We start from the raw sequence: 62488 nt of genomic DNA on the forward strand, positions 1-62488 counted from the left end.
GAGCATTCATCTTTGAACGTGCCAACCACCTTTGTGCTTGCATTACTAAACAACAAATGTTCTTTCAGATATGCGGTTATATCTAATTCATTGATCAAACTAGACTGTGCCATGTACGTGCACACGTTGTCGGTTGTGATGTGCATTAGCAACAGGTCAGAGTCGGTGTGTAACTTAAGTAAAAGTGCCAAATTCGTGGGAAAAAATGCAAGTGAAAGTTTTGGTAGAAAAGAAGGAACGAGCCCCAAAAAAACCCCACCAAAATCCATTCATTCCAGACCAAATGGAAATGCTGTTGCGATGCACATTAATTCACAATGTGACTCTAAATTTCAATTTTAAGTACATCAAAGCAACAATTCTTTTTTAAAGTGAATATGAGAGCATGACTAAGTTCAAATTTCACTGGGCAGTTATGTACACATTAATGTTGTTGTTGCGTAAGGATGAATCTGCACTTGTGTATATTTTTTTAACACAGCATAAATTCAATTACTTTGTTTCTTGTAGTGTATTTTTTTATATAATTAAGCCTTATGTAGAATGTGTGCGTGTGTGTGATTTGGATTTTTACGTAGTTTTAACAATTTTTCAGTCATACTCTATGATGTCTGCAGTGTGACAGTTTATAGTGATGTCTAGCACTGGGGCATCATGCCGCAGAAATGTAGCATGATGTCCCACCCAGTCACATTATCCTGACACCAGGCCGACCAGTCCTAACACTAATCTCTTAATGCTGAGCGCCAAGCGAGGCAGCTGTTAGTATCATTTTTGTAAGTCTTTGGTATTTTTTGGCCGGTGATCAAACCCACAACTTCCCGCATCCAATTTAGGTAGAATAAGAAAATGAGTATATCATAAGAAGGTTACAGCATTTATATGGATTCGTTTTGTGGGATGAATACTTCACACCCACAGGTCATATTTTCCGATATAAATGCAGTAACCTATATATATATTCCAAATGAATTCCAAGTCTTAAATGTCCTGATGTACCATAATTATGCAATCCAGAATTCCAAAGTAGTGTATTAATCATATGTCAATGAGCACTTATTAATTCCAATGAATAATTTAAATCTGTAAATTCTGATTAAAAAAGTATTCCGACTGACTGACCTAAAACAGGAATGATTTAAAATGATCAAATCCCTTTGGAAAAATCTAACTGACCTGGAATTCTTGCTTTGTAAACAACTTGTTGACAATTTAATATCATGGACAAAAGTTAGCTATGCAAGCATTCTGTTTACATTATATAAAGCACAAGCTATAATCACAGGCAAAAGTGAAGCACACAATATAAATTACATATATATATAACACTTGCTGTTGATACCTTTGACAACCATTGGCATCAAGGTGTTGCAGGATAACAATTACAAAATGTACAAAAGATGCCACCTGTCTGTCCTACCAAACATATATTATTACTGTAAATTACAATATTTTAGTGTCATTAAACTTTTGTGAGTCTTTGAATTTTGCTCAAGATGCATGAATTAAATGTAGATGCATTTCAACCCACCTGCTGTGTTGGTATCTGGTCCCACCCACCACCACCCCCACCCCCCGATCTCTGACCAATTTTGTTAATGTTTTAAATTACAGTAACTCATCAGAGAGAACTGGCTGCTGATGTAATGGTTCAACTTGTCATCACGGGTTTATCTACACCCCCACCCCAGCAGCTGGTTAACTAGGCCAAAGATTATAGTGCAAATTATCAGTTTCTATTATAGTCCAAATTATCAGGCAATTTCTATTATAGTCCAAATTATCAGACAGTTTCTATTATAGTCCAAATTATCAGTCCGTTTCTATGATAGTTCAAGTTATTAATCAGTTTCCATGACATTCCAAGTTATCAATCAGTTTATATGATATTCCAAGTTATTAATCAGTTTCTATTCTAGTCCAAGTTATTAATCAGTTTCTTACTCTTCTTAGAAAACATGTGTACGTGACATGTAATATATGTAATATTCAAAATGGCAAATTACTGCCATGAGATTATGCTTTGATAGTTTACTAAGGAGTCACTGTTGGTATGATCAAGACTTGATTGGGGGGATCTTGAATTTCCTTTCCGACCAGGTTATTTGGAATATTTTGTTTTCTTTCAGATCAACATATTTTTTTTTCTTCAAAACCAACATGAAGGATAAAATATGTTCTATTTCTACAAATCAACACAGGAGTATTTTTTATCAAATTATATGATATTGGAAATTTGCCCCCAAAAAATCATAGATTCCCAACCCTCCACCGGTCAAAAATCAATTTATTCGCTGGTATTAGATACACTGTTGTAAGTATATAACACAGTATAATGGCACTTTTGTAATGGTGACTATTAGTATCAATTTCCACTGACACAAATTTGGACTTGTTCATCCAAGTAAATGTTGATGTCCCTATCCATGTTTATTTTCATCACATAATTTTAACATGCATAAAATTTTATTGGAAATTTGTCTCACCATTAAAGCTGGTATGCATGTAACAATTACGTGATTTTCAGTCTACCAAAGGTTGAGGTCTGCATTTTAAATAGTGTCAGAGAAGCTGGACAGACAGGGTCACAACATGTCTCTCACTTTAACTGCCTATTTTGAGGCCCTGAGTGGCCGAGTGGTCTAAAACGCTCTCTGTTACGGTTCATTGCCATCTCACCTCTGTCTGCATGGGTTAGAGTCTCGGATTCGGCTAATGTGGGTATGTGAGAAAGCTTGTCAGAAGCTTGTAGTGGGTTGGTGGTTCTTCCCGGGTTTTCCCGCGTTCTTCCTCCACCATTAATACTGGCCGCCATTTATAGCCTATCGTGTGCTGAAAAATGACATTAAACCCTACAACAATTGCCTATTTTGCCTTCTGTCACCATTTGTTTCAACTTGACAGCATGTGTTAAATGAAAAAATGCCTCAACAAGAGTTCGAAATGCACTGTTTTGTGCCTAAGACTTCATATTTTGGGGGAGGATGCCCCCGCTCTCCACTAGTAAACTCATTCACTGCATGTGCTTGCCTGTTTTTCATGATCAGCCACCTGTTTTGAAAAGCTAAAAAAGCTTTGCATATGTTATTATAATAAATCTCCAGACGTATTTATTTTCAGCATTATCACCAGAAAATATGTGCAAATTTATAATCATTATGTACATATTACCCATAGGTATAAGAAAGAACAAACTTATTTATTTATTTATTTATCTAATATTGCATTTTTTTGTCAGCACAATGGCAAAAAAAGTTCAAAAGAAATTATCTCCTTCAAATTTCATTCCTCTTGTAAAATCAAAAGCATCAGTTCGGTCCTCACCTAGATTCTTGTAATCTTTATCAACAAAATATGATTGATATACATTTATTTATATAGAGACCTTCAGAATAAGTGCTGACATGTGAAATCCAATTACACACTTTCACTGTATAGAATCCATAAAAATACAGTAAGTGTTTATGTGATTCGCTATTTTTTTATACTCATCACTATGATTGAGATACTGATAGATTCTGTAAATCATAAAACTGATATTTTATGATCCTTGTTTAACATATTTGAATAAACTTATAAATATTAGTTACCTGTGGGAAATAGTTATGATATTTTATACTGATCATGTCTTATTCACAGAAATATTTGACAATTTATGCTATTCCCATTCATCTCACATTTTCAGAAAACAATTATATTAGGTAAAGAAATAAAATGTACAAATTTATATTATTCTGTTTCAAATTTTAAACCAGGGTTTTCAATTTTGTAAAACTGTCAACCATAAGAAATTTATCAAAGGTACACATATGTACACAAATGACTATGGCAAATCACAAATCATTTAGCAAAATGCAAATTACAGGAGGGTAGGAGATTAACTCGGACTCATGCCAGCTCTTAAAAATGGAAATACCATAGTTCCTTGCAGAGCAGGTATATCTAAAATAGTATATTGCTATTTCAATGATATATCATTCCAATAAAAACATGTTTTGTGTGTCAAGATTTTTCAACAACATATCTCTGCATCTATATATAAAATCTTTAATCAATGACTAATAACTCTTAAGAGTGGTGAAAAGAAGCAGCAGAGAGGGTGAACAGACCACTTAAGGGAATGGTCACCCTTGTGTTTAGACAACAAAAAAAAATAGTGACCCTTCATAGAGGTCAATACTACGTCTACGATTATTGTTTGTCCCAAACAGAATTGTAGACAGGACCCTCTCTGCTGCTCAGTAATCCTGGGAATCTTCATCTGAATCTTGGGAATTTGTTCTATGTTTCAAGTAATATTCAAGTTCTGATGGTGGTTTTTCTATTTTTGGATTTATGTTCTTTCTTTTTCTGTAATATATCATCAAACTTCTGTATCGATCTCCACCGCAATTTTTACAAATCTGATATAATCCTCTAACGCCGTTGTTACATCCAACACAACTTCGTGAACCAGCATGAGGATTTTTCTTTAAAATATAATTATGTCTCCTGCAATATTCTCCACGACATTTTTTATCACATTTGTTAGTGGTTCCTTGACGCAGCCACGCACAATTGTTCATTATATGAATGATATCTGTTTAATTAAATTTATTAATTTATCCAAATATTTTATTAAGACCCACACGATATCTTGTTTTAGGATCGTGCAAATTTATTGTTATAAATCCATGCGGAGTAGCTTGCGCTCGTGAAAAGAAATTTCTGAATTTAATTATATCCATGTCACCGTTGCACCAAGTTTGATGAATACTTCGCAGCGTGTGTGTGTCTACGCCATTAAACACAACTAAAATATTACAATTGTCCCTGATCACTTTTGGTATTTGTGTATATCGTTGAGTAACATAGATAACATCTGTATTTTTATGTCTGCCGCGAGAAAATATTCTGGCTGGATTTGATTGTTTATCCAGCATCACATCATCATACACAACTAAATTATTAATAAATCCGTCTAAAACATCAACGGACGGTGCTTCATCAATATCTGTTATAAACTCTATGACATCATTATCTTCGTCCAGTAATCTTGCATTTTCGTTAAAATCTTTTAATACTTCATAACATCGTTGATCATCAACGGATGGTGCTACCAAATACAACTTATCCCATTTCAACCATCTCATTATCAGATTAAGTAATAACTGCGTCTTACCCGATCCAGATGGTCCTATGATAATCATTCTGATGGAATTAGGTAGCGCAGGATGATGCTTAACAGGTTCTCGTTTTCTTGTCGCTGAGAAATCAATTATATCCATATATATTATAACATGAATTTATGTTGTTTACGCTGTAGAGTTAAAACTCCAACTACTGATTTAGCTACAGTTATAACAAAAAATAAAAAAAATAGCGTATGGTGGAAAATGTTCTGTGTGCGGTAGAAAGAAATTTTCGTTTATACCTAATAAGCGCGGTGGTGATATTGCTAATTTGATGTCAAAGTTTCCGGGTACTCTATGGGCTAAATACCCAGGAGAAAAACATCTACCAGGATATAATTATTGCGGTCCTGGTACTCGACTCGATATCAGGCTCGATAATCAAGATCAACCACAACCAGGCGAGGAACCAGTAAACGCTATTGATCGAGCTTGTCATATTTATGATGTTGCTTATAAAAGTAAAAATCTACAAGACAGACATATTGCAGATGTGAAATTAATTCACGCGTTAAATTCCATAAAAAATAAAAATATCAGAGAATCATTAGCTAATTGGTTAGTAAGATCTGCGATGAAAAGTAAATTAGCGTTTGGGTCTGGTAATATATAATGGAATCAATTTATTATTCACCAAGAGGATACTGGAAAGGCAAAGCAGCAATTGGTAAACTCGCTGATGTAGCAGCGGTTAAACATTCTACTGCTAAAGCGTGGTTATCCAAACAGGCAATATGCCAAATTTACCTACCACCACCGAAACGAATTCAGTACGCGTACTTCGATGTCAGTGTTCCTAATGAAGTTCATCAAGCTGATATTCTGTTTTTACCACATGATACTGTGCGTGGAAAAACGTACAAGTACGCGTTAACTGTAGTTGATGTTGCAAGTAGATATAAAGATGCAGAACCGCTATCAACGAAAACATCATGTGAAGTAGCCGATGCGTTTGAACGAATTTATCAACGAGGTGGTGGACCACAAAGTAGTCTGCGATGGCCACAGCTGCTACAGGTTGATCCTGGTAAGGAATTTCTTGGTCCAGTATCATCGTTGATGAAACGACATAATAGCAAAATACGACGAGGTCATACTGCAATTCACCGTGATCAGGCAATTGTTGAGCGATTTAATCGAACACTTGCTGAGCGGTTATTTGGATATCAATACGCGAGGAAATTTATTCAGGATACGAGATCTCGCGAATGGGTTGCAAGATTACCAAGCGTGATAGCTGCATTAAATAGCGAGATCACACGAACAACCAACATGAAACCCATTAGCGCAGTCACAAAAAAAATATATACCAACACAACGAAAAGGTACTGAAAAACAAAAAAATATTGGGTGATGTTACAGTCAGATATTTATATGAACCGGGTGAACTTTAAGGTGGTAGCGCGAGAGCAACTGATCCTATTTGGAGTGTTACCACACACAAAATATCCACCGTGACAAGATCGCCAGGTAGACCTGCAATATACAGATTAGATTCGGCTGCTCCTTAACGTGGATTTGTACGTGAACAATTACCACCGCGATCACTTAACTAGCACCCCGACGTCGATTACACTCAAGACAGGTCAACATGGTATTTTCTCGTGTATGACCGCGACCATTATCTTTTCTGTCTACGGTAAATTGTCTTGAATCATTACTCGAAAACCTCCACAGCATTATACAATTGCAACTTGTGCAATGATTATTCTGCTGCTGTTTTAGCTCAATAATAAATTCAACATCAAGATCAAAGTCGCGTTTATTTTTTTAATCAGATTGTTTGTATCCGATTAATTTTTTTCTTATTATATCATCATCAATGACGTTGACTTTATTAACGATTTCAGGAAATACAATTCTACGTAATTGAGACATTTTTCTGACCCTCGATACCGCTAAATAGACTAAATTTGACCACTCGATGTGATCGTCCACAATCCAGACTCGTTTATCAGAAATAGTTAATCCCTGAGACGAGTGGATCGTCATAGCGTATCCCAACACCCATGGAGATTTGTCAGCGCGGAATGCATCTTCGACCACACTGATATCAACAGCGACAATATCATTTAATACAAGATTTCGATTCTCAGTCTGTCCTGGAATATCAACATTAATATTCTGTTTTCGTGTATCTGATGGTCTATAACAACGGTACGGGTAATTCTGAATATTTTTCTTTATGCAGCTGAAATAACTGCTGTTGTAAATCGTCTCTGATTATTTTTCTGCTTGCTACTATCAAATCGGTGGGTCTCCATAATTTCAAAAAATCACTCATTGAGGTCTCTGAGATCACTCCACGTATTATTTCACACTGAATTTTGTTTGATTGTAATCTGATTAATTTTTTAAATTCCTTTAAATTCGCATCGAGAGCTCTATGATCATCATCTATTTCTTCGTAATAATCTACGAAATTGTTCAACCAATCATGTGGAGATGGTCCAACAAAAGGCGGAGGTTGACAATGATCGCCACACATTATTATAGCGGTATTTTTCGTCAGCAACCAATCAAGAAACATCTTTAATGTATCCAATGACACCGTACATATCTCGTCCCAAATAATTATTTTAGGTATATATTTTTCTCCCATTCGTTCAGGAGTCCATGTATCCCCGCGCCACCGAAAGAAACTATGATACGTGCACGATTGTACTTGCCGTTGTTTTATCTCCCGTGCAAGTCTATGTGTGGGTGTCAGCACGATCATATCTGAATTTCTAAAAACATTAATCGCTCGAGTCGTTTTGCCGCATCCACCAGGTCCATTGAGATATACTGTCTTATACCTAGTTGTTGGATCACTCAACGATGGCGCTTTCGACATTTCTGATATTTTATTACACTTACGATAAAAATGTCTCATTGGAACATCTGCTGATTCTGTATAATTGTGTAATATTTCCTTTTTTATTCTCCACGAACTCCATCGTTCATCATTACCTGTAAATTTCATAACAGACTCTAAATATTTACTCGAAATATAAAACGAATCTGTTGCGACTCTGACTGCGGTCTCAGGAAATCTATTAATCATCAATAATAAATTTATAGAAACATAAGCCAACATGGAAGATTTTAGATGAGTATACTGTGGGGAGATATCATTTATGTAACTAATGATCGTACCCAATTTTGTTCCGTCGGATAAATAAACACTTTCTCGATTTACAAATATATTTCTTGCTGTTGTATCAGCGATTAAAAAATCGTACTCGGCATAATCTAAAATTAATCGTGTGTGTTGTCTTTTATGATCATATGCTCCACCTTGAGTAAATTTACCTATAATTTTTCTACCGAGATCTTTTGCGGTTTTAAGTTTAATCTCGAGAATTTTAGGAGCTTCTTTGATAATATCATCTTCGGAAACATCAGGACATTTTCCGTTAAACTCGCTAATAACTTCATCAGCACTGATAGAATCTGACATGGGCAACCAAACTTCGGTCTGTGCATGATATGATATAATTGCCTCACTAACCACCAACGATGTCAGTACCGCACAATCTAGCATATATCGTAATAAAACTATAGGCGCCCAACGTTTTTCACAAAAATGTCTGCCAAACCAAACATAACAAATCTTGTGAAGATTTTCGTTAAGCTCGAATGATTCAACACAAGCGAATCCAGTCAGATCAAAATCAGGTAATGGTCCATCAATTGCCACTCGCGTCATCTCGTTTGTAGGGTGACCGAATCTTTTAAAGTATACAGAACAATCTCCGTATCCTAGAAAACGTCCTGGATAACATGCAACCATATCAACCGAAATAACATCGTTGTAATTATATTTGGTATTCCACAATCCGCCGTGTCGGTATTCGACGCAACTTGCGCGTACATCTTCAAGTAAATCAAATCGTGTTGGCTTCCATGAAATTCTTTCTCTAGTGAAATGAGCCGCAACAGATGGAACGGTAAAGCAATTAGTTAGTAATTTGTCAGTATTTTCCGCGTGTTTGTACTTGGAAAACTTCTCCGCAAGATTTTTCAGCTCGTCGTGGAGATATTCTGTGCGATACATTTCACCGTTTGGTCTAACAAACTGATCAAATTCACCTTCCTCATTACTTTTAAATAACCATACCGATACAGGATCGTTTTTACTTATTTTTCGTTGATAAAATCAAACATATCTGCCCCCATATCTGGAGGGGTAAAATCTAATAGTTCGATCACGTGGAAATATTGTTACTGCGCTGGTCCATGCGTGCGCGTTATGATCAATAATATTTATTGGAGCTCCTTTCGATTTATATTTTGATTCGTACAGTACTTCTCCCGTTATTGTCGCTACGGTTATTGGAAATTTTAATATTTTTCCTAACTCAGCAACATCTTTTATTGTAGCACCGGTATCCTTAACTGAATCAGCTCACGAGTTTATTTTTTCACGTCTTAAATCAGTTAATCCATTTCCACGCATCGCGTTTGTAAAATGTTCTATTACTCTTTCGGCTACACAATTTAACCTTGAAAATTTCATGGGTGTCAGTTTATCAACGTTGGGGTTGTTTTATATATCTCATAGATTCCATAAATAACCGCTGTTACAGGATACGCTCGCTCATAATACGGTTTGTCAATACCCGTCAATAGACCCGGTCTGGAATTTTTACTTAATATGGCAATTTTATTATTGCCAAGGACAGGATCATATTTGTCACGGATAATCCAACTACCTGTTTCTGTTAATACAATAAATTTTACTCTGAAGAAATATTTTTGATTGCCCTCATTCTCAGCGATGTAGTTAATGACAGTTGCCGCTCGCTTGTCATTCATTGTGGCGTCCTTGACAGTATTGCGTATAATCTTGAACGTTGGCCATGTATGAGTTACACCATCCGTGTAAAATTCTTTCTTGGCGTCGTGAATTTTATTGATCAACCAAATCTCGTACTGGTAAATCAGAAGATAGTCTGTCGAGGTCGAATTTATATTTAACAGGCCTAGTTTGGGAAAATCTCTCAAACTCATTCATATAATTAAAACAAATATTTAAATAAAGAATATTATATATATATATATATATATACAATGTCTCAATGCAAATGGTTGATGATCGGTTCAGTAAATCGATGCAACAAATCCTGCAGAAAGGAATTTTGTTGGATGCACTTAGAAAGTATACGACGAGGAAGTCTAGGACTAATACCATGTCTGCGATGTGGTATTGGAGTGCGAGGAAAAACAGGATTATGTGGAAAGTGCGGTGGAAAACGGTTCAGAGAACTTAAAAGATATTATGACAAAAAAAATAATAATAGTGAAAACGCTATAAAATCCGTGGAGGATTATATATCAAGATTTCAGACAAACAATGATTTAAACAAATAATATTATTGCATATATGGAGCAAAATATATTTGTCCCACATCCCACAATAACAAACTATGAATCAGATCGTAATGGCATGATCAGACACTGCAGGTTGAAGAGACCGGTTGGCGTTGTTTCTAATACGGCTATCTTAGATTTACAGTTGGGAAGAAAAGATATCTGTGTCATCGATTCACGTATGAGTGTTTCTTCGGAGTGATCAAAGATGATCTTGTTATTGATCATGTTGATGGGGATCCTCAGAACAACTCCTTATCCAACCTTCGTGTTGTCACACAAAGTGTGAACTCTGCATGTGGTAATACTGGAAGATGTAAAACAATCGGAAAGAGGGCGGTAAATTCCACAAACACAGAAACTGGCGAAGTAATTATATTTCGTTCGATATGTTCTGCTGCGAAATACTTTAATATTAATCCACGTTCAGTGCAAAAAGTAGCAGAAAGTATATATATAACTGCTTTCTCAAAAAAATATAAGCAGAAAATCACCTTTCAGTATTGTTAACTATCATCACCACCTTGAATTATATTTATTTCTGGGGGGTCAGAAATTGTCATTATTATACTACTTATTTTTTGACTCATGAAAGGGAGGTAATTTATGGTCATAATCATATACAACATCCAAGGTCTGTGATGCCTGGTGGAGCAAGAACAGTATGCATTACAGAAAGGATTTATGATTTCTAACTTGCAAAAATATGCAGTTTGTGTATTTTTCTGCCCTATTCGTGAAACATTTAGAACAGCGCAACACATAGAATACATGTATATTTCATCTAACCTACAGAAAACCGACATGTATATTCCAGCCTACTGAGTGCAGAATCCAGCGTCTAGTCTGTATCGTGTGGCGGGTTAATTTTAGATCCAATGTACAGCATGTACTGACTCGATTACAGAAATAGGTCCATGATAGTGTTTGGAATTAAAAATCAGTTGCATTTTCCTTGCTCAGTGCAGAAATATAATGCGAGATTGTGTATGTATGTGTGATTATTTATTTATCGAGTAAACTCACTTTGACCAGTCATAGAGAGCATGGAAAAATCTGGCAATTAGACGATCTAGACCGGATGTTCTATCATAGATGGCGTGGTATAGTAAATAGGAAATTCCTTAATTTAGCTTTGTTTGGTGAGAATATATTATATAAACGTATTTCTTGAATTCAGAATTGTATTTTGAGTAAATATATTCGAAATTAGTTCCTTTTCAATGATTAATAGCTATATATTAACTTTTGAAACATATGTTTGTAACAGGATTTGATAGCTCAATCGGTATCATATTGGACTGTGACGCTCGCGGTCCAGGATCGAATCCCCATGGCTGACAACATGTCGGTGGTTTGCGCATAATTGCGATTTTTATAATAATTGGGGGCTCCGCCAAATCCCCCCGCTCAGCAAAACCCAACCACCATATCAACCGGTGGTTGATACATATTTTCGTATCACCCACGGGCTTGATTATTGTGGGTGGGTTTTTGCTGAGCGTTATGTCCTTCATTCATTATATGTTTGTACTGTCCTTCATTCATTATATGTTTGTAATGTCCTTCATTTCATTGTATATATATCCATTTCATACTTAATGAACTTGCTAAAAAAACTCGAATAGAAATTCATTTCATAATATATGTTTGTGCCGTCATTCATTCATTGTATATATCCATTTCATTGTATATCATTTCATTGTATGTCTTCACCAAACACACCCTCTTGGGCCTCTAGACCGTTGTTTGACGGGTTAGGGGCTCTCATGGGGGGGGGGTAGTGTTTCGTGTACCTGTGCCGTCCTTGAAACATCCCAACGAACTTGCTAAAGACTCGATAGGGGTTCTAGGGATAATTTTTTTTTATTTTAAAGATTTATGTATTATATAATGAACCATGAAAATATCAAAGACATTATTTCTGCTATTAAAAAACTAGAAGAAAACGGAATTAATATATCTGATGAAGTAAATCCTGAAAAAATAATATCTGATTTTGAAACGTTAGAAGAACTTAAAAATGAAAATAAGTATGTTCTATCATCTCAATATAAGTTCATAAAGCGGATTCAGGCAGCTATGTTTCAGTCACTGGCTATGGTGAACGATGATCAAGTAAATGAATTTATTCCTCTTTCTGTTGCAGTGGAAAAGATCAGGTCGGGATTATCCAGCGAATACGAAACAAAAAAAACAATCAGTACCCGCATAAGATACTTAAGAAAAATTATGTCAGTGGGTGACGACCAAAGCAACCCTGAGTAGTAGTATAATTTCCCTCACTGTATATCACATCAGAATTAATTTACATAAAAAAATAAAACATTTCAGAATAATAAAATATTTTTTGGAAAACTGATTAATTTGTATACTTTTGAGTAGCAACCACCCCATCAGATTGATTCACAAAAAAAAAAAATATTTCAGAATAATAACAAAAATATTTCAGAATAATACAATATTTTTTTTGTAGTATTTTTTGGAAAACTGATTGATTTCTATACTTTTAAGTACCAACCACCCCATCAGAATTAGCAAACTGATTAATTTGTATAATTTTCAGTACCAATTACCCCATCAGAATTAATAAACTGATTGATTTGTATAATTTTCAGTACCAACCACCCCATCAGATTGATTCATTTCAGAATTATTTCAGATTGTACAAAATTGATTAATTTGTGTAATTTATCCCATCAGTGATTATATTTATTTATTCTGAAATATTATTTTTTTAAGTTGATCGAGTTTAATACAGGAGTGTGTATAATTTAGAATCTGATCTCTGTTACAGATGATCTCGATAATATGTTCTCGGCAGAGCTCATCTAACTGTTCTTGTGTTAATAAGAAATCCTCACTTCCGTATCCATCAATAACTAAATTAACGCTAAATTGCTCTTGTCTTGTGAAAACACTGTTCTCATGGCGTTTTTCAAGTGCTTCTTTGTCATGTATAAAAACAATCATGTGCTGGTACATTATATAACATTTACTGGATTAATTAAGATTTCACATACAGATTTATCACAAGCTCTTCTCCACGCATGTCAATTAAGCGATTAAGGTGGTCTGTGAGCTTAAAATTTATTCGTGTTAACATATTATTGTGACACCGCAGATACACAGGATTAGTTGGTTCTTGCATGATTAAACTTCCAGGGGATACTTGTGGTGTAAATGTATTTAAAATATATCCTTGTTGAGCCTGATCTGATTTTCCGAGATCTATTTGATAGCTGCCATCGACTACGTCACAAACCAGATTGACCACAATCGTGCTGGTTATATTAACGATTCCCGGAGAAACGTGCCTGCCGCCGCCATGTCGATCATTATTATGTCTGAGAACAGTTGGAGGTGGTGTTAGTTTTTTCCATGCATCGAGTATTTTAGGAAAATATTCATCAATGACATCTGGGTCATAATCGGGAAATTTGAACGTCAGTATATCAGATTCCTTGATTTTATATTTATCAATTAAAAACTTTTTTGCAGCGGGAGATGATTTTAAAATTAGATCTATAACTTTGTTGTGATTGCGTTCTATAGCTTCTGTGACATAATTCAGAATTTCTATTTGTTTGATAATTTCCCCTCGTGTCTCGTGGGATGTTATATCGAAAAGATACTTAGTGAGGCGTTCACGTAGTTTATTTAGTTGATCTTTATGATTAAGATTGGAACTGTCAATAGTTCTTTTAATTTCGTGTTCATGAATATGGCCAGGGGTTTTATCTTCTGGTAAAGCTGAAAATATGTCACCACCATAACCAATTAAATCATCCAAACTATCATCCCAAGTTCGAGGTCCACGCCACCACCACCAAAGATCTGTCATTGTAACTTCGTGACGAGAGCTACTTGTTGACGTAAAATCAGATTTTTTCGGTTCTGGTGGTCCTTCATACACCGGGGGAACATCCGGCCAACCTAGTACGGATCTTATCGTGGATTGATAAATATCAACGGCATTATCAGGAGAATGTATCTCAACCGTCGAGGACAGCGTCAGTTCATGAACGTCAATTGATATTTTTGCTTCTTTTCCAGTTATTGATTTTATTCTACATTGAAATTCCTTATTGATTTGTTCGATCTCATAACTACCAGTGGGTATTCCAACATCTATCCAGTCAGGAGTACCATCTGGTTTGTTCTTGTTAGCAAATACAAGCAAATTATTTGCTGGTGTACCATTAAATGATTTTGATCTGATATTTGGCCAGCTGTAATATACCCGTAATTGACCTAATGCTATTTCTTTTACTGGAATTGCAGTAGGAAAGTTAATACTAAATTCAGGATTAGTTGAACTTACCGAGATCATCGTTATCTTTGGCGGAGTTGTGTTAGTCACGATCTGCTGGAGTAATTCTGTCATTATTAGTATTTATGTCTTTAATACCGCTACCTTTGTCGTATATTTTAGTCATCATTGAAAACTCGACATCAGATATAATTCCGTCACTGAGACTCGCTGATAACAACGAGGATAACTTCGAGTATGCGACCGTCGCTGTATGTAATCTTATCATGTAATCGGATAATTTTTCATTCATGCAGGTGCATATTTTTTTTGTGATGATATTGAGCACACCTGCAATCGTTGTTGCTGCTGAAATACAAATAGTTACGGCTGCTGGTGCCATCATTGTCACCGCTGATAATATAACACCGGTTCCAGCAACAACAGCGGATACTGAATAAACAATCACGTCGACGATAACTAATCATCGTCGATATTTATTTACTTTTACTGTATATTGTTCGACTTGATCTTTTAGCACCGCCTGCCATTCACACACTTGATTGTATCTGTATTGTGCACCGTCCATATATTTTTATGCAGTAACCAATTGAGGTGTTTCAGCTACAAATTCCAAACACCACCAGTAAGATGTTGCGGTTAATTTCTTATCATCTGCTTCCAGGATAAAAATTTCTTCGGTTCCGCTATTTAATATAACAGATACAACTCCAGAAAACCTATCTGTTGAATGACGCCATGGATACGTTGTAAATATCTCAAATCGCACAGCACTGAACACAGACAACCTGTACACGCCAGTGACTGTTGCGGTATATTTGATCGTTTTATTTTGCTGCGACCATGTTGCGAATCCCGATGATACAGTGCATACAATGTTTGTGATATGCCCAGGAGCTATTCCGGCTGGAATTTTAATCAAATTGGTTTTATTAACGATATCAGGAATCCCCGCTACGACGTTTTGCTGTGTTTGTTTGATCGTGTTGATGTTCGTCTTGATATCAGAAAGTTTCATGTCAACGGAGTGCGGAATGCCGAAGAATTCTTCTGTGGTTCTTTGATGGTTTCTGCGAAATCTTCCAAAAGCGCCCACGTGAACATCATACTCAGCCTGCAATGTGGATAATTTACCATCTATGGTGTTGACGTATTTTTTTGTTGCTGCATCTTCGTCGGATGTTGGATCTCTTAAAACTACTATTTTATTTCCGTTCATGCTGAGTTCACCCGTCATTGTGTCACCGGTATTTTTCAGGCAATTAGCAACGCTTCTTGCAATTTCATCTCTAATTGTTGTAAACGATATACTTGAATCTTTGATTCTACCACCGTCAGTAAACACAGGAATATTATCTGTAACTGCACCAAGTACTCATCGAACTATATCATTCAATCTGATATTGCTCGTTTTTAGTTTACCATATCGATCTTGAAAAATAACGACCTCATCTGGATCAACTCCAGCCAGGCTCATGATATCAGCAAGTTCATCTTTAGTCGCATACTTCGACAGATCAACATCGCCGGATTTTCTCTTAACGTGGGAAGATCTTCTTCCGTAAATATCAACCATTATATTTTAAGATCTATTTAAAACGCTTTACGCGCAATGAATCGGTTACTTGTATAATCATGCACAACTTTATGTGGCGGTTTGGATGATTTTGATATAGCGTCGAGTACATTAATTACCTCATGGCCGCATATTGGCGGATCTGTTATTGATTGTGTGGGTAGCGTTGAATACCAAACTTTACAACCAGAGGTTCTTGCATGAAGTGTTGCAACATACTTGATAAATTCAGCAGGTGGAGCTAACCCGTATGAATCAAAATAAACGATTCCACGTGGATCAACCGCGTATGATACCCAATGAGTACCGGGTCCAGAACGTTCGTCGAGATTAATAATACCTTTTTCGAGTTTGTTCGGTTGTTTTGGTAATTGATCTCGCATAAAAACACCTCTAAAGGCTTTTATTTTTAATCGTTTAGCAGCACCAAGTAAATCAAAATTTGATGCTGGAACATCTATCGTGGGAGCCTTAGACCTTTTCCCCAGCGAGATCCCGGTAATCTTAGACTGCGTCCCTTTTTTTTGTACCCATTTCCTGTTGCTTTCTTTAGAGCCATTCCAGCAGCTGTTCCAACAGCACCTAACACGGCTGCTTTTGCTACGGCTGGAGCAGCAGCAGCTATTAACGCTGGAATAACCGCAAGAAGTCGAAATATACCACCCATTTTAACCATGTCTTTGATGGCGCTCGGAGAAAGACGTAATTGAACTCCAGTTTTTGATTCTAGGGCTTTATTGAAATGTTTAATCTGATTATTTGTCAACGATAATTTGTTTGGACCACCACCCATCTGATCTCGTTTTAGTGATATTTTAGTTCCGCATTTGCTGGTGGTTTTTGATTGAAGCTTTTTGACCTGACCGGGAGTCAGAGTAACATTAACATGACCATACGACATTTTTATATAAATAATATTTTTCTGAATAATTAAAGATTTTCCACTGGTGCATCAACGACTCTCATTCGACCACTACCACCTTCAAGTAACATGGCTTTATCGCTGAGTATGACCGCAATTGCTCTATAATTAGCACCACCTGTATTCAATGTTGCTTTAAGATGTATATCAACGACAGATTGTTTTGATAGATTAAAATGTTCCAGTGAAATATAATAAATCGGATACAAAGTTCTGAAATCATATTGTGATATTTGCAAACCAGTATCAACATTTTGATCATGCCCCATGAATGACATTAAACGATGATATGCACGTCCTATACGATTCTGTTCATAATTTAGTTGTATATTTTCTGTTGGTTCTTGTTGTCCGTTTATCCGTAAAGAAATATCTGTGATACCTAGTTTATCAAATATCATATGAGAGTGAACTTGTGAGCCTAATCGATTAGTTTCCTGAAACGCAACAAAAATATGTCGCGGTGCAGAAACACCCTGTTGTGATGCTATATGCCATGTGAACTGACTGTTAATGTTAGTTTGCATACTATCTGTGCTTGTTGTTAACCATGACAACAAGGATTTACCACCAGTGTCCATGAAAGAAATTAATTTTTGTTCTACTGCGATCGTTGGAGTCATTACCGGCATCTATAGTGAAAGTTTCGATAGTACTACTTTAGCAGCATCACCAAGAGGCCTCCATAGAGCATCGTTATCATCACCTTTTCATACAAGAACAACCATGTGTCTAGCTCCAAAAATAACCTTTCTAAAATTTCTACAAAATCCAAAAATATGCAATAGTGGAATTGCACATGAAAATCTTCTATTGTCTCCTAGTAACATATTTTTACGTGCTGCAAATCCCAAGTTGAAATTTTCGCTAGAACCATGAACCACTGGCCACACATCAGCATCAGCGTTATTGGCAAAATTTCTTGGTCGTCTTATACTATACGGATCGCTTTCAGGGTGATTGGAGTTATCTTTCCCAAACATCATTGTAGGACCTGCTGATCTTGTATAATCATCAGAATATCTTGCTAATCCTATTATTGTTGTAGCAACATCTACATCTTTCTGAATCGATTCAATATTTGTTCCATCGATCATATAAGTGGCGCTATCAAACAACGCCATAATCCCATTGTTGACAAAACCAACTTTTACTGCACCTCCGTAATTAGTATCATCCGTTTTTACAACTGTACCTTCTACCTCAAGAAAAGCCTCAGCAGGTAAAAAGTATCTACTTCTATCATGAACTTGTAGTTCAATTCTTCTCGTGCCTCATAAGAATAAAACTGATAATCACGTACCGATTCATCTTTAAGGACAGGTGCCTCCATATCAAATGCTTCATCGGATTCACGTTTAAACATTTTATTATAATTATTTTCGTCTAACACGAAAACCTTGTTTGGAAACTCCACTTCCTGATATCATGCTTGAAATATTATTTCCTGATTCACTGAGTCTTTGATCTGCTATCAAATTTGATGTTATATTTCTTTCTGCCTCCTTAGATAATTCCGCTAGTTTTTGATTTGCAACCTGATTTATTATTTTACTTACGTATGCAGGCATAATTTCAGTACTTGCCAGTTTCACTGGTGGTTGTTGTTTTCGTCGCAATAATCGTGCTAGTCTTTCTTTGATTGCCGAAAACGCCTTACCAGCAACATTGACAATTGCTCCAGGAGCTATTTGATGAACAATATCGATAGCTTTCATCGATATTTGTTTTGCAATAGGTGCTGCTTTTGGAGCTATCCTTGTGAATAATCCCCGCACAACATCACCAAGTCCATCTCCGTAAGTAGCTCTGTAGATTGGTAATCATGAGTTCACCGCTCTGACCTGTACAGGTTTATGATGATTATTACGTATGATCATCTTTTTTAATTTACCATTTATTTAACAACTAGTCATCAACAAGTTCATCGATAAGTTCTCGGTAAACTCCGATATCCATGATACCACCTTGAAATAATCGCCGACAAATATCAGCTGCTTCATTAATTATTTCTGGTGAATTATTTCCGGCACGTTTTCCTCCTATTAGAACTTCTAACCATGACACATCATTAATGATATTATCAGGACAAACAAAATTATTTCCCAGACCACTTCCCGTTGCTCCTTCTTCTGCTGTTTTCTTAAATAGTCTTAAGGGTGATCTTTCCTCTGCTGATTTTCCAGGTAGCTCTTTAGACCTTTTAAGTTCCGGCTTCAACCTTTGCTGCGGCGAAGAAGATTGTTGTTGTTCTGTTTGTTGCAGAGGTGAAGGAAGTTGATACTGGGAGAATTGTTCCAGTTCCTCTCTATGAAGTCTTCCCACTTCTTTATAAAGAGCTCAACATTCCGAATCATTACTTTCAACCCGTCTTTTGTTTGCATGTATGCGATATATCCATTTAATAAGATCTTCATTTTTTACTTTTTCATGACGGGGTTTTAAAATCCCAGATTTGTTAGTTATTACATTGTATATTTTTTCGGGTAATTTTTCTCTTTCAGTATTCCTAATTTCTTCAACAACCCCTTCTTTGAATTTTGCAATCAATTTTATATTTTCTTTTACTGGCCAGGGTTCAGGTGCATGTTCTTTTTGCACGTCAGCGACTTCAGTACGAAGTTTTCCAATACTTTCAAGTATTTCCTCACCAACAGGTTGAGCCGCAGCTATTTCCCTGGCTATGCCAGGTGGAAGATCTCGTAAAATCTTCTTTATTTGTTTAGTTCTATTTTTTCGGTTTGTTCTGCTGTTTGTTTTGATACCGGAAGAAGATCTTCTTTGATGACAGCTGTAACTTGTTCAGTAGCTGTAGTGACGGGTTTAAACAGTTTTTTAGTTTCTTCTTCGTACTCAACTTGTGCTTCTTGCTGCGCTTGTAGATTTTTTCTAAATGAGTCTCTGACAGGAAGAAATTTTTTAATTGCTTCTAATCGTTTTCGTGCTATTCTTGCAGTATGAGATTCTGGATGTACCATTATTTTTAATATAACAATTTTTTAATTAATATAGCAGCAGAGAGGGTCCTGTCTACAATTCTGTTTGGGACAAACAATAATCGTAGACGTGGTATTGACCTCTATGAAGGGTCACTATTTTTTTTTTGTCTAAACACAAGGGTGACCATTCCCTTAAGTGGTCTGTTCACCCTCTCTGCTGCTAAAGAAGAAACTATCACACATCCCACACTTTAATGTCAGACTATTAGGGGATATGGACTGTCCAGAAGGCCAGTGTTGCAACACTGCATATGCATTCATGTCTCATGTCCAGAAAGTTTATATATAGCTATATTGTAAGGATCTTTGCCATTTCCAAGTTCTGGTCTAAACACAAGTCCCCTCCCAATTGTCATGACCCAGGGCCTGTGTTGGATGCACATGTGAATTTGTCTCCTAACGCTCAGTAAATGTTTACATGATTACTATAAATGACCAGTTAATGTTTACATGGTTACTGGGTGGGGAATGGAGACCATTTAAGTTTCCAAATTATGCTACAGTGATTAATCCAGAGTCAATATTGGATGTAGGCGTGTCATCTTCTCATGTTGTTCAAATTTATAAATTGTGATATTGTGGGGGACAATCCTGAGGCAGCAAAGTTTTGCACCAATGGCACAAATATATTAACTACTGCACACTCGTACAGGAAAGTCATTCACATAGTGTAATGTCCAAAAAATCATTTGTAAAAAAAAAATTGTATGTCTCTGTAAAGGTCTTGATGCTGGATGTGTATTCAGATCTGTTCCTGTGATGTGTATTTTGTAAAAGCAATATTGTTTCACTGACAGATATTGTACATGGTTGAGCTAGACTGGTTGCACTGCTTCATTAAACTGACTTCAAATTTAATTATAAACTATAACAAGACTCTACAGCCAAATATTTGATGTTTTGGCAACATACTGGCAACGCTCTGTGGAAATTTGCTTGAATTAGAATAAACATGAAAATTTTACTATTCAGTGTAAACTGTCTTAAGATGATTCTCTTTCTTCAACAAGTCCACCACTGAAACTAAATAAAATGAACTTCCGATAATAAAGTCAGCAGGCATAGGCAACATGGCTTGCTACAGCCATTGTAAGAATGTTGTCATTGCCAAAATTAGAATCTTTCTCATACAGGATAAAGATGGTGCAATGAAGCAGATGTGATTTCAAAATTGTCACACTACAGACAGATACACATGAAGTGATTCTTGTTACTTTATGTTTACCTCATAAGACAGGTCAGATTGCTATTCAATTGAATTTTGTTTAAGTTAACAGAATGCATCAGCATCAATCAACTGTCTACTCATTCTTATTTATACAAAAGTTAAGAACATTTAATTCTGTGTATATGCTGGAGAAACTCATTATTGATCTACATTACCTACATTAAATCTCTTTTAAATTCATAAACATCTAAATTTGCTATGATTCATATGATGACTCATTGTTTCACCTGGAGCATGATACTGCTTTTCAGTTAATGTCCCCAAAATTTTGACACCTATGTGCCCCCTGTGCATATTTTTTTTTTCAATCCAGGAAAATAAATTATGAGTGCGAGTCCATCCATGTCTACATTTGGCATTAGACAATAAAAACTGTAGGATGGCAATTAACATCCAAAAATTTGCCAATCAAAATGTTAAATGCTTGCAGCAGTTTGTCTAGTTGCAATGTGAAGTCCTTATTGGCCAATAGTGTAATGTATTTTCAAGGTTGAAGAAACAATAGTGCTTCAAGGATGTAATTTATGAATTGACATTAAAAGGGTCAATGTGTTTGCATAAAACACATTTTGTCATTTAATCAATGAAATGGTAATTTGAAATGAAAAATAATTGAGAAAAAATGGGAATTATTATAATAAATGATGGTAGATAATGAATGAATACTAAAGGTCAAGGAGATCTAGATCTGAAATGGAAACTTTCATACTACCGTTAATTTCAAGTAAACCAGATCTTCAAACTGATTAATGTTTTAATTTGATAAGACATTTATACTATAATGTATGGGGGGGGGTAAAGGAAAAAAAATTCCATTGGAATATACCAATATCATAAAGATCCAAATAAAAGAGTACATAAATACAAATTTGAACAACTTGTATGACAATGCTAATGTACTGGCGGATTCATAAATTAAGTTACACAAGTCCAAATATTACAAAGTCTACCTGTTCTTATTTTCCTCAAAATAAAACTAGTCTTAAGTTGTTCGTTTTTTTTAAAATATAAGTATAAGTAATAGCAAAATTGTCTGCATTAATTTTAACTCAGGAATGACAATACGAATTCTACCATTTGTGCATCTCTATGTGACTTTCTGAATCTGAACTTCAAACTGAAAGCATAACAGCACAGCAGAAACTAAGAGGCAATCTATCTATCGTGACCTATATGGAAACTATAAAAGGTTTGAAAACAATGCAGTTGGTTAATATTGGCAGAAACTTTAGTATGGCTAATACCCAGCTGCATTACAGTTCTCAGACTAAATTTACCAAGTTTCAAAGTCTGAAAGTGAACTACATGCATCAGACCAATGTTAAATATTGTTAAATATTGTGTTAATGGGGAACACTGAACATTGACCCTAATTACCTGAAACATGGACTGAACCCTGGTTCAACCATAAAACCTATTATATAAATTATATCCCTCATGTTGACAATGTCAAATACCAACTTTCAGATTTCCACCAACCATACTTAATTTATTATTGGAGAGTATCCAAAAACACATGCAGTCCCTATCCCCACAACCAGGGGTTGCATCAAACAAAATTTAACAATTGAGCATATCAATAGATAGTCCTACAATGTAAGGCATAGCACATGTTGGTTTTGTTTTAGTACTATGTCTTACTATCCAAATAATGGCCTTGTATAGCATTTTCCAATGTTGTTGACATCAGAATGAGTAGTCAAAGTTTCAGGAATATCTTACACATTCGGTTGCATATATCGAAACTCTTCCACAAATTTATGTGTAATTAATATCATTACCGTACTGTCTTTATCCTGGTGGAATGAAAATATGACACTAGCAAATGGACGCATTTTCATGTTCCGTTGACAAACATTTGAATTTGTTGCAATGCAACGACAGTCAAGGTATGCCAAAGTATGTTTAAGTAGGTTCATTAGGCGGATATGTTTCTTGAACGAAACAAAACATTGCTGTACAGTTCCAATAGGCATAATATATTTTTAGTATAGAATAATATTTCAACTTAACCCAATTTCGGCATTCCTGGCTTTCATTGCTTTCCATTCAAATGAAATGTAGGCCAACGAAACTTGAAAACAGGTCCATTTCTTTTGTGAGAATTTGAATTTATTAGAGAAAAGACATCAGAGTAAGTAAAGTCTAAAACATTATGACTTTACTTTGTAGACAAGCGATGTTATTTTAGTTGCCAGTTGTGTGATATTCCTGAAATTTTTACTCTCGTTACGATGTTAGTCGACATCAAAACACACTACACAGTGATGTTAGTTAGGCAGAAAGACCCTGACACCCAAAACATAAATATCAGTGTCAAGGTCTTACATGTAGCACTAATCAACAGATCGCCCCCAATTATATCTCAGTTTTTTTGTATCTTTAAAAGTGCAGAAGATGTATACATTATTAATAACTGGAGATCATATTCCAATCTTTTTTCTGAAGAACTCGAGGCAAATATGATAAAATTCGTGATATGAGAATGATGCAAGAACTTTTAGTTCCATGACCGTCTAATCCGTGTTACGATACTGATCAATGTTGCAACTTTTCCATTATAAGTATTATCATAATATGCTTCCTGTTTCTCAAATTAAATTCAACATAAATATATTCAGAAGAGGGCAATGACAATCAATATTTACTTCCTTCTAGTCTGAATTCTTCTCGAAATCGAAGTATGTCAAGTTCCAGTGGTCATTTGGACTGTTTCTGTATTATATTGTATACACAAAGCCAATGTCATTGACATCAGATCAAACTGACAGATCATCAGGAGCTTGTCATAATGAAGTCTGCATATTCTTACTTTTGGCACATTATAAAACCATAATTTGTAGAATTTTACACTTAACATTTAAATAACACTCGAGTCATCCCCAAGCTTGAGTTTTACAATAATGTAGAACCAATTTTCCGTCGCTGCCAAAGCAATCAAACACCGTACCTATTTCTGAATCAGGCGCTGGAGCAAAGGATTGGTTCACGTATACGAAAAGCGATTCCGACGGCTGACATTTTATGTACTTCTTAATAAAATCGGCGACCCAGTTAACGGTTTTACTTCTTTCCACTGCCCATTTCTTTTTCTTCATGATAGGCGCATCCCCTGCAGCCTTTAGCAAGACGTCAATCTTAGATGTATTGTGAGGTGGTATAGGTTGAGCATCAGATAACGTTTGTTCCGTATCTTTCGCATCTTTCTCGCTGGAATCTGCGGTTTCTTTCAATGCACTCCCACTACTCTCGACATTTTCTGCTTCCGACATTTCCTTCACATCAAAATCCAGGTTGAGTACACGCTGAATATAATGATGGCCAAATGTAAAAATGCATCTTGTAAACTTTGATCTTGACTGGTTTACTGAACCGCATTTCAAACTAGTGGAAACAGAAAAAAAATCTGTAGTCTCCACTCAATTCTGTATTAATCTGTTCATATAGGTATAATGAGGAACATCTTCCAGCTCAGCAGTGACAGCCGTGATCGTATAGTGGTTAGTACTTCGCGTTGTGGCCGCGACAACCCAGGTTCGAATCCTGGTCACGGCAAAATCTGTGTCTGTCGCGAACATGGCAAAGCTGAGCAATTTTTTTTTTGTTTTGTTACTATTATAAAATATTAAATTATTAACAAATATATTATCAAATATTAAATTGTTAAAAACCACATATTTTATTTTTTTTAACATATTTTTATGTAAGCTTTTATCTACAAACACATTCAGCAAAAAATCAAACCAATTAAATATTAATACACCAATCACGAACCCCACAAATGCTGCGGGATATGACTATATATATACAAAACAAACTTAAAGACCTAATAATGTTTCCTACCTGAAAGATTCTCAGCATGTTTTTTTATTTTTTTAAAATGTTTTTCTAATTTCATGTTGTTTGTTTTTGTAATAATATTATTATGTTTCTTATCTTATAGGTGTTGTCTAATGTTGTAAAGCGCTTAGAGCTTCTGAAGATTAGGCGCTATACAAAGTCCTCATTATCATTATATATATATATATATATATATATATATATATATATATATATATATATATATATATATATATATATATATATATATATATATATATATATATAAAGATAGAAAATTATGAGCTAAAATAGACTGCACCTTTCCGGAAAAACTATTCAAAAAGGAGAAGCTGAGAACAAAGAGAAATAATATTTATTTTCGACATTTTCATACAGATTGGTGTACTAAATTCAATTTCAAAAAGGTTAATAAAAGCGAAATGTGTTCCATTGGAAACACAATGGATTCCTTCAATCATATCGGTATAAAATGACAGCTCTGTCAGCTCAACAGTGACAGCCGTGCTTATACAGTGGATAGTACTTCGTGTTGTTTCCGCAACAATCCAGGTTCGAATCTTCGTCACGGGAAATCTGTACCTGTCGTGACCATGGTATAGCTAAGCAGACTTTTGTTTTTAAATTTATCCTAAACATTCGTCCCCTGTCCCGTCCTCTGACCCGCTTCACTGTATGCTGAAACGTCTGAGAGAACAAAATTGTGAAGAGCGATGGAAGCTTAACAGTTACATTTGTAGCAGCTCTTAAGGGCATCTCAACACAACAATGACCATATAGTGCCTAATTCAAAGTTAAGTTCGAAAATGCAAAAAAGTTTCCAGCATCCGCCAGTAAAAAAATAGAAAAAAATAAAACATTAAAAATGCAACATAAAAATAGAAGATTAAGGATCTGAAAAATTCCATCAAATTTAAAGGTGAGGGTAACAAAACAATATTGTTACATTATAAAGCTAACGGTTGTTATATAACGTTGTTTTGTAGTCTGTCATTTCACATCTGTCCCATGATCATGAAAATATAACTTATATATATATATATATATATATATATATATATAGAGAGAGAGAGAGAGAGAGAGAGAGAGAGAGAGAGAGAGAGAGAAGAGTTGGAAGGGTTGGAATGGTCTTTTATAGGTTTACGTACTGCTATCATTGCTGCCTCGCGAAGGCAGTGGGAAGTCGCAAGCTTCGCAAATTTTATTGAAAATGTTTGATAGTATATTGATAGCTGTATCAGGTAAGTGTTTCAAAGATAATGTTGCAAGTCTATGCTCCTAAAATAAGTAACAGAAAAGAGTGAAAAGCAACAAGCTTTGTAAAATTCAACAAATATTTTATTGCCCTATAATACAATGTGAAAATGAAAAAGAAAGAATTTACTGTGTTACGAATTAAATCCCAAGTTAATTCCAGAACTACAGACCCAAGTCCTAATAATCTAAAGTTTTGAATAAACTTTAGCAGAAATCAAAATTAAATCCAATGATGAAGTGTTGATGTGTATGTGATAACCTTTATAACGATGATGTACCAAGAGTATATTGTTGAAACATGGTAATTTAATTCCAGGTTTTAATTCACTATAAATCCCAGTGAATGTCTCTGTCCAAGAATATTAATTTGTTAAGAGCATTCTATTTCCAGAGAAAATAATCACTTTAATAGAATAAATAGAAGAAATAAATTATTTCCTACGTGATCTACTTGATTCTGCTAGATCTAAAGCATGAATTAAGATTTTTTTCCAATAACAAGATAATATAGTCTTCTACTTGACCGCAGGTCACAATTAGCATTCTCTAAAAGAAACCATTACCTAATTGAAATTAGCCTTCTAGATTAGCCTTCTAGAATGTTCTTAATGCTGACCATTAAAAAAAATGTTAGCTATAATTAGAAATCTATATTACTAAAGTTATAATATATAACCTGGGCAATGTCAGGTATGCCAGGTAAGTTGTAGGGCAATCCCAATAACCTAGACCCACACCCAAATAAACATATTCAATTCTATTAATGATGATTCTAATAATAAACCCGTACATATAGAGGATATTTGAGCTATGTATTAGTTTCATACAGAATAAGATATATAAAAAATCAATGATTCAGGTAAAGTAGAAAATAAACTTGATTTTGGACAAGACTAAGTCCAACATACACTGTTACATTATATTAGCATACAATGAAATAAAAAATATAAAAAAATAACTAACAAACAATGCAAATTCAGTATCATAACACTTAATAGTGGATGTTGTCTGGTCCTTCTGAAGCGTCATGAGCTAGTACTTCTCAAAGAGTGTTTTATATATATATATTTTTTTAAATTATTTTTTGGGTTTAGCGCCATTTCTCAGCACAAGATAGGCTATACATGTGGCGGCCTCGAAGAGTGAACGATTCGTTGTAATCTTCAGCGTTAGCTGATGTCTTTCTGAGATATCACGTGGCATTCGGTACAGAATTTGCGATTTCTGGGCATCAATATCTCACTAAACTCTTCCAAAATCTCTAGATCGCACGAATGCTCTGCAGGGGTTAAGAAATTTTTAGGGGACTTAGAACTGAAACGAATACCAAAAGCTCACATTCGAATATCCGTTCAATGTGTTGGATAGAATTCGAAGATTCGTTAATGTCAATGAAGCTACCAAATCCAAGATGTTTTTTTCTTCTTTCTCTGCTTTCACATTTAATGATGCTCCCGTCGCCAAGCCGTATTAATAACACCGTGAACTCAAACCTCTCAACCTAATTTCAACAGTAATTAACATTTAAGTGGTGGGTACATGAGACCAAAATGAATCAAAATTTATTTTCCTTTTTATCCTGAAACTCGGTATGACCAGAAACGTATTTAAATACTGAAGATTGACTATAGGTAAAGAAGGTCGGTAAATCCCAATTACATGTTCAGCTCCAAATTATCTCAATAGATATTTTTTTGTGGGAAGGGGCATCTTCGGTAGCCAAGGTTCCGATATCTTAATTATATCTATAATTTAGCGGATCGAACATACATTTTACTGCTTTGTCCTTGCGACATCTACTGGATTTCATGAGTTGCCTCCCTTAGTATGTAATGCCAACTAACCAATAACATGTAACAGCGATGCATTGTACATCGGCCGAAAATGGTGGAGGCAATTGATTTCAAAAGGATACTTTGTAAGTTTAACATCGAAAGTATGACTACGTGCCAGAAAAAAGCCATTACATGTTTATTTGAATGAAAGGTATTTGTACAAACACTGACCGGTAATACAGATTGCTTATTTATGAGTCCATTCAAGTTGTGTGCTTCTCTAGTCTTCATAATGTAGGAACACTGTTCAAATTTTAATAACTTAATTTTGATAGACCCGAAGCACAGTAATATCTCTTCGATCTGTCAAGGTGTTGATAAGGTTAAGATATCGGAACCTTGGCTAGTGAAGGGGGGGGGGGGGCAATTTACTTAGGTTAACACCAGATCTCCACTTCCTTCGTGATGATCTGACAGCGACCGCTAAGGGATCTTGTTCTGGTGACCTTTGAATTAACCAATATAATTGCAGCGTTCAGAAATTTGAAACTGAATCAAATCGTTCGGCACATATTGATGCTCTTCAGCCATGCTTAGTCTCCCAAAAGTCAAGATGCAACCCTTCATCTGATTGGCTGAAAAAGTTAGCAATTGTGGTAATAACATAGGTTACCAGAACATAACCCGCACGCTGTCGCTGTCAGATCTTCGCACAGGACAGTGGATATCTTATTTTAAGCAGGTTGCGTACTTAGTAGGCTATGAAAATCTCAGAGATATGCAGGGCCGAAGAGAAAGAAACACCCCGGCCTCTCCTAGTTCTTGTTCAAACAATTTAAAAAAATAAATAAAATCAAAAAGTGTTTTACGGGCCCGTGCCTCGGGATATATCCCCGGTTGCCTCTCCCCCTTGTCGGCTCTGGAGATATGTGAGCAGCAGCATGGACGTGCGACATTATATTAGTCATAGGGACAATTTAATTTGATTTGAGTTGGTTTTTCAACGAAACAGCTTTGTGTACTTGATATGGCAATCCTTGTTCAATGCCAAAGCTCTTATCAAATTACCGTCCAACAAGTCCTCCTGACTAACGATGCATATCAATGGTGATGATGTGTGCAGCGTGAATATTCTCCATTTTAACATTTTAATTACCTTGTGATTGTCAGTTTGCATTTCAGGTGAATTAGTTGTTTTATTGTTGTTCTATTATAGACGAATTCCAGGCTGCATGCGCTACATCTTGCCTTGTTTGTTTCTTTTACAAAATACTTCCAAACTACCTAGGGCAATGTCGAATGCTAATTTTATATTCGAATAGTGTACAAGACATATTCTGATTCGAATGTTCGATGGCTCTTTTCAGCTTCAAAGTATTTATCATAGTTCAATAATCAGTTTTGTGCACAGAGTAGGATACATAAAGTCAATGTCAATACCATCATCTCAAAAATCATACATGTACAATACGTCACGTCTGAACATTCGGATCTCTTCGGCTATTCGAAAAAAAAATATGCCTCGTATAGAATCAGATACTTCCAGTTGATGTAGTTCTAGTCTATTTTTAGAAAAAATTTTCCTCTCTCAATTTGGTGGTGATAGAAGAGTTATATTTATGCTGTTTTGGTAGGAATTTATAGGTAATTGTTTATTCTTGAGAATATGAACTCAGGGTGTGGTTTTCCGTGTGTATTTCGGCGACAGTGCACAGTGAGAAATAAGGCATTGGTGATGATCTGGAAGTAAAATCTGTGTTCAGTTTACATGCTGCTCTGTTGACAGTCCAGCCTCTCAAAAACATGCATGTCAATCTTTGACAAGAACTTCACCGTGAAGTCACCTTTGAAGGTATTTTAGATTAGCATATGATTTGTATTGATTGTCACACAGTGGAAATGTCAGTATTGAGAAAAAAATGTAGAGAAAATAGTGTAAAATTAATTGTGTTCTATGTCCATATATGTCGGTGCTTTAATTTACCGAAAAATCATAAATTTTGTTCGCCGGAATTATCTTCGGAAAAACGATACACTACTTCAGCTACATCTACGAATTCATTGACAATAAGACTGACCAAGAAATTGTGAAGGACATAATAATTTTACGCATTCCCAACTTCTTTCTAATCCTTGTTTCGTAAATATGCAAGATGGTCCATATGGCACCAATCGGCATACATTCGAGGTATGATCCACAGAAAGTCTCTATCCCTGATTGTGTATTGAACAAAAACATTTGCGGGTAAGAGTTAGCGACTAATTTGTGTACAATCAAGCTAAAGTAAATCCGAGATGTTACTAACGAACTGTCTGACCGGAGCAGACCTTCCGAGCTCTCATCATCGCTTTCGGCGTTTCCTCGACGTGGATTCAATTTGATAACAATGTCTGGGGATACCAGTGAAGGCAGCAGGAGTGCAGTCAAATAACGAAAATTGCACACTCGGTGAGAACGATGTGGACGAAAATTAATGTGATGCTCATCTTAGTCCAGCTCACAATAGATCTAAGATTGAGATCCTGTGGTGCTTTCTCTATCATATTCACTGCATGTTTCTTTATATTCGGTGCTCAACTCCTATTCAAATCTGCTTGACTTTGTCCGTTCGACTTTGTCCAAAACTGATGCACGCTGTGCGGAAATTCATCATTTCAGACATGCTTGTAACACCCAGTAAAATAATATCGTACCTGGCAAGTTTACTAAAACAAATATCTGGCGTTATTCTCTTTCTCTGCAAAAATTACCAGTAACGTTTTTAAAAGTGCAAACTTTCAAGGATACCCTGTATTTCCCTTTTGCATCTTTCAAACGCTTGTAAAAATAAAATTAGAAATTATGGAAGCATTTGAAATATCGGTGCAGAAGTACTTTGAAGCCTTTAGGAAATAATCCGGTGACATTCGGTCGTTTCAGCGAAGTTTTCCGACTATCATCATTTTCCTCTTAGTAATATCTTATAAAGGGATCAGCAATGTATATACTGATTAGACCAAGGGACATAAAGATGTAAGTATCCCATATAAACAACTAACCACCGAATATACAGGAAGACGAGCTGACCACCGAATATAAAGAAATATCCACCAAATATAATACAGAAAACACAATACATTGTGAGGAAACTATCGCATATGACAACAACACTACTAGATATGGTGTTAAGACTACCGCATGTAAAATCAAAATTACCGGATATTTTAACGAGACCACCGCATGTAATGTTACAAATACCGCATAAAAATGACAATATACACAACATTATAAATACTAACATAAGAGAGTCATGCCGTTCCTTAAACAACACGGTTGATTGCTGTTCTCATGTTGGTATAATCCGGGACCATTACCCACTCAGCACACAGGTGCTCGACGCGAGCTTGATGTTGAGACGGAAAAGACCCACAATAATCTAAAAGGAAAAAAAAATCACAGTGATAAAAATACCTTAGATTACCGCCATGACCCGTTCTGACATAGGACCCTCTCTATCATAATATATAAGAGATAAGGTACGGAACTTACAAATAATTCGTTCCACCCAAGACCCTAGATTTCCTTCTTTTTCCGTTTCTTAAGGCATACGACTATACTATATGGCTTGTTTTACTCCTGAGATATTTTTCTAACCATCAAGCCATATTGACTTTTCTGCGTTGTCCCAAACTGAAGTTACGGGCTCCTAAACGTGCGATGTTCGCGAATTGTTTCGTTTTGGACAAGTGCGTGCACATGTGAAAACCGGTGAAAAGAGCTACATGTACCATGTTTTCAACTCTATGGTGCATACCTTCTTGAATTACAGAACAGTGGTATATGCAAAAGTAAGCTTTTTTACTTACCATTAACTCGATTCAACTTTAGGAATCCTGTTCCATTCAAGAATTATACATTGTCTTTTTCACTGCACATACATTGTATACATGCGACTCTATTTTCAAAATTGGTAAACTATGCGATACACACGTCAACGCCGAAATATGATTGGCTCAAAAGGTTATACTTATTATCACATGAGCTCGGACTTGTCTCAGAGTAAAAAAAATCGCACATTTCGGAGCCCGTAACTTCAATTTGGTACATCGCAGAAAAGTCAAGGAAATTCCAAATTAGCTCCCCATGTACAATTAAAGGAGAGACGCTGTCAGGATTTTATTTATGGGGATATCCCCGCCCCCATTGGTAAGATAAAATTAAGGAAGAGTGAAAAAGGACGGGGAGGAATAAACTACCGTAATTTAATATTTACCTAACACTTCAATATCTGTGTCTATTTTCCATGCTCCACTTTCTTACAGCTCTAATGAAATCAGTCTTTTAAAGATGTCGCCTCATATAAGCATTAATCTGTTCATTATTTCTGAGCATACTCTGAGCACACTCGGTTCCTTATCTACGCATGAATATTGTTCTGTGATTTCTTCTAAATAGGCACATACATAACAAGTTTGTCAGCAATGAAAATGTTAGGAAACTGATATGTATAATGTTTTGTACAATTTTCCAGAGCTCACAGCTATTATTATTTGGATACTTTGCTAAAAAAATAAGACCATTTTACTAACATAAACTTACTTTCTTGAATTAGTAGTGTACTGACTTGTATGCCAGATTTCTTATCTGTTCAATAATGTTGTATTAGGGTTTGTAGTCCTTTAATGACATATCCTGTGCAGACAGAGGTATTCAAAGAAGTATCTTTACTTCTTGATTTCATTTTTGAAACCTTATTTATTCAGTTTGTCTTAACATCCTGACAACATCTCTGTTTAAGTACTCTACATATTAATTAATGACTTTTGCGCGACGTTTCCCATATGCTTTAAAAAGATTTCCTGTTTGTCACGCAGGGAATAAGCTACATTGATTTCTGATTTGTGGTTATTGTCTAACGTGGACGGGAACAAGCAATAACGACCAATGAGACTTCACTGTAACATATTTCACCGTGTGACATGCCAGTAGTGTAGCTTTCAAATCGAACAAAGTAGACGAGATACAAATAAATATTGAAACTTTGCGTAAAAGTGGTTATTAAATGATTAGTAAAGTACTTAATTATACATGTGAACACGTATGAGATATATTAGGTATGTTGAACATACTGCTGGCTAAAGATAATTAGCATAGAGGGGGACGGGGCAGATTACGAACCATGTCACTTAGTGTCCGTTTGCAGACGGAGAGAGATTATTCTTAATAGTCTTTTAGTTTTTACTAATACAAATAACTGCCTAGGACTGCATATGCTGTTTCAGAATAAAAAACAATAATTATTCACTACTGCTGAAGACTAACATAATTTGCATACGGTAAGTATCTATCTTTTTGTATCGATTCCCCATCTCTTGTATTGATATGTGTATCGTTACAGCAAAACTATCCATGTTTCATCCCTAATATTAATAGGTTTTATAAAACATTAAGAAAGAAATAAAAATAAACAAAGCATTAAATAGATTACAGTATGCATATTCCTCCTTACAAATAAATGTACCGAAGAAGTCTCGACAGGCTAATGCAACTTTGTTATCATTGGTATTGTGAATTCTATATTAAAATCCCATGGAACATTTACACCTAACCGTTACGAAGCCCCATGTTCTTGTAGGTTACTTGGTGCAAGTTCAGCCTTCATATTTTTTTCTCTCACTCCTCATACTTTCCCTAATATCTTCCTTATAAATGAGAGAGGGGAAGCAGAAATATTTCTATGAAACTCAACTCTGCACCATTTAGAAGACGGGAATTTCTAATATTTTTATAACTATTTTATTACAAGGCTAATAATTAATCAGTGGAATTTTCACAGATGTAGAGAATATAGAAGCGATAACCTAATGTTGTATATATATATATATATATATATATATATATATATATATATATATATATATATATATATATATATATGTGTGTGTGTGTGTGTGTGTGTGTGTGTGTGTGTGTGTGTGTCGCTTTCTCAGTTATATTCACTGCATTTTGTTTATACTGGGTGCTCAATCAAGACCTGCTCAGATCTATTTGGCCTAGTCCGGTCGACTTCATCCAATACTGAAACACGCTGTGTACAAATTCATCATCTCAGACCTGCTCGTAACACCCAGTGAGATAATACCGTACTTCGAAAGTTTACTATAAAAGAAACCAAACCATATATCTCGATCTCTCGATCAATCGATCGAAAAATTACCAATAACGGATTTTTAAATGCAGGCTTTCAAGGATACCCTGAATTTTCCAATTTTGAATTTTTCAAACACTTGTAAAGGTAAAATTGGAAATTGTGAAAGAGTTTGAAACATCGGTGTAGAGGTACTTTGAAGCCATCAGGGATAATCCTATATCGGTAACTTTCGGTCGTTTCAGCGAAGTTTTCCGACTATCACCATCATCCTCATAGCAAAATCATGTAATGAGATCCACGGGTGCTCGACGCGAGCTTGACGTTGAGACAAAAAATAATCTGAAGGAAAAAAAGTCCTACAGAGTGACGAAAATACCTCAGATTACCCCCATGACCCGTTCTGATATAGGACCCTCTCCATCATACTATATAAGAGAGAAGATAAGTAACTTCCAAATACTGCATACCGCTCCGATGGCCTAGTGGTTAGAGCGTCCGCCTCAGATGCGGGAGGTCATGGGTTCGATCTCCGGCCGAGTCATACCAAAAATTTATAAAATGGTCCTAACAGCTGCCTCGCATGGCGCTCAGCATTAAGAGGTTAGGGTTAGGACTGGTCGGCCTGGTATCAGGATAATGTGACTGGGTGGGACATTATGCTACATGTCTGCGGCATGATGCTAGACATCACTATAAACTGCCACATTGCAGACATCGTAGCGATATGACTGAAAAATTCTTAAAGCTCCGTTAAAAATCTAAGACACACACACACACAGACACACACACACCTACATAATTTGTTCCACCCATGACCCGCCATTTCCTTCTACTATTACCATCTTTAAAAGCACACGAATATACTCTATGGCTTGTTTTAGTCCTGCTATATTTTTCTATTCATCAAGCCATAATTGACGTTTCTCTGTTGCACTAAACTGAAGTTACGAGCCCCAAAACGTGCGAATTTCGCGAATTTTGCCTGCCGGAACATCGTTGCGCTCAGGTGACAACCGGTGAAAAGAGCAACATATACCTTGTTTGCGACTCTACGATACATTCCTTCTTTAATTACAGAACAGTAGGTAGATGCAAAAGTTTTTACTTACCATTAGTCCGAGTTTCCTCTGACCCTTGCCACCCCATTTTTTTATATTTGGACATTTATGTTGGGGTGTAGGGTCAGAGCGCATTCCCTATCAAAAAGTTGGAATTCGCCGACACCATTTGGTGTCGGCATGGGGTAGCCGCTTTCTAGCCGACCCAGCACACTTTAGGAACCTTTCATCGAGATATACCTGCATGAAATCGATAGGAATATGATTTATTTTCTCAAAAATCGTGAGCCTAGCATTCGTCATGTCTTTAATCCCCTGATACACGAGACGAAAGCACGTCGTTGCTGAAATTTGACCTGGATCTGGTCATTTGCATTCCGAGTCACATGACTATACAACTCTCGGAACCTACATGTCAATGACATCAGAGGTCATATAGTCACGTGATATCGAAATAAACAAATTTCCCAAGTTGTTGTACATAGAATTTGGACATATTATATAGAAGTCACTTAATATTTGTAAATAAATATAATGCACACTTAATTCTCAACATATTTATTCTGAGAGCAACGAACAGAAACCTGTCGGTATCGCAGCAGGGTGGAGAAAACCGTTTTCAAGAAGTACCCAACACGTGTCAGCGACGTTTTTGTCGGTGTCACGTGACTATCACATTAACACGTGCTCTTCATAGTGAATCTGGTTTTCTTCAAAATTTATGCAACATTTACAGATTTTCGTCGTTGTTTTCACAATAAATATTTTGAGAAGTTTGTTTTTTAATTTTTCTATAAAAATTATATTACTTTTATTTATATGTTCGATTTGTTTTCCTACAGCAACACTAGAAAAAATCTGTTGTTGATATCACGTGACTGATGACCTCTGATGTCATTCAGATGTCGGATGCGAGAGTTGTGTAGTCATGTGACTAGGAATACAAATGGCCAGATCCAGGTCAAATTTTAGCAACGACGTGCTTTCGTCTCGTGTATCAGGGGATTAAAGACATGACGAATGCTAGGCTCACGATTTTTGAGAAAATAAATCATATTCCTATCGATTTCATGCAGGTATATCTCGATGAAAGGTCCTTAAAGTGTGCTGGGTCGGCTAGAAAGCGGCTACCCCATGCCGACACCAAATGGTGTCGGCGAATTCCAACTTTTTGATAGGGAATGCGCTCTGACCCTACACCCCAACATAAATGTCCAAATATAAAAAAATGGGGTGGCAAGGGTCAGAGGAAACTCGGACTAACTTGCCATTAACTTGATTCAACTTTAGAAATCCTGTTCCATGGAAGAATTAGACATTGTCTTCTGCACTACACATACATCGCATACAAGCGACTGTCATTTTCAAAACTTGTACACTATGCGGCGCACACGAAAACGGCAAAATATGATTGGCTCAAAAGGTTATACTTAAATAACATCCATGCATCAGAGAACTGTATCACGATGTAGATTATTTGTACCCCGGCAAAAATAGGTATTAACATGATCGCATTATTTGAATGTGTTAAATTAATGAGAGCTTACATTAAGCCAATCATATTTCGCCGTCATGGTGGTAATCTGAGGTATATTTGTCACTCTGTATGATTTGTTTTCCTTCAGATTATTTTTTTTTCAACAATAAACTCGCGTCGCATGGTATATACTGATTAAACGACGGAATATAAAAATGTAAGTACCGTATATAAAGAAATAACCACCAAATATCAAGTAATAGGAATTGAACACCCAATATAAGTAAACCATGTCGATATTATACGGTAAATTTCCCGGTTACGTGGTACACATACTGTAATGTATTTAATGTTTTGTTGTTAGTGTTGTTTCTTAAACATATTATAATGTTCTAAAACTCTCTCTCTCTCTCTCTCTTTCTGGACAATCGTAGCAAGACACGGGCTAAAAGCTATGAAATGACGAGCGTAAAGGATTTTCGTTTGTGTCATCCTACGATGTCTCTGGACATAGGAATGATGGTAAAAGTCAAATCGACCAACGGATGAGAGAGAGAGAGTTTATGGTCGGTGGTGGTACTGTTACTAAAGCAGAATAATGACTTAGATCAGCTGTAAATATATTAATATATTTTAATTACCTCTTGTTGAATCGTCATTTCTCTTACTTTCTATTCCATATTAATTTCCTTGCGCCGGTACGTGATTGGCTAAGCGTTCATGTGAACGGCATAGCTAACCTAGCGTTTGCAGTGCTCTACTTTCATCATTAAAACCATCTTTCATGTTTAAATCATAATTGTGTATTGTATTGATTTAATCAATGCAAAGAAAAATATAAACTAAAAAAAGAAAACAATCAACTACTCAATACGCAAAGGTGATTGTGAATAACTACAAAATACATAAAACTACATTTTGTAGCGGACACACTCGCGGATGTGAGTTTATTCATTCACTCGGTCAATACACAGCTGCCTGTAGTACATTTTAACTTTGTTCAAAGGGCAAATATAAGTATTTACTGATATAAATAAAATATATGTATAGTATGTACGCTGTATCAATGATATATCACTCACTGTATAAATTTTTCATTAAAAGGAAACGAGGCTCGTGGTATATCATTTAAACAGCGTACCTATTTGTCTCTCTCTCTCTCTCTCTCTCCCCCCCCCCCGTCACGGATCACTGCCATCTCACATCTGTCTGCGTGGGTTCGAGTCTCGGGGTCGGCAAATGTGGATATGTGAGAAAGCTTGCCGGTAGCTTCTCGTGGGTCGGCGGTTCTTTCCGGAGTTTTCCCGGGTTCTTCCTCCACCATTAATACTGGCCGCCATGTATAGCCTATCTTGTGCTTAAAAATAGCGTTAAACCCTATAACAACAACAACAATCAGTTATAGTTGCTGCATTTTTCTATATTAGGTGGTCAACCCCTGTTCAATGTTTAGCTTTGTTCGGTCGACTTCATCGAAAATTGATGTACGCTGTGCACAAACCCATCATGTCAGGTATGATAGTAACAGCCAGTGAGATTGTATTGTACCTTGAAAGTTAACTTTAAAAAAAAGGTACACATGTACTCTCTGTAAAAATTTACCAATACGGTTGTGTTTTTTACGTGCAAACTTTCACTGATACTCTGTATTTTCCTTTTGTATCTTTCAGTTATAAATATGGAATAGTTTGAAACATCGGTGTAGAAGTACTTTGAAACAAACGTCATAAATAAATCCTATATCGGTAACTTTCGGTCGTTTCAGCGACTTTTCTGACTGTCACCATTTTGCTCGTAGTAAAATCGTATGATGAGATAAGCAATGTATATACTGATTAAACGACGGAATAAAAATATGTAATTACCTGTATATAAAGAAATAACTATCGAATATCAAGGAAAAGGAGTTGAGTGACTAATATAAGGAAACATCCACGAAATATAAATGAGAAAACAATATTGAGGAAACAACCGCAAATAATAACAACACTACCAGATACGGTAGCAAAACTATCGCATGTAAAATCAAACGTACCGATATACCAAAGACGCCACCGCGTATAATGTCAACGCCAACGCATAAAATGTCACAGCTACCGCATACAAATAACAATTCCACACCATATAATAAAAACGAACGACATACAACAATCATGACAGTCCCTAAGATTAAAAAATGCAGTGAATTGTTTTCTTCCTATAGGTATACTGTGGGTTGATTGATAGCTCAGCAGTGATAGCCGTGATCGTATAGTGGTTAGTACTTCGCGTTGTGGCCGCGACAACCCAGGTTCGAATCCTGGTCACGGCAAAAATGTCTGTCGCGAACATGGCAAAGCTGGGCAGATATTTTTTTTTTATTTTTTTCATTAAAGAAAATTTCACTATCCTAATCAATATTGTATTTTATGGCAAACATGTATCTATTAACCTACTAAATTGTTTCCTGAAACATCGTATATAACAAAACTGCAAAGTAGAAAGGAAACGTAACAGTGATATATACAAGAACGCTTAACGGCATAAAAACAACAACCATATGGTGCCAGTTTTAAGCAAAGTTCGAAATATGTAGAAATTAAAATGTCCGCAAAATAGCTCCACTTTACATCCATCCAGCTACATGTAAATATGATGTATTCGAAGATAAATAAAAAATTAACGATGTCAAAATTCCGTCAAATGTCTATAAAATCAAAGAAAAAAAATATACAACCCTCACATTTTTATTGTGAACGTTTGTTATATAAAGTGTATTCATAAAGGGCCCAATATCGTTTTCAACACATCATCATCATAAAGTTCCTTAATCGAGTACAAATAAAATAAAATTAGATCAAAATTAAAATAATTATCCAGAGATCATATGTGTGATATGTGGTTTAGACGAAAGTTAGCATACAGAAGAACCTATCCATCTTGGATATAGTGCTGGATAGCTGCAACGTTCTGAAGGAGAATTTCTAAATTCACCCATAGATAGTCTTTGTCCCCGACTGTGTATCAGATCGAACATTTGCATGTAAGAGTTACAAGCTAATTTGTATATAATCGTGCCACAGTTAAGTTGAAATCTTACAATAGGCCTGTGTAACTGGAATCGGCAGTTTTCGTTTTTCTTTCTCACTACACTTCCACTGTCTCTAATAGTCTCCTTCAAATATATATATATATATATATATATATATATATATATATATATATATATATATATATATATATATATATATATATATATATATATATATATATATATATATAAGTAGAGTAATTTCAAAGATGTTAATGAAGTACAGTTTTAAAGTAATACAAGTAATATTTGTCTCCTAATCTATGTAATTGTTTCATTAGGAGACTGATAATAAGATAAAATAATCAGTTTAAAAAATGATAACACAATGTAAAAATATTGTCAAATGAGGAAAACAGAAAATAGTTACTGTATAAAACTTGTAATGATAGATAGATAGATAGATGGATAGATAGATATGGATGTGCATATCTGTGTATACATGTAGAAAATGGTTACAATAAATACACCCTTTTTCTTTTCCTCTCTCTCTCTCTCTCTCTCTCTCTCTACATCCCCTGTGGATATTAAAGATCGCGCCCACGATATCGCATATTTGTCAAGATGGTTTATTTTTCTTAGGTTTGATATGGTATGGTAAACTTAATCTCTCTCCCTCTCCCTCTCCCTCTCTCTCACACACCATCCACTGAGGATATTAAAGATCGCGCCCACGATATAGCATATTTGTCAAGATGGCTTGTTTTTCTTAGGTGTGATCTGGTATGGTAAACTCTCTCTCTCTCTCTCTCTCTCTCACACACACACACACACACACACTCACACACGCACACACACACTCACACACACACACACCATCCACTAAGGATATTAAAGATCGCGCCCACGATATAGCATATTTGTCAAGATGGTTTCTTTTTCTTAGGTGTGATCTGGTATGGTAAACTTAATCTCTCTCTCTCTCTCTCTCTCTCTCTCTCTCGCAGCCAATATTAAATTATGTACAGAATTTAGAATTAGTATATAATAATATGTACTAAGGTGTACCTGTAAGCAATTTGCGCTTACAATTAACTGTGAGGTAGTTGGTCAGTGCGATGGATCCCCGACCAATTACTACCTCTGTGCGGGAAAAATATTTGGAAAAAAATCGAAATAAGAACGATGGTGAGAAATAATATTATTTTAGTGATTTTGAGACAGGTTGGTGCACTAATTCTAATCTCAGAAAGGATTCTAAACGCAAAATGTTTTCCGTCGTAAACACCGTAGATTGCTTTGTTCATATTGGTAGCATTATAAGCTCAGCAGTGACAGGCGTGATAGTATAGTGGTTAGAAGAAGAAAAAGAGTATAATAGTTAGAACTTCGCGTTGTGGCGATGACAACAGACATTCGAATCCGGGTCATGAAAAATCTGTGTCGATCTAGAACATGGCACAGCTGTCGATATGTATTTTCTTTCTTTTAAATTAACATCCCCTTCTCAACCTATATTTTCTGCTTAAAAAAAATCTCTCAAATGACACACTTATCTGTTTACTGAAACAGAACAAATTTACAAAGAATACAAGAAACGTAACAGTTATATATGTAAAAACTCTTAAAGGGATGTCAACACAACAATGTCCGTATAGTGCAAATTCAAATTAAAGTTTCGAAATTTGTAAAAATTAAGAATTCCGCAAAATCTTTCTAGGATAATTCCATCCAAATGAAATTTGAAGTGCTCCAAGATAATATATAAAAAGAAAACGCTAATCCATGAAATATCTATAAAATCAAAAATAAAGGTCAAAAACAGAACCCTCAAATTATCTGTCCGAACTTGGCTATATAAAGTGCATTCCTAAATAGGCGATATTTTCCCCACTGGTACATCATCCTAAGCTCCCGTAATCGAATATACAATTTTTTTAAAAACAAAGTTAAAATCATTATGCCTACATCATATACGTGATTATAAGGTTTAGAAGATAGATTTGCAGTATACGGAAGAGTCCATTTCACGTTATTCTCTGATAATGTGTTATCTTGTTTTCTCAATAGCTACTTTTCGAAGGAGGTGCACCCAGAGACATTCTTTGTCCTTGAATTGTGTATCGGATCAAACATCTGCTCGTAATAGTTACAATCAAAACAGTCAAGTTTAGATCTTACTAATGACTACTAGTATGACCGGAGAAGATCCTCTGAGAAAACTGTGCCATGACTCGTCTTAAATCCGGGACGATTTGGCAATATTCCACACAAATCTGCTCTCCTCAACAATAAAAATAATACAACCGTCATTATAGAAGTCTTGAACCAAGTATTTGATGTAAACAACAGAAATGCAAAGAAACAGCTTCAAAGTTCGAAAAATTGAACTCGTCTTCTTTTGTCCTTATCTGAACTTAATATGATGCTAACTTTAGATATGATGTACACCCTTTCCTAAATAGCAGATTTTCAAAAAATCGTCGACACATAACGAGGAGTCAGTTAGTGGATTAAAATATATCGCTATCCTTTTCACTTTGATGTTGAATATGGGGACTGACAATATTCTATCCAGAGAAGCTCCCATATCCCAGGGATAACTTAAGAACTAGCCTAAGCCACAGGTGCTCGACGCGAGCTTGATGTTAAGAAAAACAAAAACAATAATCTAAAGGGAAAAAAATCATACAGAGTGACAAAAATACCTTAGATTACCCCCATGACCCGTTCTGACATAGGACCGTCTCTATCATAATAAATAAGATACAGAGGGTCCTGTGTTAGCTACAATGTCGTAGCCTCAACTTGATTTGTTGTGGCTGAGGCTACGAACTGATCCCATATCATGTAATGGAGCACAAAAAAATCGTCACTAAAGTCAGAAAAACAAACAGTGTAGAAATCAACTATATAAGTATAATCAAGTTGTGAAAGAAGTTTGGCTTATTTTGAATTTATTAAGCCCTTGCACGATAAAATAAATTGGCATGTATACTCTAACCTTATCCTGTCCGCCATGACAGATAACGCGAGACTCTCGCCGTGACCCCTTTTCTACGTAAGGCTTGCCAGACCATATTTTGGATATTCTACGCTATATTATTATCAATCAAGTGCGAATAATCGCTTCTTGGTGGAATTTCAAAGTTGCCGATATACCGTATTTACTTTTAATGCGCAGAATTTCTGACCCAAATGGCGCCAAATTTTTACAACAATTTGTTTACATTTCCAAATAAGGCGTCAATGTCCTTATATGACACACAAACAAACGAGGCTGAGAACGGAAGTAATCATTATTTGAAATAATATGGCGGACGATCTAAACGAAAATATCGGTCAAAAAAGGTAAACGAGATTTTACAACTATTTCTACAACGATTTTCAATACTTCCGGTATCAAATAAGAGGACTACTCAATTTATTGGATTATATGCAAGGAATGTGTTCAAAATGTTATTATTAGGCTAAAAGAGCACCGGGTGTGAATCACACCCGGATTGCTCTATTAACAGGTATATGATCATGCTAGTACCCTGTCCACGAGGTACGAGTAAGGGTACTAATATTAGTACTAATCCTATGTCAGAACGGGTCATGGGGGTAATCTAAGGTATTTTTGTCACTCTGTATGATTTTTTCCTTTAGATTATTGGGTTTTTTCTCTTGACATCAAGCTCGCGTCGACCACCTGTGGCCTGAGCCGAGTGTAAGTCAACTTATGGTTCGCATTATTCTGACCAGATTCTGCAGTTTTCGCTTCTTCCAGTGTACTCCCACTGCCCTCACTAGTGTCTTCTGAAATTTTCTTTTCATAAATGTCGAGCAAACGCTGAGAACGACGAGGAGAAAAAGTATATATTTTAGAGATGTTCATAGAGACTTATGCACTAAATTCAATCTCAGAAAGATTACTATACGCGAGACGTGTTCCATGGGAAACACGGCCGATTCTATATATAAAATGTAGCGCCCAATCCGCCGGCCGGAATAATAATGCATAGACACGGCGATGTTGTGTGCTGAGTGATCCTTCATAAAGTTTTATGTTTTGATTACCTTGTGAGTGTGAATTTGCATTTTAGTCGATTTAGCTGCCTTAATGTGATCTCATTATGGGCTATAGTGATCGTATAGTGGTTAGTACTTCGCGTTGTGGCCGCGACAACCCAGGTTCAAATCCTGGTCACGGCATATATGTCTGTTGTGAACATGGCATAGCTGAGTAGTTCTCTTTTTTTTACCTCAGCATTATATTTTACGACAAACTTATAGCTTTTGACCCCCTACACTGCTTCCTGAAACGTCGTATCTAACAAACTTGCACAGAACAAAGCAAACGTATCAATCTATGCCATATTCCGGAATTCTTTAAGGCATATCAACACACAAATGGCTATTTGCTTCCAGTTTAAGGTAACGTACAAACAATTTACAAATTAAAATTTCCGCAAAATCGCTCCAGCTTACATCCTTGTAAACACATTTAAATTTGAAGAATTGCAACATAAAATATTAAATTACCGATTTTACAAATCTGTCAAATGTTCATGAAATTAAAGAGAAAAGCTTACACGAGTATACAAACCTCACATTATATCGTCAACGTTTGTTATATAAAGTGTATTTCAAAAAAGGCACACGATTTTTTTTTTTACTGGTGCATCATCATAACATTCTTTTATAGAATATGCAAGGAAAAAAAGCTTGAACCAAATTAAAATAATTCTGCTTACATCATATGCTTGATTATATCGATTAGAAGATATTATGTCACTATACCGATGGGTCCAGTTTTCGTTCGTCTCGGATAATGTGATACCTCGCTCCCTCAGTAGATATACTTTCTGAAAGAGATGCATCCAGAGAATTTCTTTGTCACTCATTGTGTATCGGATCAAACATCCGCTGGTAAGTGTTATAATTCGTATGCAATCTATTAATTTCTGTATAACTGGATCAGACTGTGTGCTGCTCCCCAAAATGTGCCACGACTCTTATTAAATCTAGGATTATTTGGCATTAGTCCTTATAAATGTGGTCTCCACCACACACGAAAATATACAAACAACCATCATTACAGAGTACTGAGCCAAGCAATGTATGTAAACAATAGAAATGCAAAGAAATAGTTTTGTTACGAGTCTATGCTCTTAAAATAAGTAACAGAAAAGAGTGAGGACAACAAGCTTTGTGAAATTTAATAAAACAATTTATTACCCACGAATACAAAGTGAAAATGAGAAAAAAGAACATACGGTATTGCGAATGAAATCCGAAAATAATCCAAGAATTAGAGACACAAGTCCTAGTAATAAAACGTCCTGAATAAAACTCAGTTCAAGTCCCGAAGAGATCCCAAATTAAAGGCGATGACCTGTCTGTTATGGTCTGCGAAGTGCTGATGTATCAACAGTCTCTTCTTTAATCACAGACATATTATTCGTTTTTAATTCATTAACAATTCTAATGAATATCTTTATCCAAGAATTTTAACAGGGCACTTTTGTATTTCCAGAGAAAATAATCACTTGAACAATTTGAAAAAAAGAAAATCAACCCAAACTAGTCACAACATAATGCAACTAAAAGTGCTAGATGTCAAAACAAGGCTGGTAAAATCCTCATAGTCACAAGATAATATAGTTCTCCGTTTCACATCAGGTCACAATAATCAATTTCCAAAAGCAACCATTACCTAATGGAAAAAACCTACCACAATGTTCTAATGAGCCTTGTTTATTTACAACACAATAGCCTACAGCATTCACTCAGGAATGCCCAAAAACCATGACCCTGATCAGCATCAACATATTTACCCCTTCTTCATTTACCTACATAATGATCCTGATAATGAGCTCATACACATAGAGAATAATGATGCTGTTAATAGTTGTTTACATAAATGAAATAAAAAAATTTCTCCAAATTCAATCAGGTCAATCCGATGCTCTGAAATTTATTTATTTCACAAAACTGGATATAAGGTTATGTGTACGGCCCTTTATTATTACATTTAATCTGTCATTCATTATGGACTAGGTCCATTTGATGTAAACTCTTCCAAGTCGATAATGATGGCGACAGTTACTGTGAACACATTTCTATTAAATGCTTCAAATATTATAATACCATCTGTTGTTCTTTCCAGGCATCTGAATCCACACCGACAGCCTGATTTTAGTTTCTTTAAGTCCATTATTTATCACCCGTTGCATCGTTTGCAAACATAGCTTGACAGCGACATGGGACGAAAGTTGGAAGGGTCGGGATGGCCTTTCCAGGCTTCGGTACTAATATCAATGATCCCTCTCACGAAGACGGTGGGAAGTTGCCAGCTTCCCAAATTTTATTGAAAATGTTTCGCAGTGTATTGAGAGCTGTACCAAGAAAGTGTTTCAAAGTTCGACACTGGATATCATCTCTTCACTCTGAAGCGTCATGGACCCGATCCAGAGAATCGATTACTTCTCATATAGTGAACGGTTTATTGTAATATTCATCTTCGCTAGCCAATGTTGCGGTAACCCTACGTACAGGTTATCGGGACCTTCCATAGCGAAGATGTGTAATATTCAGCGTTAGCAGATTTGAATTTCCGAGAATCACGTGGCATTCGTATAGAACCTGATATTTTTTAGCATCTCTGTCTCACTGCACTCAGCCAAAATCTCCAGATCAAAAGAATGCTCGGGGGGGGGAGGGGTCGAGAAATATGTTGCGAACATAAAGCCGAAATGAATACCAAACGTGTCCAATTCAAATACACTGGTCAACAGTGAAATCATTACTGACTTGAAAAGGCCCTAATCTGTAGTATTTTGGTGTGCCGAACACGAATATAACCGTGAAAAATTTGTATTGGCTCTCGTTTTGAAGATATTCATATACCTCATTTTCTATGTTTCACTGTGTAAATTTCTCCAGTAGGACTGCAGCAACATCCGGAATAATGATGTAACATTGCATAATACCATCATGCTCACATCATCCACAGTTGATTGCATCATTTTCTGATGCAATGCAATACTAATGCCATGCGGCTGCTGAAGTAAGTTGACGTCAGCAGTGTACTATACATGTGTAGGCCTATTATACTAATGCCAGGCGGCTGCTGAAGCTGACGTAAGCAGTGTACTATATAAAGCCCAATCAGATAGGTTCAGCATTTAAAATATTTTAGACGTTGTGCGAGACAGTTCAAGCTACTGTTACATAAAACTTATTATTTTATCCATTTACGTACAATAAAGAACAGTAATGCCTCGAAAGTGTGTTAATACCGCGGACAATTTTTGCTATATTTGTGGGGAAGTGACATTTGCCAACCAGAAGAAAAGTATCAATTCTCAAGTGAAGAAGGCATATCATCTTTACTTCGGATGCAAGGTTGGTGACCAAGACAAGCCTTGGGCTCCGCATATATGCTGTGCTACATGTACAACACAGCTTTCACAGTGGTTGAATTGCAAAAGGTCATCAATGCCGTTTGCAGTCCCAATGGTGTGGAGAGAGCCAAGCAACCACCTAAATGACTGTTACTTCTGCTTGGTTCCTCCTCTTTCCGGCGGAATAACGAAGCGAAAGAAGTCGAGAATAGTCTACCCAAACATTCCGTCTGCATTGAGACCAGTTCCACATGGTGAGGGACTTCCTATTCCAGAACCTCCAGCAGAATATTCTCTTGATTCATCTGACGAAGACAAAGGTGAGTCGACCTGTTCTTCTCCTGGTCCATCAGCATGCAGTGATCCAGATTTTCACTGTGATGCATCATCAACCCCACACAGAATAACACAGGAAGAACTAAATGACCTGATTCGTGATTTGGACTTATCAAAGAACAAGGCAGAATTGCTAGGATCAAGACTCCAACAATGGAATCTTCTAGAAGAAGATGTCACAATTACTGCATATCGAAAGCGCCACCAGCAATTGGAGCCTTTCTTCAGAAAGGAAAGTAATCTGATATTCTGTTCCGATATTGAGGGCCTCATGAATGCTTTAAAAATCACTCATGACCCACAAGAATGGAGACTATTTGTGGACTCTTCGAAACTGAGTCTCAAGGCTGTGCTTTTGCACAATGGAAACATTCTTCCATCTATTCCAGTAGCGTATGCTGTCCACATGAAAGAGACATACGATAACTTAAGGCAGCTACTGAATTCCATTGAGTATAACAAGTACAGCTGGCACCTCTGTGGTGATTTGAAGGTAGTTGCCCTTTTAATGGGACTGCAGCAAGGATATACAAAATACATGTGTTTCTTATGCGAGTGGGATAGCCGAGCAAGGGAAATGCACTACATGAGGAAGGAATGGACTCACAGGCAGAATGTAGCCATTGGAGAGAAGAATATCCAACACCCAGCTCTGGTTGAGGCTCAGAAAATCTTGCTACCACCCCTTCACATCAAACTAGGTTTGATGAAGAACTTCGTGAAAGCCATTGACCGGACTTTGCCAGCATTCCGATACCTGCATGAAAAATTCCCTCGACTCAGCAAAGCAAAGATTAAAGAGGGAGTTTTTGTGGGTCCTCAGATTCGAGAGCTTTTCAAAGATGACCGGTTCAACAACTTGCTGGAAGGTGACGCGAAACAAGCATGGAATGCTTTTCGCCTAGTTTCTACAAACTTCCTCGGAAATGTTAGGGCAGAAAACTATAAGGAACTAGTAGAAGACATGTTGATGAAGTATAAGAAACTTGGCTGCAATATGTCTCTAAAGATTCACTTCCTTCATTCCCATTTGGATTTCTTTCCTAGCAACTGTGGTATTGTTAGTGATGAACACGGCGAACGTTTTCATCAAGATATCGCAACAATGGAACAAAGATACCAGGGAAAAGGTCCACTACAATGCTGGCTGACTACTGCTGGACACTCCTCAGAGATGCTCCCGAACAGCTGTACAAGAGACAGGCGAAGAAATCTAAGATGTAGTCAATGACTTGATTTTTTATAGGTAGGCTATTACAGTTGACCTTTTACTATTGGAATGCATTTCGTTATGTAAACATTAATTTCTTGCAGATTACAAGAAAAATAGAGCCAATTTTGCAATTTGACTGTCATATTCGTGTTCAGCACATAAAAATTGATAAGAATTGACTAATTTTATTTCAGTAACATGACTTTTGTAAAAATTTGTTGTCCAGTGATATTTGTTGAATCTGTGCGATATAAATGAAGCTATCAATCATTGTTTTTCTATGCTTTGCTATCTAATATTGCTCCAGCTGCCAAACCGCATTTAAGGCACTGTGAAATCCGTCATCTTAACCTGATTTCAACTGTTAATAACATTTAAGACGTGGTGTGTACATTTTGTTGTGGATTTAAGACTCATATTAATCAAAATAGCTATAGGTTTTCGATTTCCATTTTCATCTTGACACTCATTAAGATCAAAAGGTTTATATAGTACTATAGGTAAATAATGTCAGTAGATCTGGATTTCATATTCAGGTTGATATGAGGGGCCCATTTCAATAATTCTTTTGCTTATTTTATTTTATTTCGGGTGACATGCTTATCTATGAAAATCACAAAGAGATGTGAGCAGCGTCATGGACGTGCGACACAATATTTGTAAATGGGGCCAATTTAATTTCATTAAAATTGGATACCTTGATTGACATGTAAAATCTTTCTGTACTTGATATAACAATCCTTTTCCAATGGTACATGTTTTTTTATGTATATAAAATTTAGCACCCAACCCGCCGGCCGGAATAATAATGCATAGACATGGTGATGTTGTGTGCAGAGTGATCCTTCATAAAGTTTTATATTTTGATTTCCTTGTGAGTGTGAATTTGCATTTTAGTCGATTTAGCTGCTTTAATGTGGTTTCATTATGGACTACATGTAGAACGCACACACAAGATTTATCCTTATTTTTTCATTCGAATAGTGTACCTAAGGTATTCTGATTCGAAAATGTTATGAATCATTTCAGCTTCAAAGTATTTATCATTTGCACTGATTATGCTACAAGCAAAGCAATGCAAATCACATCGGGTCAAAATGACAGATGTTCAATACGTCACATATCTGACTATTCGGACCACTTCGGATATTTCTACGTGACGAAAATATAGATCATATTTATGTAGGCGTTTTAATTTACAGGAAAATTCATCTATTTTCTTTGCCGGAAATACCTTTGCAAAAAACGATACCATATTTTCTTCGGACCACCTCGCCTATTTCTATGAGCTTCAGTTTAAAAAAATATAAAACTACTTTTCTGTCAATGTGAACACACTCAAACAGTGGATCAAAAGACCGAATTAAGTATTTGAACGGTGATTCCAACGACAAGCAGTTCTGGTTCATTTTATGAAATTCTGCGATCTATTTAACCGTCTAATTTCCAACCACTCCTCTTGTGTCAGTACTTTATCCTCAGGATTGGTGCGTTCTTTGCCGTCTTGATTAAGACAAGATATCAATCTTAAATGTATATATATATATATATATATATATATATATATATATATATATATATATATATATATATATATATAAGACGATTGTAAGTCAACTTATTGTTCGCATGATTCTAAAAGGAATCTGCAGTTTTCGCCTCTTCCAGTGCACTCCCACTGCCCTCACTAGTGTCTTCTGGCATTTTCCTCTAATGGAGGTCGAGCAAACGCTGAGAACGACGACAAGAAATAGTATATATTTTAGAGATGTTCATAGAGACTTGTGCACTAAATTCAATCTTAGAAAGATTAATACACGTGAGACGTGTTCCATCGGAAAACCGTGGATTGCTTTCCTCATATTGGTATAATCTATCCGCATTATCAGCTCAGCAGTGACAGCCGTGATCGTATAGTGGTTAGTACTTCGCGTTGTGGCCGCGACAACCCAGGTTCGAATCCTGGTCACGGCATATATGTCTGTCGCGAACATGGCATAGCTGAGTAGAGTTTTTTTTTTTACCTCAGCATTATATTTTACGACAACCTTATAGCTTTTGACCCCCTACACTGCTTCCTGAAACGTTGTATCTAACAAACTTGCACAGAACAAAGCAAACGTATCAATCTATGTCATATTCCGGAATTCTTTAAGGCATCTCAACACAAAAATGGATATTTTGTTCCAGTTTTAGGTAACCTACAAACAATTTACAAATTAAAATTTCCGCAAAATCGCCCCAGCTTACATCCTTGCAAATACATTTAAATTTGAAGAATTGCAATATGAAATAGTAAATTACCGATTTTACAAATCTGTCAAATGTTCATGAAATTAAAGAGAAGCTTACACAAATATGCAACCCTCACATTATATCGTCAACGTTTGTTATAAAAAGTGTATTTCTAAAAGGGCACACGATTTTTTTTCAACGGGTGCATCATCATAACATTCTTTAATTGAATATGCAAGGAAAAAAACTTGAACCAAATTAAAATAATTCTGCTTACATCATATGCTTGATTATATCGATTAGAAGATATTATGTCACTATACCGATGGGTCCAGTTTTCGTTCGTCTCGGATAATGTGATACCTCGCTCCCTCAGTAGATATACTTTCTGAAAGAGATGCATCCAGAGAATTTCTTTGTCACTCATTGTGTATCGGATCAAACATCCGCTGGTAAGTGTTATAATTCGTATGCAATCTATTAATTCCTGTATAACTGGATCAGACTGTGTGCTGCTCCCCAAAATGTGCCACGACTCTTATTAAATCTAGGATTATTTGGCATTAGTCCTTATAAATGTGGTCTCCTCCACACACGAAAATATACAAACAACCATCATTACAGAGTACTGAGCCAAGCAATGTATATAAACAATAGAAATGCAAAGAAATAGTTTTGTTACGAGTCTATGCTCTTAAAATAAGTAACAGAAAAGAGTGAGGACAACAAGCTTTGTGAAATTTAATAAAACAATTTATTTCCCACGAATACAAAGTGAAAAATGAGAAAAAAGAACATACGGTATTGCGAATGAAATCCGAAAATAATCCAAGAATTAGAGACACAAGTCCTAGTAATAAAACGTCCTGAATAAAACTCAGTTCAAGTCCCGAAGAGATCCCAAATTAAAGGCGATGACCTGTCTGTTATGGTCTGCGAAGTGCTGATGTATCAACAGTCTCTTCTTTAGTCACAGACATATTATTCGTTTTTAATTCATTAACAATTCTAATGAATATCTTTATCCAAGAATTTTAACAGGGCACTTTTGTATTTCCAGAGAAAATAATCACTTGAACAATTTGAAGAAAAGAAAATCAACCCAAACTAGTCACAACATAATGCAACTAAAAGTGCTAGATGTCAAAACAAGGCTGGTAAAATCCTCATAGTCACAAGATAATATAGTTCTCCGTTTCACATCAGGTCACAATAATCAATTTCCAAAAGCAACCATTACCTAATGGAAAAAACCTACTACAATGTTCTAATGAGCCTTGTTTATTTACAACACAATAGCCTACAGCATTCACTCAGGAATGCCCAAAAACCATGACCCTGATCAACATCAACATATTTACCCCTTCTTCATTTACCTACATAATGATCCTGATAATGAGCTCATACACATAGAGAATAATGATGCTGTTAATAGTTGTTTACATAAATGAAATAAAAGTTTTTCTCCAAATTCAATCAGGTCAATCCGATGCTCTGAAATTTATTTATTTCACAAAACTGGATATAAGGTTATGTGTACGGCCCTTTATTATTACATTTAATCTGTCATTCATTATGGACTAGGTCCATTTGATGTAAACTCTTCCAAGTCGATAATGATGGCGACAGTTACTGTGAACACATTTCTATTAAATGCTTCAAATATTATAATACCATCTGTTGTTCTTTCCAGGCATCTGAATCCACACCGACAGCCTGATTTTAGTTTCTTTAAGTCCATTATTTATCACCCGTTGCATCGTTTGCAAACATAGCTTGACAGCGACATGGGACGAAAGTTGGAAGGGTCGGGATGGCCTTTCCAGGCTTCGGTACTAATATCAATGATCCCTCTCACGAAGACGGTGGGAAGTTGCCAGCTTCCCAAATTTTATTGAAAATGTTTCGCAGTGTATTGAGAGCTGTACCAAGAAAGTGTTTCAAAGTTCGACACTGGATATCATCTCTTCACTCTGAAGCGTCATGGACCCGATCCAGAGAATCGATTACTTCTCATATAGTGAACGGTTTATTGTAATATTCATCTTCGCTAGCCAATGTTGCGGTAACCCTACGTACAGGTTATCGGGACCTTCCATAGCGAAGATGTGTAATATTCAGCGTTAGCAGATTTGAATTTCCGAGAATCACGTGGCATTCGTATAGAACCTGATATTTTTTAGCATCTCTGTCTCACTGCACTCAGCCAAAATCTCCAGATCAAAAGAATGCTCGGAGGGGGGGGGGGAGGGGTCGAGAAATATGTTGCGAACATAAAGCCGAAATGAATACCAAACGTGTCCAATTCAAATATTTGTTGAATCTGTGCGATATAAATGAAGCTATCAATCACTGTTTTTCTATGCTTTGCTATCTAATATTGCTCCAGCTGCCAAACCGCATTTAAGGCACTGTGAACTCAGTCATCTTAACCTGATTTCAACTGTTAATAACATTGAAAACGTGGTGTGTACATTTTGTTGTGGATTTAAGATTCATATTAATCAAAATAGCTATAGGTTTTCGATTTCCATTTTCATCTTGACACTCATTAAGATCAAAAGGTTTATATAGTACTATAGGTAAATAATGTCAGTAGATCTAGATTTCATATTCAGGTTGATATGAGGGGCCCATTTCAATAATTCTTTTGCTTATTTTATTTTATTTCGGGTGACATGCTTATCTATGAAAATCACAAAGAGATGTGAGCAGCGTCATGGACGTGCGACACAATATTTGTAAATGGGGCCAATTTAATTTCATTAAAATTGGATACCTTGATTGACATGTAAAATCTTTCTGTACTTGATATAACAATCCTTTTCCAATGGTACATGTTTTTTTATGTATATAAAATTTAGCACCCAACCCGCCGGCCGGAATAATAATGCATAGACATGGTGATGTTGTGTGCAGAGTGATCCTTCATAAAGTTTTATATTTTGATTTCCTTGTGAGTGTGAATTTGCATTTTAGTCGATTTAGCTGCTTTAATGTGGTTTCATTATGGACTACATGTAGAACGCACACACAAGATTTATCCTTATTTTTTCATTCGAATAGTGTACCTAAGGTATTCTGATTCGAAAATGTTATGAATCATTTCAGCTTCAAAGTATTTATCATTTGCACTGATTATGCTACAAGCAAAGCAATGCAAATCACATCGGGTCAAAATGACAGATGTTCAATACGTCACATATCTGACTATTCGGACCACTTCGGATATTTCTACGTGACGAAAATATAGATCATATTTATGTAGGCGTTTTAATTTACAGGAAAATTCATCTATTTTCTTTGCCGGAAATACCTTTGCAAAAAACGATACCATATTTTCTTCGTACCACCTCGCCTATTTCTATGAGCTTCAGTTTAAAAAAATATAAAACTACTTTTCTGTCAATGTGAACACACTCAAACAGTGGATCAAAAGACCGAATTAAGTATTTGAACGGTGATTCCAACGACAAGCAGTTCTGGTTCATTTTATGAAATTCTGCGATCTATTTAACCGTCTAATTTCCAACCACTCCTCTTGTGTCAGTACTTTATCCTCAGGATTGGTGCGTTCTTTGCCGTCTTGATTAAGACAAGATATCAATCTTAAATGTATATATATATATATATATATATATATATATATATATATATATATATATATATATATATATATATATATATAAGACGATTGTAAGTCAACTGATCGTTCGCATGATTCTAACCGGAATCTGCAGTTTTCGCTTCTTCCAGTGCACTCCCACTGCCCTCACTAGTGTCTTCTGGCATTTTCTTCTAATGGAGGTCGAGCAAACGCTGAGAACGACGACAAGAAATAGTATATATTTTAGAGATGTTCATAGAGACTTGTGCACTAAATTCAATCTCAGAAAGATTATTACACGTGAGACGTGTTCCATCGGAAACACCGTGGATTGCTATCCTCATATTGGTATAATCTATCCGCATTATCAGCTCAGCAGTGACAGCCGTGATCGTATAGTGGTTAGTACTTCGCGTTGTGGCCGCGACAACCCAGGTTCGAATCCTGGTCACGGCATATATGTCTGTCGCGAACATGGCATAGCTGAGTAGATTTTTTTTTACCTCAGCATTATATTTTACGACAACCGTATAGCTTTTGACCCCCTACACTGCTTCCTGAGGTGGCGCTATACAGTTTCGCATCTTGCATAGGGTTAGGAATTTAAAGAAAAAGAATGTCCCCGGCTTTCCTCACTGGTTATACTGGCTATTTAAAAAAGACCTTGTATATCTTAGGTATAATGCAAAGAACCTTTAATTCCCTTTATTTTGGTGTATGATTGATGGGTGTACTATGGGTTATAGAGTATACAGCTTGGCCTTACTTCAAATGTGCACCTTTCAAAAAAGTGCTAGCTCTACTTGGTCATTTTCACTTCCTGAACTTCAGATGTCATTTGTATAAAAAAGAGCCGATAACTTTTTTTACATTTTATATATTTGGTAATTCATTCATTGCACTTTCAGAAGCTGGTATTGTCTAGTCTGGCAAAATTCATTTTCCCTATTTTAATAGCTGCTATGTATAGTGTACTTTAGACTAATTCAGACTGATTTTTTAACACAAGGGAGCAGTCATTTTAGTTAGCAGTGTGCTTAAATCATGTAAAATTTCCAAAAGTACAATATCCAAAAGAAATATCATCCACATTACATTAATGTAGCATAGAGGTATGCAAACATTCTCTCCACTGTGCATGTTTTAAATGCGATCTACTTCACCTTACATACGTCACTCTCTCAAAAGTACTTATTATCTGGTGAGCGCCACCATAAAGAAGATGTAGGTATTATTTTTTTTGATTTAATTATGTTTATATGGCTGAAACATTTAAGTCGCAAGCATCAAAACAATACTTATGAATAATTCTCGTGCTTTTTTCCCCACAGAACAGTATTTATGAGTGTCAGAGTCTCTAACAAGTCCAGCCTCCCCCCCCCCATGATGAAAGTGAGCGATTTTAAGAATGCACATTACATTTTGTAAACATAGCAACCAATGTTATGCTGAATGATAGGAACATGAAACTAGCCAGAATTATTTCTGAGATATCAACAATGAATTTTACAATTAGAAAAGGGAGGTAACTCATCAGCTTCATAAAGGTCAAAGGTCAAAGTGTAAAATATTTGCCTATTGTTTAATATGGAAGAAGCGAATTCACTTTCTCATCATTTATTTTTTTATTTCATTGCAAATAAATGAAAAGAAACATTTTCACCATATATTTCTGTCACTTATTGCAACAGTTTTAAATTTAAGTTGACTCTATTCCTATATTCTAAGTCTTCTAATTTCCCCATAATTAAGGTCACTACTCACACAAACATACCTCATGGCAAATTATGTAAGCAAGAGAAAAATGATCATAATTAGCTTATTTTCATGCTTAAACGCAATATGAATGTACCATTTTATTCAGAATATCATACATAATTATATCAAAATAAAAAAAAATAATTGCAAACATTTTTTTATTTTCTTTAAGGTGGCGCTATACAGTTTCGCACTTTGCATAGGGTTAGGAATTAAAAGAAAAAGAATGTCCCCGGCTTTCCTCACTGGTTATACTGGCTATTTAAAAAAGACCTTGTATATCTTAGGTATAATGCAAAGAACCTTTAATTCCCTTTATTTTGGTGTATGATTGATGGGTGTACTATGGGTTATAGAGTATACAGCTTGGCCTTACTTCAAATGTGCACCTTTCAAAAAAGTGCTAGCTCTACTTGGTCATTTTCACTTCCTGAACTTCAGATGTCATTTGTATAAAAAAGAGCCGATAACTTTTTTTACATTTTATATATTTGGTAATTCATTCATTGCACTTTCAGAAGCTGGTATTGTCTAGTCTGGCAAAATTCATTTTCCCTATTTTAATAGCTGCTATGTATAGTGTACTTTAGACTAATTCAGACTGATTTTTTAACACAAGGGAGCAGTCATTTTAGTTAGCAGTGTGCTTAAATCATGTAAAATTTCCAAAAGTACAATATCCAAAAGAAATATCATCCACATTACATTAATGTAGCATAGAGGTATGCAAACATTCTCTCCACTGTGCATGTTTTAAATGCGATCTACTTCACCTTACATACGTCACTCTCTCAAAAGTACTTATTATCTGGTGAGCGCCACCATAAAGAAGATGTAGGTATTATTTTTTTTGATTTAATTATGTTTATATGGCTGAAACATTTAAGTCGCAAGCATCAAAACAATACTTATGAATAATTCTCGTGCTTTTTTCCCCACAGAACAGTATTTATGAGTGTCAGAGTCTCTAACAAGTCCAGCCTCCCCCCCCCCATGATGAAAGTGAGCGATTTTAAGAATGCACATTACATTTTGTAAACATAGCAACCAATGTTATGCTGAATGATAGGAACATGAAACTAGCCAGAATTATTTCTGAGATATCAACAATGAATTTTACAATTAGAAAAGGGAGGTAACTCATCAGCTTCATAAAGGTCAAAGGTCAAAGTGTAAAATATTTGCCTATTGTTTAATATGGAAGAAGCGAATTCACTTTCTCATCATTTATTTTTTTATTTCATTGCAAATAAATGAAAAGAAACATTTTCACCATATATTTCTGTCACTTATTGCAACAGTTTTAAATTTAAGTTGACTCTATTCCTATATTCTAAGTCTTCTAATTTCCCCATAATTAAGGTCACTACTCACACAAACATACCTCATGGCAAATTATGTAAGCAAGAGAAAAATGATCATAATTAGCTTATTTTCATGCTTAAACGCAATATGAATGTACCATTTTATTCAGAATATCATACATAATTATATCAAAATAAAAAAAAATAATTGCAAACATTTTTTTATTTTCTTTAAGGTGGCGCTATACAGTTTCGCACTTTGCATAGGGTTAGGAATTAAAAGAAAAAGAATGTCCCCGGCTTTCCTCACTGGTTATACTGGCTATTTAAAAAAGACCTTGTATATCTTAGGTATAATGCAAAGAACCTTTAATTCCCTTTATTTTGGTGTATGATTGATGGGTGTACTATGGGTTATAGAGTATACAGCTTGGCCTTACTTCAAATGTGCACCTTTCAAAAAAGTGCTAGCTCTACTTGGTCATTTTCACTTCCTGAACTTCAGAGGTCATTTGTATAAAAAAGAGCCGATAACTTTTTTTACATTTTATATATTTGGTAATTCATTCATTGCACTTTCAGAAGCTGGTATTGTCTAGTCTGGCAAAATTCATTTTCCCTATTTTAATAGCTGCTAAGTATAGTGTACTTTAGACTAATTCAGACTGATTTTTTAACACAAGGGAGCAGCCATTTTAGTTAGCAGTGTGCTTAAATCATGTAAAATTTCCAACAGTACAATATCCAAAAGAAATATCATCCACATTACATTAATGTAGCATAGAGGTATGCAAACATTCTCTCCACTGTGCATGTTTTAAATGCGAACTACTTCACCTTACATACGTCACTCTCTCAAAAGTACTTATTATCTGGTGAGCGCCACCTGAAACGTTGTATCTAACAAACTTGCACAGAACAAAGCAAACGTATCAATCTATGTCATATTCCGGAATTCTTTAAGGCATCTCAACACAAAAATGGATATTTTCTTCCAGTTTTAGGTAACCAACAAACAATTTACAAATTAAAATTTCCGCAAAATCGCTCCAGCTTACATCCTTGCAAATACATTTAAATTTGAAGAATTGCAATATGAAATAGTAAATTACCGATTTTACAAATCTGTCAAATGTTCATGAAATTAAAGAGAAGCTTACACAAATATGCAACCCTCACATTATATCGTCAACGTTTGTTATATAAAGTGTATTTCTAAAAGGGCACACGATTTTTTTCACCTGGTGCATCATCATGACATTCTTTAATTGAATATGCAAGGAAAAAAACTTGAACCAAATTAAAATAATTCTGCTTACATCATATGCTTGATTATATCGATTAGAAGATATTATGTCACTATACCGATGGGTCCAGTTTTCGTTCGTCTCGGATAATGTGATACCTCGCTCCCTCAGTAGATATACTTTCTGAAAGAGATGCATCCAGAGAATTTCTTTGTCACTCATTGTGTATCGGATCAAACATCCGCTGGTAAGTGTTATAATTCGTATGCAATCTATTAATTCCTGTATAACTGGATCAGACTGTGTGCTGCTCCCCAAAATGTGCCACGACTCTTATTAAATCTAGGATTATTTGGCATTAGTCCTTATAAATGTGGTCTCCTCCACACACGAAAATATACAAACAACCATCATTACAGAGTACTGAGCCAAGCAATGTATGTAAACAATAGAAATGCAAAGAAATAGTTTTGTTACGAGTCTATGCTCTTAAAATAAGTAACAGAAAAGAGTGAGGACAACAAGCTTTGTGAAATTTAATAAAACAATTTATTTCCCACGAATACAAAGTGAAAAATGAGAAAAAAGAACATACGGTATTGCGAATGAAATCCGAAAATAATCCAAGAATTAGAGACACAAGTCCTAGTAATAAAACGTCCTGAATAAAACTCAGTTCAAGTCCCGAAGAGATCCCAAATTAAAGGCGATGACCTGTCTGTTATGGTCTGCGAAGTGCTGATGTATCAACAGTCTCTTCTTTAATCACAGACATATTATTCGTTTTTAATTCATTAACAATTCTAATGAATATCTTTATCCAAGAATTTTAACAGGGCACTTTTGTATTTCCAGAGAAAATAATCACTTGAACAATTTGAAGAAAAGAAAATCAACCAAAACTAGTCACAACATAATGCAAATAAAAGTGCTAGATGTCAAAACAAGGCTGGTAAAATCCTCATAGTCACAAGATAATATAGTTCTCCGTTTCACATCAGGTCACAATAATCAATTTCCATAAGCAACCATTACCTAATGGAAAAAACCTACTACAATGTTCTAATGAGCCTTGTTTATTTACAACACAATAGCCTACAGCATTCACTCAGGAATGCCCAAAAACCATGACCCTGATCAACATCAACATATTTACCCCTTCTTCATTTACCTACATAATGATCCTGATAATGAGCTCATACACATAGAGAATAATGATGCTGTTAATAGTTGTTTACATAAATGAAATAAAAGTTTTTCTCCAAATTCAATCAGGTCAATCCGATGCTCTGAAATTTATTTCTTTCACAAAACTGGATATAAGGTTATGTGTACGGCCCTTTATTATTACATTTAATCTGTCATTCATTATGGACTAGGTCCATTTGATGTAAACTCTTCCAAGTCGATAATGATGGCGACAGTTACTGTGAACACATTTCTATTAAATGCTTCAAATATTATAATACCATCTGTTGTTCTTTCCAGGCATCTGAATCCACACCGACAGCCTGATTTTAGTTTCTTTAAGTCCATTATTTATCACCCGTTGCATCGTTTGCAAACATAGCTTGACAGCGACATGGGACGAAAGTTGGAAGGGTCGGGATGGCCTTTCCAGGCTTCGGTACTAATATCAATGATCCCTCTCACGAAGACGGTGGGAAGTTGCCAGCTTCCCAAATTTTATTGAAAATGTTTCGCAGTGTATTGAGAGCTGTACCAAGAAAGTGTTTCAAAGTTCGACACTGGATATCATCTCTTCACTCTGAAGCGTCATGGACCCGATCCAGAGAATCGATTACTTCTCATATAGTGAACGGTTTATTGTAATATTCATCTTCGCTAGCCAATGTTGCGGTAACCCTACGTACAGGTTATCGGGACCTTCCATAGCGAAGATGTGTAATATTCAGCGTTAGCAGATTTGAATTTCCGAGAATCACGTGGCATTCGTATAGAACCTGATATTTTTTAGCATCTCTGTCTCACTGCACTCAGCCAAAATCTCCAGATCAAAAGAATGCTCGGAGGGGGGGGGGGGGAGGGGTCGAGAAATATGTTGCGAACATAAAGCCGAAATTAATAGCAAACGTGTCCAATTCAAATATTTGTTGAATCTGTGCGATATAAATGAAGCTATCAATCACTGTTTTTCTATGCTTTGCTATCTAATATTGCTCCAGCTGCCAAACCGCATTTAAGGCACTGTGAACTCAGTCATCTTAACCTGATTTCAACTGTTAATAACATTGAAAACGTGGTGTGTACATTTTGTTGTGGATTTAAGATTCATATTAATCAAAATAGCTATAGGTTTTCGATTTCCATTTTCATCTTGACACTCATTAAGATCAAAAGGTTTATATAGTACTATAGGTAAATAATGTCAGTAGATCTAGATTTCATATTCAGGTTGATATGAGGGGCCCATTTCAATAATTCTTTTGCTTATTTTATTTTATTTCGGGTGACATGCTTATCTATGAAAATCACAAAGAGATGTGAGCAGCGTCATGGACGTGCGACACAATATTTGTAAATGGGGCCAATTTAATTTCATTAAAATTGGATACCTTGATTGACATGTAAAATCTTTCTGTACTTGATATAACAATCCTTTTCCAATGGTACATGTTTTTTTATGTATATAAAATTTAGCACCCAACCCGCCGGCCGGAATAATAATGCATAGACATGGTGATGTTGTGTGCAGAGTGATCCTTCATAAAGTTTTATATTTTGATTTCCTTGTGAGTGTGAATTTGCATTTTAGTCGATTTTGCTGCTTTAATGTGGTTTCATTATGGACTACATGTAGAACGCACACACAAGATTTATCCTTATTTTTTCATTCGAATAGTGTACCTAAGGTATTCTGATTCGAAAATGTTATGAATCATTTCAGCTTCAAAGTATTTATCATTTGCACTGATTATGCTACAAGCAAAGCAATGCAAATCACATCGGGTCAAAATGACAGATGTTCAATACGTCACATATCTGACTATTCGGACCACTTCGGATATTTCTACGTGACGAAAATATAGATCATATTTATGTAGGCGTTTTAATTTACAGGAAAATTCATCTATTTTCTTTGCCGGAAATACCTTTGCAAAAAACGATACCATATTTTCTTCGGACCACCTCGCCTATTTCTATGAGCTTCAGTTTAAAAAAATATAAAACTACTTTTCTGTCAATGTGAACACACTCAAACAGTGGATCAAAAGACCGAATTAAGTATTTGAACGGTGATTCCAACGACAAGCAGTTCTGGTTCATTTTATGAAATTCTGCGATCTATTTAACCGTCTAATTT

The 62488-nt window shown here is 35.7% G+C and overlaps 1 protein-coding gene and 4 non-coding genes across 5 annotated transcripts; 4 read left to right on the forward strand and 1 right to left on the reverse strand.

Moving 5' to 3' along the window:
* Positions 1 to 22260: 22260 nt before the first annotated feature.
* Positions 22261 to 24869, reverse strand: LOC149799311 (ubiquitin-like protein ATG12). Its single transcript, XM_089958621.1, has one exon. The coding sequence runs from the start codon at positions 24794 to 24796 to the stop codon at positions 24401 to 24403; it is 396 nt and encodes a 131-aa protein (XP_089814747.1). The 5' UTR covers positions 24797 to 24869; the 3' UTR covers positions 22261 to 24400.
* Positions 24870 to 25007: 138 nt separating this feature from the next.
* On the forward strand, positions 25008 to 25079 carry Trnah-gug (transfer RNA histidin (anticodon GUG)). Its single transcript has one exon. It is a non-coding gene; the product is annotated as a tRNA-His (tRNA).
* Positions 25080 to 39301: 14222 nt separating this feature from the next.
* Trnah-gug (transfer RNA histidin (anticodon GUG)) lies at positions 39302 to 39373 on the forward strand. Its single transcript has one exon. It is a non-coding gene; the product is annotated as a tRNA-His (tRNA).
* An 11541-nt stretch (positions 39374 to 50914) lies between these two features.
* On the forward strand, positions 50915 to 50986 carry Trnah-gug (transfer RNA histidin (anticodon GUG)). The gene has a single exon. It is a non-coding gene; the product is annotated as a tRNA-His (tRNA).
* Positions 50987 to 55238: 4252 nt separating this feature from the next.
* On the forward strand, positions 55239 to 55310 carry Trnah-gug (transfer RNA histidin (anticodon GUG)). Its single transcript has one exon. It is a non-coding gene; the product is annotated as a tRNA-His (tRNA).
* Positions 55311 to 62488: the final 7178 nt, after the last annotated feature.

This window comes from Sinohyriopsis cumingii, chromosome 5 (genome assembly GCF_028554795.1).
Source record: "Sinohyriopsis cumingii isolate HCF-2022 chromosome 5, ASM2855479v2, whole genome shotgun sequence".
Classification (NCBI taxonomy): Eukaryota; Metazoa; Mollusca; class Bivalvia; order Unionida; family Unionidae; genus Sinohyriopsis; species Sinohyriopsis cumingii.

Bases quoted from the DNA above. Each gene is read 5' to 3' on its own strand.
- LOC149799311 (XM_089958621.1), bottom strand. From the start codon at position 24,796: ATGTCGGAAGCAGAAAATGTCGAGAGTAGTGGGAGTGCATTGAAAGAA.